A 72089-nucleotide genomic window follows, 5' to 3' on the forward strand; every position below is an offset into this window, starting at 1 on the left:
TTGAAAACAGATATAGGCAGTCATTGCAATAGGGCTGTATCCACATCTGCCCAGTGATATTGTGGGTGGGCATATACCAAGACTGCAATCAGTACTTTCTTCGTCATTGAGTTGGAGCATGTGCAGGGAGGAAGAGGCATGGATGACCTAATCAAGGGGAGGGTTTTCAAACATGTATCAGTTAGCCATACCCATTCTGTGGACAGCAGGCACTACAATCCATTTAGATTCAAAGCAGAATATATTGAGGATGAGCATGAACGATTCCAGACTGAGGGAAAACTATGTTTTTGTGCTACAAATGCATTAGTGCATACACAGCCTGAGTCTCTTGTACATGTAAAGGTAAAGGTAAAGGGACCCCTGACCATGAGGTCCAGTCACAGACAACTCTGGGGTTGCGGCGCTCATCTCGCTTTACTGGCCGACGGAGCCAGCGTACAGCTTCCGGGTCATGTGGCCAGCATGACTAAGCCACTTCTGGCAAAACCAGAGCAGCACACGGAAACGCCATTTACCTTCCCACCAGAGCGGTACCTATTTATCTACAGTACTTGCACTTCGACGTGCTTTCGAACTGCTAGGTTGGCAGGAGCTAGGACCAAGCAACCGGAGCTCACACCATTGCGGGGATTCAAACCGCTGACCTTCTGATCGGCAAGCCCTAGGCTCTGTGGTTTAACCCACAGTGCCACCCATGTCTCTTTAACATGAGTACCTAATACAGGACACAAACCAATATTGGGCCTGCTGTTTCTACTCCCATCCTGCATATGTTTATCTGAAGAGAGCCTACATATGTACAAGATGTTAATACATGCTTTCTATATGAAATTGGGAATGCTGCAAAAGATTCCAACACATTCTGTACACGTGCAGGCTCTATTCAGACCTTCAGACATATGTGTAGATTAGGAACAGGGAGCTCAGGGATTGGAGACAGACTATAGGTCAGTGGTAGGGCCCATGCTTGGTATGCAGAAGGTCCCAGCTTTGATTCTTGGCATCTCCAACTATGGCTGGAAAATACTTTTAAAAATATTTTTATTAAGGATTTTCTTGAGTTACAAAGGTAGTGCAATGTCTCTCTCATATTTTTCTCTATTGGAAAATAGTTTTTACTGAAACTCTGGAGAGCCACTGTCAGTAACTGATGGGCAAATGATGTGGATCTGTATATGGCAGCTTCTTATGTTCCTGTAATGGCAGGTGAATCTGATTTTGTCCTCCACTAATCACAGTACAGTACTTCTAAAAGGGCCTATGGTATATTTAAACTTATTCGAAAAATAGAACTTGTTATAATTGAGGAAACAGGGGGTGAATCCCCATTCATGTTCATGCAGCAGCAGACTGGTTTCCTGAATGATATCAGAGGCCAAGTTAGGAAAGCATCATAGGTCCGGATCAGATGATCACCTAAACTAGCCTTCCCCAACCTGGTGCCCTCCAGATTTCCTTGAACTACAACTCCCAACAGCCTTAGCCAGCCCGTAAGTAAAAATGTACTGTATTTGATTTCATCTGGTAAGAAGCATGGAAGATGTAGTAAGATCATTTTCAGAAAGGTGACACGCTTTTATTACATAAAAATAATACCAAAAGAACCATTTGTTGCAAACTGAAATAAAACAAAAACCCAATGGGCCACTTGTTTGATTATTTTTGAAAAGAAAAACCTGACCTAAAAAAAGATTTTTAAAGCATGCTTGCTTTTCACAATTCCCCCAACCCATTCATTTTGCTTCTTATTATGGGCGATACTCCAAAAGTCTCAATCGATTTGATTTGATGGTTTTAAATCCTGTTGCCAGTTTTTAGAATTTTGTAGTATGCTGGGATTGTTTATTATTATTATTAAAGCCTGAAACTCTTATATAGCAAGGCAACACTGTAGCTGGAATAAATTAAAGAAACCCCAGCAATTAAAATAATATTGTGTTGGCATGCATTGCAAGTTGTTGTTTAAGCCTATTGTATAAATGTTACGCAACATTCCTAGAAATGGTGTGCGGAGTGGTCCCCCGTTGCTAATGAAGTAAAAAATTCATTCCCAATGGCTACATAATGTATTTTTCAAGCCTCTTACAGAATAGTGTACAGATCTCCTGTATAGTATAAACAAGGGCACTTCAGCAGTAACATGTAATATCTACCTCTCTGCTATTGAAATCATAAAGAGGTGACTCCAAATAAAATCCAACCTCCATTCAGCAAAACCTATTTGAAGGGGAATTATTCCACACCTGATTCTAAATAAATTATCCATTAGAAAGAAATGGATTCTGCTTTGGATTTGTTTGTTTACCTAATATACTTTAAATGGCATAATCAATAAGCTCAATGGGTGCAACTTTGCTTTTTCATAGCTAAGATAATAATACTGTCATCAGGAGCTTGCTCTTTGCATTGTGTGCCTAAATGAAAGGCTAAGTTATGGACCTTTCATAGATTTCCTGAGCAGGTTGGAAGTTGCTGCTTCCTAAGCCACCTGCAGTGATGTTCGGATGCTACAGCCTCGTGGATAGAAGCAACATAACCTAATCAATGCCAAGCTAGGTGAGAAGGCAAAGGTGGGACAACCAATGTAATTGGTTACACCATACCTGTATCTGTTTGCCCTCAAAAGGTTCCTGAAGTAGCATGCATTAAAAGCCATGGAGATAGTTCCCAGCACTATGAGTTCAGTTGTGTTCGAATGAGACTGGTTGAGTAAGTGTCAGGATTCAAGGTGTGAATGTCAGGACTCAAGTCCATGTTGGGTCTTGCACAAGAGTGGATGTTGGGCAGAGACGTAGAGTTTCTTTTTTTGTTTCCAGGGGGGTCTTAGCCATAGAGGCTAGTGGTGCATGGAACCACGGCACCACGTTCTGGAGGGCACCAAGGAAGAAGCAGAGGTTGGACGTGGCACCTCCCAGCATCAGCTCGCCACCCTCGTCCACCTCCGCCATGCCGCGCCACACCCGGAGCCTCCGTCCCACGGGAGGAGCCGCCCTCCAGCTGCTGTCTGCCCGGAAGGAAACGTGGGGGGGGGGGGGCCACCGGAGGAATCCTTGCACCATGGCGCAAGATAAGCTTAAGACGGCCCTGTTTGTTTCACAAAATTTATATACCACTTGACTGTAGAAAAATTCTCATAGTGGGTTGTATCCAGGGAAGTCATCGTTCTCACACAACTTCCATTCATGCAGCAGAGGATTCCTTTCCTTTCCTCCTCCCATGCACTCCCAAGTGCTGGGGGAGAACCCAGAGCAGGTTTGCCTGTGGGAAGGAGAGGGTGGAGCAGTTCCATTGTGGAGGCAGAAGTTGCTCCGTAAACTCAATGACCTTGTTGGCTACACTTGGCCAGAGCAGACTGTGTGGTGGTTTCAAGCCCTTCTACAAACTGATTAAGCCATTGAACTCAGAGACCCTGGGGAAATTGGCTTAGATCAGGGGTGGGGCACCCTCCAGGCAACTTCCTGGGGGCCATGTGCCAGTGCTTGGGGTGGGGGGGCAGAGGCAAAAGTGGGTGGATCAATGAATAGAATGTTTACTTTTTGTACAGTAGACCAATATATTCACACACACCTCTTTAACCTCCACTAGGGAAGCAAGAGACAGAGCTTGAGGACACATTCCAGTCCGGCAATACCATTCAGGGGTGTGTGAAGCAGGGCTAGTGGGAGGTGTGGCTGGAAGAGTCTTGTGGGGCAGTTAGAGGCATGTAGGACTGAGGTTCCTCACTCCTGGCCTAGATCCAGCTACGGGTGTCCTCAGCTCAAGCCTGGCCTTCACACATGGCTGGTGGTGGGCTGTGTTCAACTTGTTGAATTCCAACCATTTGGGCAATTATTTGTATCAAATACAAATATAGCAAGCTGCCTCACAGCAAGTCTGACCATTTTTCCATCTAGCTCATTATTGTCTACACTGACTGTCAACAGCTCCCTATGGTTCCAGACAGGAGAGGGGTTTCCCCTACAACCCTACTGGGAGATGCCTGGGATCGAACAAAGGACCATCTGGAAACAAAGCATGAGCTATACCTATGGTGGTTGTAGAGCACATTCCCAGTTCTAGAAGCGATACTTTTGCAACTCTACCTAACTGTGACCCCAGCTAGAGATATGTAAGAAAAATGGCTGTTAGCGATATTCAGGAGAACAGCCAAAGTCTCTTTGTGATGAAATATGGTCCCAAACTTTCCATATGTGTGCATCTGGGAAGATAAATATCCCCATATAATTCCTCGAAGAATTCAGAGTTTGCAACTAATGGGAAATCAATCAGACAAATACCCTTGAACATGCAAAAGTTTTACCCGAGTGATTTAAATTTCCTAAAGAAGTGCCTGTGTCTAAGACAAGTTAAGAGGCTGATTCATCTCATCCTGGGATCATTAGTATGTCTTTGAGAAGTCTGTCCTCAGGAGCTTTCATTAGTGATGCAATGAGACCCATAATTCTGGAATAATGTAGTGGATTGAACTTCTGAATACAACTGACACAGAAACAAAGTCTTTTAAAAAATCAAATCTCCATCTCTAAAAATCTATTTATTTGATGTGCTTCAGGACAATCAGACAGGTGTCCATTTTCCTTAAACATTTCAAAAGAAAACATTACTAAAGGAAGTAAAATATGAAATGCACATTTAAAACACCATAATTAGCAAGAAGAGAAAATATTATCATGAGCATAGAACATATCTGCTGCTGTTGGTAACAGTCCTGCTAATGGATCCTGCCAAGCACAAAAGAACTCTCCTGTGGTTTTCAGCAACTGGTAGTCAGTGCTGTACCACTGAGCTATGGCCCTTGTCCCTTGCCACCCAGGTCCCCCCCCCCACACGGACACACTTAATACCCAAAATATTATGTTGGCAACCCTATTGCCATGGGAGGTCCTATTCAGCTGTGGTTCCCTGTCTGTAGCATGCTCTCCCCATTGAGGTCTGCCTGGCACCTTCACTGCCATATTTTCAGCAGTAGTTAAAGACCTCCAATCCTCTGCCCCAGCCAAGCCTTTGATGTATTGTTAGGGTGCAGCCAAAGCTTCCTATGGCTGTTATGGAGGGAGGAGTTGTTTTTTGTATTGTGTGTGTTAATGTTTTCTCATATATATTTTTTCCCTTCCCCACCCTCCTCTCTTTTAGTTATAGTGTTATATTTTGCATTTAATTTTCAGGGGTATTTTGCTTTTCTAAACCTTTACTTTTCTAAAGATCTTTTTAAAAATGTTTTCTTTAAAAAAACAAAAACAAAAACCCTGTTGTCTTCCTGGCCTGTATAGCCTGTGGTTGAGAACATTCAAGGAAAGCAGCCAGGGAGGTTCCTGCCAGAGGCATTTTTAGGGTAAGTGCAACCTGTTCGGCCACACCGGGCTGCAGGGGCACTGCAACTATTATGTAGAACAGAGAGCAAGAGGCGTGGGGTGCCAAATTTTGTTGTTGCACAAGGCGCCACTGAAATTTGAGAGCTGAAAGTCCACCACTGTTCTTGCCCTCCAGTATCTGCTATCTGAGACAGTTGCCTAATGGTAGGGATGGCCCTGGTAGCAGAATACCGTATATACCCGAATATAAGTCGACCCGAATATAAACCGAGGCACCTAATTTTCCTACAAAAACCTGGGAAAGCTTATTGACTCAAGTATAAGCCGGTTCACCTTTGCCGCTGTGGAGGAGGAGGAGGAGGAGGAACGAGCAGCCCGAAAGCAGCCCTTTGGGCTGCTCCTTCCTCTTCCTCCTTTGCCAAGTTTGCATTTATGCGAGCAGTTCAGGAATGGAACAAGCTGCCTGGGGAGAGTAAAGAACCGCTGTTCTTCTACACTTCTTAAGGAATAGTTGACTGGGGAGAGCAGGTGGCGGCACGAGCGGAGAGAAAGGGCTTTTTTCTCGTCACCCCCACCACCCGCCTCGCTCGAGTATAAGCCGAGGGCAGCTTTTTCAGCACAAAAAATGTGCTGAAAAACTAGGCTTATACTCAAGTATATATGGTAATTGCATATTCTTCCACTTTTAATCCTGCCTCCATTCTCTTCCACTGCTGTCTCTGTTGTGTCTGTAAACCTTTGGAGCAGGGACCTCATTCTAGATGTGGATGGCTCTATATAAATGAAATGCCTAATCACGGTGCGGAAGACATATGAGAAGTCCTTAAAAAAAAAACAACTCCCTGAATGCATGCATTAAGCTAGGGATTATTATTTATAATTTAGTTTCACTAGTTTTTACTTATTTTTCATCACATTAGTTGACTCATGGCTGCTGTAATAATAATAATAATAATAATAATGATAATAATAATAATAATAATATTTTTGGAAGCTTTTAAAGGACATTATTGTTGTTGTTTTTTTTTAAAAAAAAGCACCTAAATATCTTGTTTATTTTGGTCACTGCAATCTAAATGTCACTGGTGTGCTTTTGCAGCGCAGCTGGAAATAATAACTGTCTTCAATTACCTCATCTTCGATGCTTGCCAAAAAGTGCGTGCAATAGCATGTTTAATTCATCGTGTTTTTGTTTGTACGTTAATAAAATGAAATTGCAAAGGCAGGAACGGCAATGTGCTGCATTGCTCCAGTAATGGCTGTGCAGTGATGCTCTGGTTTGGAGCTTTTGCACTAATTTCCAGTGCGAACAGTTAAGGTTAGCTATCAGACCGAATGTTAGCTGTGTGGTCAGATAGTACAATGCGGTATACGTTGTTGATTGACTCTGAATTATATAGACCTGGTCATAAGCATAAAGATTACTCAAGGCAGAAGTAGAACATTTGATCAAGTATTTGCGTATCTTGAGTCCTTAGCATTTATCCCCCACAAAATAAGCACTTTATATTTTCTAAGCTGGTCAGGGGAAAGCAGTAATAATTGCCTCCTCCTCCTTCAGCCAGCGGAAGTACCACATCAGTGGAACTCCTCTCATGGGAAATCTGGATCCAACCCATAGTATTGTTATGAGATTGGGAGGGGAGGAAGTAGGATGTATGCAGGAACCCTCCTAACCCCTGGATCCAACAAGTGTTAAAATGAAAGTCAGGCTAACTTCCTGTTGAAGTGATAGCCTGGGAGATGGGCCATTAAAGAAACAAAGGAAGTGGATCTGTGTGAGATAACAAATGGGTGGGATCCCCTTCCCCCAACTTGTATTGTTGTTTAATCGTTTAGTCATGTCCCACTCTTCGTGACCCCATGGACCAGAGCACGCCAGGCACTCCTGTCTTCCACTGCCTCCCGCAGTTTGGTCAGACTCATGTTGGTAGCTTTGAGAACACTGTCCAACCATCTCGTCCTCTGTCGTCCCCTTCTCCTTGTGCCCTCTATCTTTCCCAACATTAGGGTATTTTCCAGGGAGTCTTCTCTTCTCATAAGGTGGCCAAAGTATTGGAGCCTCAGCTTCAGGATCTGTCCTTCCAGTGAGCACTCAGGGCTGATGTCCTTCAGAATGGATAGGTTTGATCTTCTTGCAGTCCATGGGACTCTCAAGAGTCTCCTCCAGCACCATAATTCAAAAGCATCAATTCTTCAGCGATCAGCCTTTTTTTATGGTCCAGCTCTCACTTCCATACATCACTACTGGGAAAACCATAGCTTTAACTATATGGACCTTTGTTGGCAAGATGATGTCTCTGCTTTTTAAGATGCTGTATAGGTGTGTCATCGCTTTTCTCCCAAGAAGCGGGTGTCTTCTAATTTCGTGATTGCTGTCACCATCTGCAGTGATCATGGAGCCCAAGAAAGTAAAATCTCTCACTGCCTCCATTTCTTCCCCTTCTATTTGCCAGGAGGTGATGGGACCAGTGGCCATGATCTTAGTTTTTTTGATGTTGAGCTTCAGACCATATTTTGCTCTTTCCTCTTTCACCCTCATTAAATAATTATAATTATAATTATAATTATAAATTCCTTCCAGTAGCACCTTAGAGACCAACTAAGTTTGTTCTTGGTATAAGCTCACTTTCTCCCATCAAGGTTGTGTCATCAGCATATCTGAGGTTGTTGATATTTCTTCTGGCAATTTCTTCCCCCAACTTGTAGGTACTTAGAAAGACAAAGACAGAGTTGAGAGCAGAGAGTTTGGAGTGGTGTGAGCTAGAAGCAAATCAGCAAGCCGGGAAGCAAGAGAGACAGGGCAATGTTTGATTTATCTTTGAACCAAAGGCTGTGGCTATGGGGAAGCAAAGCTCTTTAAGACTGTGAACCCCTCCATCGTAGGCTCAGGTTGTACATACGTGTCAATAAACCGTATATCATAAAGACACCACAGTTTCTGTTGTCCCTCATTCCAAAGGAAACATGAACCCTGGGTAAGCTCCTGGAACCCCTGTAATCTCTCACTGCTCAGAGATTGTGGTGGCATGCAGCAGTATTTTGCCAAAGGAGGCCATCGTCTGTCAAAATGTTTCAGACTGGTTCTCCCTCAGCGAATAGAAATAGGAAAGTTCTAGGGTTTGCATTTGTCTATATTTTTTGAAGGGCAGCAAAAAATCTTGGATAATGAACAGATTCAGACAAGTAGGAGTGTACAGGATTTACCTTCTTCATAAGATGCAGTCAGGTTACCTTTTCCCTCCCGAAGTAGAAGCTGAATACTGACGTTTGTGCCTTGAATTTCATGTGACGAATGTGAAGGTCATACTACTTAACCGTTGCAAATTTTGGCCTACGGAACCTTTGACATAATAAAATGAAATATAAACCCATAACACTCTAAAATTCCTCGAGTCAATGGATTGTGTTTCATGCTATGTGCTGTTTCACATCTTGCGAGCATGTCATTCCCAAACCAATTGGGGCGGGGGGGGGAGGGTGTTGGCAAGAGGAAAGGTAGCAGAAAATTGAATAATTGATAATACACGTGTAAACATGCTGCATGGCATGTAGATATGCATTATCTATTATTAAAGATAGTGATGGGCGTGCTGTTTTTAAAAGGTACATTCAAAACAAAATGAGCCAAAATTTGTATTTGATTAAGAATATCTGGAGTTTGCTTTTTGACATGAGCAAAGTGCATTCCCTAAAAGGGAAATGGCCATTCAGATGTGGGACTGCAACTGTCATCAGCCCCAGCCTGCATGGCCAATTGTCAGAGATGATAGTCCAGCTACATCTGGAGGACCACAGGTTCACAATCTCTGACCTAAAATGTTACTGCAAATTACACCAAGTGTCATTTGTCGTAATAATATGAAGTGCAGTATAGTGTTTGATTAGAATGGTTTGATTCTTATATATCTTGTTGAAAGAAGTAGTCTTAACCATCACTACTGAAGTCAGGTATTGGAAGTAGACAATGAGGCAATATGTTCAAATTATATATATTTATTGAAATATAGTCAAATCATTGGGTGGCGTTCAACCCAGTTTCACTTCTTGAAATTAACGGCCCAAACTAAGTCATGTTAATTAACTTAAATGGGTTTACTCTGAGTAAAACGTAGTTGAATATCATCCATTGTCTGCATGTCACATTTTAAAATCTTTGCCCCATTCAGGGAATGTAGATGGTGCTCTTTTGCAGTCGTTTACCAAAGTAAGTTTAACGGTAAAGACCACATATTTTCTTTTTTCTTTTTTTTAATGAAAAGTCTAAATTCCAGATTTGGACTTGTGAGGCAGCTTTTAGGACTTTATTCAGAAGAAATGATTGCTTCTTTTATCCTATTGTAACAGACATTGCTTCATGAATATTTTGTTAAAACTAGGGGGGAACTGCATACTTCAATGCCTCAAATAATCTTGAAATACCTTTTTCATTTTTAATTCAAATTCAGCAGCAGCATTTTAATAAAGTGAAGTGGTTCCTCCCCTCCTCCTCCTCCTCCTCCTTCTTCAAGACAAGGAGCATTTGCACTATGTAGCAGAGCCAATGATAATAATGCCTGCTAAATGTTATGTGGGATAAGTTCACTATAAAAGGGCAACTGGATTAAATCACATTGATGTGGTCTATTCAGTAAAGACCTAACTAGGCATTACATGATACTTTAGGGGTGTTGTGGGAGCTTGTCTGAGCCTGACTGAGATACGAACCCTGGGGACTCAGGATACCTACCGCAAAATGATAACATGAAGTCATAGGAAACTGCCTTATACTGAGTCATAGAATCATAGAGTTGGAAGAGACCCCAAGGATCATCTAGTCCAATCCTCTGCCGTGCAGGAATCTCAACAAAAGCATCCATGTTAGATGGCCATCCAACATCTGTTAAAAAGAACTTCCCATGAACAGTGGAAGATTGGCAGATGAAGTTGATTGAATATATGGAACTCGCAGAACTGACCGCGAAACTCCGAGACCAGAGGGAAGAAACAGTGCAGGAGGATTGGAAGAAATTTAAAGACTATTTGAAACGACGTGAAAAGAGAGACATTTGAATTTGAAATCAGAGGACATTTAAGGCTACAGTAATGCCAGAAGTTAGATTAAAATAGGATATAAGAAGTAGTTAGAAATGTGATATGTTTATTTTTATTAGGCTTAAGATTAGAGTTATGATTATTGATTATAAAGATTAAGATTAGATGAGAACGAGGATTTTATAATGTTACAAAGTTACTAAAGAAGATTAGAAATGAACGCAGAAGAGAAGATGTGAGGAGGTCCCAATACAATTTTATGAATAAGATAAGGATAGTTAGATTTTTGTATTTTTGTAGTTTTTTGTATTTTTTTGTTGTTGTTGTTTTGTTGTATTTGGTATTGTTTGTTTTATTGGTAAAATTCAATAAATTTCTTATAAAAATAAAAAATAAAAAACTTCCCATGAAGAGCTCAGGATTGTTTACACTGATTAGGCTTGCCATATGTCAGGAAAATTCCTGAAATGTCCTGGTTTGGGGGTGTAAAAATTGTATTGGGGGGAATTTTGCCGAATACATTTTGGGGGTCTTCCTAAAACAACGTTGCAGGTGTCAGGAATTTCCCTTTTTGAAATATGGCAACCCTAACCCCTGATTGGCGGTGGCCCTCCAGCATTTTAGACAGAGGACATTCCCAGCCCTGCTTAGAGATGTTGGAGACTGAACCTAGGTAAAGCTCTACCACTGTCCTACAACCTTTCCCATTATTTTCCAGCTCCCAAACTCTAAGCACCCTAGAAAGCAAGGCACAGCCCTTCTGCCTGTCTCCACTACCAGCAGCAAGTCAGCAAGCCATAGCTACTCTCTTCAACCTTCCTGTAATCCGAAACATTTTGCTCACTGAATTGAATAGGATTTACACTCTGGTATGTTCCTGATCACTCTCAGATTATTGTTGTTGTTGTTGTTGTTGTTGTTGTTGTTGTTGTTGTTGTTGTTGTTGTTCCCACTTTCCCCCCTGGCAGGGACTCAAGGCAGAAACACAGCTAACAAGGGAAGTAATAGTACCACTGTATTCCGCTCTGGTCAGACCTCACCTGGAATACTGTGTCCAGTTCTGGGCACCACAGTTCAAGAAGGATACTGACAAGCTGGAACGTGTCCAGAGGAGGGCAACCAAAATGGTCAAAGGCCTGGAAACGATGCCTTATGAGGAATGGCTTAGGGAGCTGGGTATGTTTAGCCTGGAGAAGAGAAGGTTAAGGGGTGATATGATAGCCATGTTCAAATATATCAAAGGATGTCATATAGAGGAGGGAGAAAGGTTGTTTTCTGCTGCTCCAGAGAAGCGGACATGGAGCAATGGATTCAAATTACAAGAAAGAAGATTCCACCTAAACATTAGGAAGAACTTCCTGACAGTAGGAGCTGTTTGACAGTGGAATTTGCTACCAAGGAATGTGGTGGAGTCTCCTTCTTTGGAGGTCTTTAAGCAGAGGCTTGACAGCCATCTGTCAGGAATGCTTTGATGGTGTTTCCTGCTTGGCAGGGGGTTGGACTGGATGGCCCTTTTGGTCTCTTCCAACTCTATGATTCTATGATCTGTGGAAGGTGTTGCACACGATCCCATCCCTCACACATTTTTTCTTTACAACAATCCTGTGAGGTAGATTTGGCAGAGAGTCGTAATTGGCTCAAGGTGACCCAGGGTAGATATGCAGGTGACATCTATGTGTGTGGCAAGATCAAACGCGGGAGAATCTTCCTGGTGTAGACTAGGATGTCCCTATTTTCCTTGGAGAAACGTTGGAGGGTATGGGATGTGGATCCACCTACTGCAGGGCACCTGCCCTAACATTCCCAGTGGTCACCAGCCACCACTGAAACCATTAAAACATCCATCTAAAATAAACACAAAACATCTGTCATGGGTGCTTTAGCTGAGATTCCTGCATTGCAAGGGCTTGGACTAGAATTAGATGAACCTTGGGGTCTCTTCCAACTCTACATTCTATGATTCTACAAGCATCATCCGTGTTCCAAATGCAGCCATTATGCCAGCAGGCTTCTTTGCTCCCAGACACCCATTCCCTCTGCCATACCTGCACACCTGTACACAGTCCAGAATCCATCCATCAGTTTCCTTTTCGTGTGACTCCAGTGGTGCACCTGTCTCCACCTGCCCCATTGACTTTGGTGAGACTTAAACATGTGTATCTGGGTGCCAGATTGCTACCTAAATGAATTATTTACCGTTTAATTATTGTCTTGACCAGATTCATTGCAAGGTGGATTGGCTGCCTGAAACAGGATGCGTAGGGGGCACTCAATTATTAATATGCACTTTGGGACAAGAGAAACAAAACCAAAGAACAACAACAACAAAAGCCCTGTGGATTTGAATAAGTTAGAAACAGCCTAACAGCAGAAGGGAACATCTGAATAATGTTCTTAACAAACCGAGCACATTCTATGGCCCTTCACAGGAGCCTGTGACCCAAGCTTGCTCATTATCACCTCATCTCTGCTATGCGCTCCCAACCCATTCATTTGAAGTGACCATTATCTGCAATGTGCTAACTACTCATTGTGTGAACTCCAGTCCCTGGCACCTCTAGGCCTTGTCTCTGACAATCCTATTCATGTCAAGTAGCTACTCCCATTGGCTCTTATCGGCTTGCCCCTGCCTTTATCAAGCCTATCAGTTTGGCCTAGCATCTAAGCTGACTGGCCAGAATGAACAGGGTGACCCTGCTCCACACAGCAGCAGGCAGCTCAGCAGATGAAGCATCCCAATATTACAACTCTTTGCAGTCTGATATCAGAAGAGAAGACCTCCTTGGATGTCTGGGCTTGTAAACTATTTTCATCCATCTTGGGGGAAATTCACCTGAGATTTAGGCTGTAATCCTCTGTTCACTTACCTGACAGTAAGTGCTGTTGAAAACTTCCACATTATTTTTTTTGTTTTTTGTTTTTAAAGCACAAGTATTTCTGTAATTATGAGGGAAGGTGCACACACAGAGCTACCCGTTTTGAAAGGAAGGAAGGACCAAAGAACAACCTTGCTGGATCACACCAAAGACCCATCTAGTCCAGGATTCTGTTTTCACTGTGGCCAGTCACATGACTATAGGGAGCCTGAAAACAAGATCTGAACGCAACGTCACTCTTCTCACTTGTGCTTCGGAAGAAATAGTACAAAACTGAAATTTCTCACATTTGGAGCGATGACTGAGGGATTAAGCTACAAATGAGAAAATCTCTGGTTCAAATCTTGTCTGTACTTGGCTTAGTAAGTGGCCTTAATCAAGACTCTCTCAGCACACAATATAACCTACCTGCCATTGTTCCATAAACTTAAAAATACCTCTCTCTCTCCACCGTCTCTCTCTCTCTCTCTCTCTCTCCCTCAGCCCCCCCCCCATGCAGTATGGGGAGGATAACAGTGACCTACCTTACAAGGTTGTTGTATGGATCACAACCAGGTTTACGTGTGCAGAGTGCTCCGAACACTCACCAGTGCGACATTAATGTCAAGGATTATTATTGTTTGAAATATTGTCCTTGTGTTGCTTTTGTTCTATATAAAACTGAGCAGGTTAGAATGCGTGCAAGTGAATAGCGGCTCCTGAATGAGACAGGAGGGGCAGAAGAGTGAGAAAGGAGATATTGTCATCAGTCTGTTGTTGCCTTGCCAACAATGAATCTCCACAATTTTCCACCACCTTAAAGTTACTGTAGTCTACCTTTTGTCTGTGAAAATAATGATGGGTGTTTTTCTTCTTCTTTTTGAAAAAAGAAGTCTCTTTGTAAAAGCCTGTAATTAATCAGTTAAAGAACTGATTAACTACACTGGTGTAATTTGCTAACAGTTACATACAGTACTTTGAAACTGAAGCATTAATTACACTGTACAATGAAGCAGGCAGTGATATGCATATCAGCTGGATTGTATATTAAAACGAATCTGTCTTTTTTTTTTTTTACTCATTGTTCATTACAGTCAGTCAAATTTATTTTCAGCCCTACAGGTGCAGGGCAATTCTAACCATGCTCCTTCAGAATTAAGAGTCCCTGGTGGCAATGGGGCTTACTTTCAGGTAAGCATTCATTGGGTTACCTTCTGAAGTTATTGAACTGAAGCCCCATCATCTCTGACCTTCATCCAAGCTGGATGAGGCTGATGGAAGTCCACACCCACAAACATCTGGTCACCACTTTCCCTAAATTACAAATATAATAATAATGATGATGATGATGATGATGATGATGATGATGATGTATTATTTATACCCCGCCCATGTGGCTGGGTTTCTCCATCCACTCTGGGTGGCTTCGAACAGAATATTAAACAGAATAAAACTTCAAACATTAAAAAATTCCCTAAACAGGGCTGCCTTCAGATGTCTTCTAAAAGTCAGATAGTTGTTTATTTCCTTGACATCTGGTGGGAGGGCGTTCCTCAGGGCAGGCGTCACCACCGAGAAGGCCCTCTGCCATCATAACCCTGCTGAGCTGAAATACTTGGATTTTAAAATATTCCTGCAACTAAAGGAATATTTTGCTTATCCCCACCACCCCCACCACCCCCCGTGGCAAAACCAGCTGATGATGCTGTTAAGTTGAGGCTCCTGTATTTCACTCAATTAGACAAATCTTCTCATTGTTGGTTTGAGCCTTACACAAGCATTCTAATTGGCAACCTTTGGGCATTCCTGGACTCAAACTCCATATGAAAGTCTAGTTATTGAGGACAGTCTTGAACACTTTTCACTCTGGGTGCTTCTGGAAGAGGGATAAATTTATGAACAGGTTGTTGAGATGCCACAAACAGCTCACTGGCAAAAGGTTTGTGTTGTTGTTTACTCATCAGTTTTCTCCCCAAAGGGTAACTCTGCATTTTTGTTGTTTAATGATCTATAGACAATTTCTATACAAAATAATATATAAAATAAAACAAAATATTGCAACGATATACATTAAAACCATCAACCAACTCAAACTACTAAGAACAGCAATAAAAAGTACTGAAATGCAATAAAGCAGAAGACAGAGTCCCGCTTCAACAATCAGAGAAATCCTGGAGAACAAGTTGTGTTGTCAAAAGATAACTGAAGCAGGTAACTGGTAGCAACAATAGAGACAATATCATGCTATGCATTGCTTTGGGTTTTTTAAAGAAGAGTTTATTAGTATTTTCCATATCAAAGAAAAACAAGCAAAGACACAATATAAACTCAGAGCATAGGCAGCTATAAATTTAATTACAGCTCACTTAAGAGTAGTCAACAGAAAATCTCCCACAAATATGCAATCCATAGTGTTTATTCATTTGTGTGCTAAGTGTTAACCAGCAGCAGCTCCTTAGTTGATCAGATACAGAGGACAGTGATCTGAACCTTTAGCAATGAAGAGAATGAAAATGGTTCCTGAAGCTGTGTACCAAGAATGAGGGTTTTTCTTCATCTTGTTTCTTCCCAAAAATTGAAACATGAGGATTGACTAAGGCTGGTTAAGTAGAGCGGCAAGGTGAAAAAATGGAAACAAATGGAAAAGTAATACATTTTGTTTGGTATTTTGTTTCGCAGAAAGGCTAGATCGGGGGTCAGCAACCTGCGGCTCCGGAGCCGCATGCGGCTCTTTTACACGGCTGCCGCGGCTCCGGGGCGGATACGCCCGCCCACTTCTCCAGCTGGCAGCGACCGCCCTCCAGCTGGCCGGCGGCCCGCCCTCCGGAGGCTGAGGGCGCTGCTCAGGGGCGTACCCAGGATCACCTGGCCTTGAACAGCGGGGCAGCGGGGCTTGGAGGCGGTGGGGACGCAGTAGAGGTGGTGCAGCTCAGCCGAGGGTTCTGGCAGGGAGCGCGCCTGAGGCGCGCACGCTCCTTCGGGAAGAGATGGAGCTGGGTGAGCGGGAGGGGGAACTTTGAAGACCCCGCCTCCGCCTCCGAAGCAGGCGCCCATGGGAGAGGCTGCCCCCCAAGCCTGCCTGGCAGGACCAACCCTGCCCAGCTCCGGGAGTCTTCCTAGCGTGGGAGGCGGCCTTGGGGCGGACAGGGGAGCTCCGGGGTTGGCGGGTATGTGGGACCCCGCGGCATCCAGAGGCAGCTGGGAGGCGGGATGGGATGGGGGCAGGAAGGGGGCCTTCAGACGCGTCCCCGCACGGGCACTGGAGGCCAGGACTCCTTGGCTGGGTCGTGGGACCGCGGGGGAGGGCTGGCCGCGGTTCCTCTCAGAAGGCTGCTGGCTGCTGCGTCGAGGCGACGACGAGGTAGGCAGCTGCGGGCTGGGCCAGGGGCGGCGGGTGGCAGGCGAGGGCGAGGGGGGAAGCCCTCTTTTTAAAAATGGTCGAGGAAGCGGCGCCTGTTTCCCTGCCGCTGCCTCCTTCGCTCCTGGTTCCGCTCGCAGCCTCAGACTGCGCTCTCGCAGGCGCGCGTCTCTCTCCGCCCCGGAGCAAGGCCGGGACGTTTTGCAGTTTTTCCTCTGTCCTGAGTGTGTGTTAGGGGAGCCTTGACAAAGCACCTGTTGGTGTGGAAGAGAGGAGTCCTAACTTGGATCTGTGTTCATGTGCAAAATCTATCGCCATTGTCATTAAGGGGGCAGGGAACTCCCCTAAAAAGGTTTGAACACTACGAACTACTACAGCCACCTGTATGCAAGTCAGCACAAACATCACAGGCTTCTCCTCCCTTATGACTTCCACTTGTCCTCCTCCCATAAGGGAGAAGGATAGAATAATAATTGAATGGACGAATGGACAGAAGGAATTAAGGGAGATAGGCGTAAAAGGCGTAAAAGGCGTAAAGGGTTAGATAATAAAGGGATTGATATGATTAATGTATTCTGAACAGGATGTCATTAGTTAGAGAGGTATCCTAGTATTTTCTCTTTTTTCCGTTTTTTTTGTAATGATGTACGGATTAGGTCATGACATGTATAATGAGGTTTTTATCTAAGCAAAGAGCCATTTGCAGGCTTCTTAACTCAAATTTTCTTTTCTTTGTATATGTCTTGTTTATTTCGAGATGATGTCAACATTTGGATTCATTCTTTCTGTATTAAACAATAAAGTTAATAAAAAAAACAAAAAAAAAAGCATCACAGGCTTCTCTGGTGCAATTCTGTGCTTTATTTAGCAAGAGAGGAGGTTGGAAGAGGTGAACATAGCCTCTGGTCTGGAATATTAAGGGTAAAAGACACTAAGATTATTGTAAAAGCCAGCAGTCTTCAATAAGACATGGGACAAACATTTAACACAAGTGTGCAGTTGAGGACTCATTTTTTTAAAACAACAACAACAAATCAAATATTTGTATGCTGTTGCAACCCACCTTGGATCAGGCTGTGACCTGGTAGTGGTCCCCAGGGTGGATAAAAATGAATGATTTTTTTTTAAAAAAAAAAAAATGGATTTTTTTAATTTAAATCGGATTTTTTTTTTTTTTAAATCGGATTTTTTTAAAATTTAAATCGGATTTTTAAAAATAAAATGCAGTGTTATATTTGTTTTAAATGTCGCAATGGTTTTGCGGCTCCCAGTTTTTTTTTCCCCTTCGGAAACGGGTCCAAGTGGCTCTTTTGGTCTTAAAGGTTGCAGACCCCTGGGCTAGATGATTAAGGGGTTAAGATCACAGAGCTCTGTTCCTAGACCACGCCCCCTCCAGTCCATGAGGGAGAAGTGAAGCTGATTCTCTTCTCTCCCTTTCTGTCATTCTCTTTTCGCCATGTAATCGACCAAGACAAATGTGTCTGAATTTGCTTCAAGTTTAGATTGCATGTTTGAAGATATATGCTATATTTTGCACCCAAGAGTAATCTGTCTGTGTTCTCCTTGTTGCTACATGGAATAACACATGCACCAGACCTTTGGATTTAGTAAGTAAATCACTTTAAACTTACTTAACAGTGTGAGGCCTGTACCTAACAATGTGTGGTCTGTTCATTGCTAGAGGTGTAGGTGGGCAAGTATTTTTAGGTAGACTAAACAGGATATGCAAAAGGATTTAACAACCCATATTTCATTTTATGATCCTGGTTAACTCAGAGTGTTTTAAACTGTGCTGAGGGCCCTTTTCCACTAGAGAGAGTGCAAAGTCCTGTGATTTGAATCTAGATGCCCAGCCAATTCTGTGGTTAATACCCCACACATGGGACAGATCTATTTTCCAACTCCCACACCTATGTTCCTGTGACATCACAGCAACTCAACCAATAGGTACAGACGGCTTCCAGCATAAAAGGCAACAGCCAGTCATGTGTGTTTACCTTCACTTTTTCTCAAATTCCTTGTGGGCTTTTTTAAATAGAAATGTAATTGGGAAAATTACTATTGTTCCCAAGAGGCAGCAAATTATGGATGCTATAGCCATAACGTGATAAACATTTAGATATTCCTGTATATTTCAATCACAGTTAAAATCCTTTCCTAGTTTATATATGCCTGCCCATTTTAGATGATAGCCACACATAGGAGTCTAGAACACTTACATGTCTCTAATTAGCCACATGCCAGCCCTTCTTAATCAAAGCAAATCTCTCCTATGCACAGCTTCATTGTCTTATTTAAAACTTCTTTCCATTCTGTATCTTCTAATTGTTGCTGCTCTTTTATCTAATTTTTAGCTGTAACAGAATGAATGGGGCTGGCATTACAAAGAACTGTAATTAACATTTATGAAATATTTTTTTAAGTTTGTAGATTTTCATTTTATTAAAGAATATTGACCTGGATTTCCTGACCCCCTCTTAAATGGAATTTATTTCCTTAACTTGATCAGTTTTGGCTTCCATTAAGCATGTCTTTCAAAACTGCACATTTTTCGTAAGATACAGTTTGAAGTTATCAAGAGCTAAAGTTGAAAGTATGTACCGGCGACGGCATGATGCTTTGGAATGTGGAAAATTCATTTTAAAAATGTGTGGTGCTTTCCTAAGGTAAATTCACACATGCATGTTCATTACTAGATGTGACTTCACTACTTTAAGTCATGGCTTGTGAAACACACATTGCAGATCAAGTGCTTCTCATGGTTTAACAGCCAATGGGTTGTCAGACTGGATAAACCGAGGTTCAAATACCTACTCAGCTATGAAGGACGCTGGTTGACCTTGAGCCAATCACTCTCTATCAACATACCTTTTTTTATATTCATTGTTAACAAAGGTGCATTTTGCATAATGCCAAGGTTGACTTGAGCCAAAGAGTAAACAGCTAAAAGCCTGCAATCCCTGTTTATATTTTTATGTGTATTAGATCCCATATCAGTTCAGGGATGGCTAGTGATATGCTGAAACGTGTCCTCCAATTTCTCAAAAGATTCCTTGCCTTGGCGGAGGGGGGGGGGGAAGAGGCTTATATTTTTTTTGTCCCTTAAGCTTAGGAGTTAAGAATTGCTTCAGAATTTTGGTTAGAGCACCTGCTGTGGCTGTAGAAGAGAGATATGCTTTGGGGCAGATGAAGGTGTCCAGTCGTGCTGCCGCTGGTGCACCAAGGCATTTCTTCTCTCTGTGCTCCTCCCAGAGGTCATTTCTCCTCTTGTCTCCTCTGGGAGAGCTCTGAAACACTCGGCTCCTGCTTGTGGGCTACCCATTTGCTTATGGTTGGCCTTTGTGAGAACAAGGCAGGGGCCTTTGGTTTGAGTGGGGCTTTTTTATGTAGGGCAACAACCAACCAACCAACCAACCAACCAATCAATCAATCAATGCTGTTGCCTTTGACACTTTTTCTGGCTCTAAAACCAACAATGCAATCCTGTGCAAGTTTAATCTGAACCATATCCCATTGTGTTCAATGGCTTTTACTCTCTTGAAAGTGTGCTTAGGACTGCAGGCTACAACTGTGTACTGCTATGTTAGAATGGCACCATCATGTATTTGACTGAATTTACATCAATTTATGTTTAAATTTAATAAATGCATAACCTGGGTTTTTTAATTTAAAAAAAAATCTGCATGAAACAGCATGCAGATCAAATCAATAAAATACAAGGCAAATGCAATTTAAAATAGCTTTAAAAACATGCACTTCATAATACTTAGAAGAAAGCCTCCACACAAAAAACAGAATAAACTAATTGTATTGTATGCAAGTCACCGTCAGTTGGAGCTGAGCCAGCCCTGTTTCCCCCCCCCCCCTTGGTCATCTTAGAACATGACAAAAATTCTGGGAACATAAATAAAGTTTATTTCTATCACCCTTTGCAAAGTATTTCAAATAATTATATGATGGAATGTATGCCCCATTCTCCCCCATAACATTATTGTATTCCATGTTCAAGAACAAACTTGATTTCACCCCACCCATCCCCAGACGTCCAGCTGAATTCTCAGAGTAGACCAATTGATGTTAATGGACCTAAATCAGGTATATCCATTAATTTTAATGGCTTTGCTCTGAGGAGAATTTAGTTGGATACAGTCATATGTCTTTACTTGCCTTCTCCAACCTGGTGCCTTCTGACTGTTTTGGACTACAACTCCCATCAACCCCTGGGACCCCACTAGCCTCTATGGCTAAGATGCCCCTGTCCAGGTGACTGGGCAAGATGCACAGACTTTTCTGTGCGTGAGTGGAGCATCCAGTGGGGCTCCAGGAGTACAAAGACAGTGGGTGCCAATACAGCTCCTTGCCAAGGGTGCCTAAGTACACCTCTGGCCACCACTGCTAGCAAGTCAAGGGGAGTGCAGCAATTTAGATAGGGTACCACCAGAAGGCTGCTTGCTAGGGACCCACATCAGCCCTTAGAGCCATCACTGCTTGGAGCTGTTCAGTGTAAGCAGAGTGGGGCCAGACCTAGCCATAAGAAAGATCTTAACGGAGATCTTAACGGAGCACGAGAGTGAGGCTCTACACACATTTTGTGGGCTGGATAGTGGTCTCTAAATTAGGTGCATTACTAAGCAATGGAGCAAATTGAACAACTGGCCCTCCTGCCTGCCTTATTATGCATTCATTCATTCATTCATTCATTCATTTATTCATTCCAAGGAGCTCAAGGTGGAATACATGGTTTTCCCCTCCCCATTTTTATCACCACAACAACCCTGCGAAGTAGACTAGGTTGAAAGACAGTGACTGTGCCCAAGGTCACCCAGTGTGTTTCATGCCTGAACAGGGATTTGAACCCTGGTCTCCCAGGCCCTCGTCCAGTACTCTAACCACTACACTACCCTGGTTTTTGCTTCTAGCCAGTCCAGAGCAGATGCACTACCTATCGACTTCTGCCTGCTTAGTCTCAGAGTTGCCTTTGTAGAGCTCCTCAGCAGGGAGAAAGACGGGGCGGGGGAGGGATTTGACTCTGCTTGCCATCGGTTCTGACTTCGCCCACTGTTGGTTTCCCTGCTTTACGCCCTGCCAGTCCCGATGGGCACCAGCTAGTGTTGGCGATCAGGGAAGCACACCAGGAGATGGGTATGGAAAAGCTGGTCAGTCGTCCTTTCTCCCCCTGGGTTCTCCCTCAACCCAAGGAAATCAAGGTTCCTCCTAGCAAGGGCACGTGTGCCGGCTGCGTTTGCGCTTTGCAGAAGTTTCTGCCGCCCTGAAGCAGCAAAGCGATTCACGCCAGCTTGGGGGGGGGGGGATATTGTCGCATACCGCACGCGTGGAGCACCTCGGCAGCGGTCCAGAGATCTGGCACCAATCCTGCTCGCTTCTGAACATTCAAACATCCCCCAGAGTGCGGAGATTAGAGGGAACGCGCATCTCCAGAGCATCAGAGCGCGACCTAAGGTTTTTCCTAATTGATTTCTACCTCGAAATTACAGGAAAATTTCAAGCAGGCAAAGTCAGCCGCTTTCCTCCTTCCTTTCCCTTTCTGCACTTTTGTTCTCGTGGTCGGAGCACCACCAGCACGCAGAGAGATCCGCGACGCGACGCGACGCTGCAAAAGAGATCTGAGGAGGATCTTTTCCAACCTTGGAGGGAGAAGTTCGGATGCGCTCGCCAGAACGGTTCTGCGGCAGCTCTCCAGTTCAAAGGCATTAAAAATGTCAGACTCGATCCGATATTGCATAATGTATACTGACCGTTGTCTAAATTGGGACTCTGAAGAGGGTAGGGTGTATCTCTGCGGTCCAGTTGGGAATTTGTTCTATAAAGAATGACAAGTAAAGAAAGCACTTATTATGCCCAAAAGTTGTATACTGTATAGATAAATCTAACAAAAATAAAAGCATAATAATTTCTCTTTCCCACCCCACCCCTCTCTCCCTAGGCTATATATTAACACACACACACCTTTCCCTACCATTTTTTTCACTCCGAGCCGAAACATAGTTACCAGAAAGGAAGTCCAAGTGAGGCTGCAATCCTCCCTTACCTCCGGGGGAGTAAGTCCTACTGAATTCAATGGGACCTACTTCTACGTAGTCGTGCATAGGATTGCAGTGTAAATTGCTTAGGATGCCAGCTTCGATTTAAAGGCAATCCTGCTTCAGATTCAACAACCTTTGGTCCGCGACGAATATAAATCTAATCATCTGAAATAAACATATTTTGGAGGAGGAGGAGGAGGAGGAGGAGGAGGAGGAGGAGGAGGAGGAGGAGGAGGAGGAGGAGGAAGAGAAATGACCCAGGAGGCAAAACAAACCTCTGGACAATTGTTGCCTGCAAAGCCCCTTTGAGAATTGTTTCCCTTTCTTTGTTTGGTTCCTGTCCCAGACGAGCTGTTTACTCTTCCTTGAGTTCAGAATGAAATAGTTCGCTTTTCAAAAAATAAAAAAATAAAAATCTGTTTTCAAGCGCAATGTTCCTTCCCTCGTCTTCAGAGACTCGCCTACAAGTTGCAGACCTCTCGACGTGGAGAGAAAGAGAGGCTCTGAGGAAGAGAGAGGGTTAACCTGGCTTCTCCTCTCCCTCCCTCCCCCCCCCAAATGCGGAGACTCACACCAGGCGCGCGCGCACACACACACTCACACACTACCACCGCACACATACACAGAGCACGATTTAAAGAGAAAGCCGGAGAACCTATATTGTCCTGTTCCACCACCACCACCCCGCCCATATAGGTATAAAAGCTGCACTCTTCCCTTTACTCCGGAGTAGCCTATCGGGCTTCGGTGGGACTACTTCTAAGTAAAGGACTTCTGACTGTTCCCTCCCTCCGAGTCTCCCCTCCGCCATCCAGGAAGAAAGGCAAGATGGGTTTCCAGCAGAGTCTCCGCAGTTGCGCGTCGCTCAATTTTCTCCAGAGTCTTCTCTGTCATAATAAACAAGAAATCTTTTCATTTGCTCTAAATGTAACATTAAAAAAAACATCCAGGTAGAACCAATATGACAGCGTCTGTGTTTTCCGTTCCGTTCCTTTTTAAAATATATATATAATAAATAGAGACCTCCTTTCCACTGCGCCTTTTGGCAAACAGACAGATCGGTAGCAGAGGAAAAGGGGAGGTTTGAGGAAAATCCCTGCCTAGATGCCAAAAAAAGAAAGACCTCCTTTTTCCTTCCTCGCCCCAGTTTGGTGGGGCGGAGACAGGTCCTTGCACATCACTGAAGAAGAAGCTACCCACCCACCCTCTCCAGTATTTAAACATACAGAAATAAAAAAAGGAGGGAGGGGGGCAGAGAGGAAAATTAAAGCAGACAGGGTAATTTTCTAACAACGGGGATAGGCTGGAAAAGTCAGCAATAGTCTCCTGGCTGTATAATTCCCATCGAGGTTGGTTAAGCCAGAAAGAATGCAGACATTTCGGGGCAAAAAGGGGGGGGGGAGGATCACAAGGGATTTGCAGAGAAATAGCCCATCTATTCAAATCTTTTAACCCCCGTCGATTTTTATATTATGATCGGGCGTCTTATAAAAGTTATACGAGTTTCCCCCTTTCTTTGCTGCACATAAAAGCCTTCCATTCATGTGGCCCACGAGGGAACCTCATTAGTCTAGAGCGCTTAATTATGTTTGGAGAAACGGGAAATAAAAGGCCACCAGGATTAGGCTGGGGTGCTCTGACATGACACCGGGCGGGGCGTTCCGCATTCGGGCACGAGGGGTCGCTGTTGCGATCGCGTCGAAGCGACGAGCAACTCCGCCGTCTCTCCGCTTGCTTCATCAGCATCGAATGCGCTCTGAGTGGATGCATATTGCTGATACACTGCAAATGTCTAGAATGGTGATAGGAAAGGAGCAATCCAGAGCCATTTAAACCAGGGGGTGTTCTGCAACTGATTAAAAGGGCATGCGGACTGGAACCTTAAAAAAACATCCATGTAGAACCAATGTGTGAGGTGTATGTAGATATAGATACTGTTGTTGTTGTTGTTGTTGTTGTTGTTACAAAGAATGGAAAGAAAGAAAGAAAGAAAGAAAGAAAGAAAGAAAGAAAGAAAGAAAGAAAGAAAGAAAGAAAGAAAGAAAGAAAGATTCTTTCTTTCTTTCTATCACATGTCTACAAACCAGTATTTAATGCACGGACAGTTTTATTAAAGGAGGAAAATTGTTAGTCACAACGTGGAAATTCGTGTCCAGATTAAGATTTCTTTTAGGAAACCATGCAAAATTTATACCTACGCATTGCCCCAATTATATATTGTAAATAGGGTGACAGGGCGGGGGGTGGGAGCATTTATTCCATTTTCCTGCAAGTCTGGGAATGTCTAGCCAGCTTCCACCGACCCGGAGGAGTTTCCCGAATCTGTGCTTACGGAATTTCTCCTTCTGCATTCTGCTGGTCAGGGGCGACGAGAAATCGAGGCTCTCTTCCCCTCCGTGTGCTCTGACCGAGACAGGTCTTTGGGTGGGATCTCTTCTTCTAGTCAAATTATCTACTGGGAGAGAGAAGCCCTCCTTTCCCGGTGGCATGCCAGCCTGCTCGTTTTGGCATCTCTCTCCAGAGCAATTATTCCTGGTATGCTTATTGGTGTACAGAGCTAAACACTGTAGATGGAGAGGAGGGTTGCTACTCTCTCTCTCTCTCTCTCTCTCTCTCTCTCTCTCTCTCTCTCTCTCTCTCTCTCTCGGATCTCGGATTCCACCAAATTTCAAATGATTCCCTCCATCCATCTGCTCCAGTGAAACGTGAAGTATATCAGTCCTGTCTGTTTACAAACCTAAGTCTGCCTTCTGACCTTATCAGGAGATCTTTTTCGAGACATCCAACTGAGTCATCTCCCCCGGAACGTTTTGTTTTTTTAAAAAGCGATGTATTTATTTACTTGCTGTAAACTGAAAAGTGTATACGTATTTGCCCCTGCTCCTTGCACATCCCAAATGCTACTTCTTCATAACAACAATAACTTTCTGTTTCGTCCCTCGACGCCCCCGGTTTGTTTTTGTTTTTTTTCTAGTGTGCTTAGAAAGCTGTGTGTATTTTCCTCTTAATTCAGGGGCGTCGGTAACCAACCGTTGAATTTCAAAGTCATTAAGGCTTATTATTTACCGTGCTGATGGTGACTCCGCTGAAGAGCTTTGAATGGGCCGGGGGGGGTGTCTTCTAAATACACTTCGGATCTTTTTATTTCCAAATGTTAGGAGTGAAATAGAAGCGACCCGCCTCCCGCCAATCAGGCTGGGATCCTGGCACATGGTTTGGGGAAGGAAATGCCGCTTCCTATGTAAAGGCGCACAGCCCCCCCCCCCCCAGCAACAATCTCTGCTGAAGTGAATGGGCGAGGGGAGGGGTGGCAGAGTGAGCTGGTGTAGCAGCCCACACTCCTTGTGCCTGGAAGCTGCAGGAAGCTTGAAACTGCAAACACGGACTAGTCTAGGTGATTCTGCCGTGCCATAACACGCACACCAGTGAACTGCTAAAGAGGAGGATGTTGCCCCGTTGAGGTCAATAGATGCGTGGTCCCTTTCTATTTTGGAAGAGGGGCCGTTTTATATGGGGGTTTCAAACAGGCTTTGCTTTGACTCTGAGGAAGCAAAGCTAACTTTGGCGCAATCAAGAACCAGACGAATGCTCCATTAGCTTCCTTACTGGCTGCCTATCGCCTGATCCGCAACTCAAGTTATCATCGCTTTACTGCTGCTTGAGACTCTGTGCGAACTCCAAAGAAATCACGACAGGCGTCTTTTCCATCAATGGAATTTACTCCCAAGTGAATGTCCTGAGGAGGAGGTGACAGCCATGTTAACGTAAAAACTGAGGGTAAAGTCAAGGATTCCGGGCTCCCACTAGTTTTGTAGGCACCCAGAGGCCTTGCAATGCCTTTCCATCTGTCCAGAATGGAAAAAAAAAACTAGCAGAAACTTTCACGGGAACTGGCAGCTTGAAAGTGCTTTTCCGTTCCTAGTGGTAGCAGTTAGAGGAAATATTACTACGAGTGGTGCGGTGGTAGTGATTACATTTTCGTTACTCTTTCTCTAGCGATTTCACAGCAGAGTGATAGTGGTGATTAGATTCCCCCCCCCAACTCTTTCTTCAAGGAAGTCATGGCAGCATCATAAAGAAGCAGCTATCAGTTTTATTTTCCATATACCACTTTCTCCGGTTACTAGCAGTTTCAAAACTCCTTAGCTACTATGGCTTACATAGAAACGCCACTGAGCCGTAACTTCGGAGTAAAGCGCTTGCAGCGTCCTCCTACCCGTCTGGTGAGAGCTACATCCCCTTGAATTCAGTGTGGCTTACTCCCAGGTAACTGAGCGTAGTACCGAAGCTCTAAGATCGCAGTGGCCCTCTATTGCTGAACTCCTGCAAGCGCTTTGCAGTCAATAGTTCTCCGAGAATATATGTCACGAATTTGTCGGCGGGTGGAGCGGGAGAAGAGGGGACGCAAACAATTCTTTTCGAGGAGGGGGAGGGAGTGTAGAAGCCTTTATAGACAGCTCCTACCCGAGGTCAACGCCTCCATCAACAGAAGCCTCGCTGGGGCTTCGATTCCCCGTCTGAGAGAATAATTAAAAAAAAAAGTACAGCTTTTGAAATCTATCAGCAGCTAAGCCTTTATTGCCCCCCTTTTGGCGGCATAACACAGATTTGCATGGTTTTTAATCCATCCCTCCTCCCCCCACTCCCCAAATATTTGACCGCACGCCTGATCAATTTCCTTTTTCCGTGGGGGCGGGGGGGGATAGTTAAGAGAAATCAACGTTTCAGTTCTTCCTCTTTCTTTCTTTTAAAAAAGGGAGGTTAGAAATCACTAAAACCAGAGAGCGCTGAAAGACAGCTGCCTGCCTCAGGGTACCAAAAGAAGGGGCGGAGTGTGGAACCAAAAATGCAAAGGGAGAGTTATTGGGGGGGGGGGAATCAAATGAGGAGTGTAAAAGTTGCCTCTGATTCTCTCTTCAAGTCCAGCTTTAAAAATTAAAAAAAATCTGGCTCTGTCCGGGTTTTCTCCAAGCACACCCCCCCTCCCTCTCCTCCCAGCAAAGGCTACAGCAGCCACTGAAATATGATAATCAGAACAGCTGCTTCTGTGTTCCCTGCATCCAATCAGAGGCGAGCTGGTTTGACGTCCCCGAGGCCTACGTCGACCAATGGCTATGGAGCTGAGTTGGAGCAGAGAAGTTTGAGTAAGAGATAAGGAAGAGGCTGGCGGCCGCTGCGCGCTGAGTCCCGCACACTGCAGCGCCTCTGCCACTCGCTTCCCGATCCGGAGTTGGCCTGTGCGGGTGCGCGGAGAGTTTTCTGCTCTCTCGCTCTCTCTTTTTTTTCCCCTTCTCTCTCTCTCTCACTCCCCGACCCCGACTTTTTTTCTTTTAAAAGGCTCCTCATCAACATCACCCTAGTAATAAAGGAACCAATTTGCTCCCAGCTCCTTGGACTGATCCTCAGAGCGACAGATCAAGCAGCCTCTCTCTTCCTTTCCATTTGACAGCATCTCCCGCTTTCCAAGAAGGCACAGCTTGTCTCCTTTTTGTTTTGTTTTTTTGTGTGTGTTTGTGTTTTGTTTTGTTTTACCTCTGGGAAGCTCCATCGCAACCGTGCACCATTTCACTGTGGACATTATACCCTCTTACAGATATGGGAGATATGGGAGACCCACCGAAAAGTAAGGAAGACGTTATTCGTTATTCTTGAGCAGTGGTCATATGGCAAGCGGGAGGACGAGCTCTTTCTTCCCACGGTGGCAGGCGGGAGCGGTGGAGGATGCAGCCTCTGGCGGGCTGCCGCTTCGCCTGGTGGGGTGTCGGAGCCTCCGGAGCGATCTCGGTGGCTTGGGAGAAGAGCCTCTGGCTTAAAAGTCGTGAAGGAAGAGGCGAGAGCGTGGAAAAGGAGGATGGGGGGGGGAGGGGTAGCTGACATGGACGGGGGTCGGGCGTCAGAGGCAGCGGTAGATGGATCCCGTTCAGGGCGACCGCTCCGGTGCTAAAATCCTGAGGACATTTGCTGGAAGTCGGTTTCCCTTAAAATAAAAAACAAACAAACACCCAAACAATAGGATTGGATTTCCTTTAAATGTATTGAGGAATCGCAGTGTTGGGAGGGGGGGTGCAGCGGCGGGGCTGGGGGCCAGGAGTGCAACTGGATCCATTCATACTCCCAGCAGATGATTTAAAGCGTGGGAAGTGTGGGTTGCTACCCTTTAAAGAAGCGTGCTGCTTTGGAAAGGAATGGGTTTCTGAGCTCGGCGGGGTTCACTCCCGAGCAAATAATGCTTCCGATGGAGGTAAGCATCCAGCACTCCAGGTCGGTCTTTAGGACCTCCGCCCTACAGAAGTGAACCAACCTTTTAGCGAAAGAGGGATCGACATTGACAAAAGGAATGGAATTGACAAACCAAAGCCTGCCGGTTGCATGAAACTCCTAAGAGCAGAGACAGAGAGAAAGCGTCACCGGCGTGTTCTGTTCCCCAGCCCACCAGCTTCCCTCTTTTTCTCCTATTCAGAATCTGGAGGTATAAAATTAATAACACCACAAACATGCCTTCATTCCACCACCACCACCACCACCCTCCAAAACAACAAATTGTCAAAGGGGGATATTTTGATTGCGTTGGAAGGTGCATAAAATGTGCGCGTTCTAGAATTCTGCCAGCCTTCGTTTGAACGTGCGTTCCGCCTCCTCTCTAAATGAGGGAAGCCTTTGATGGCACACACTCCAATTACCATCCTAAAATGCTACACACTCTCTATCTTTCGCGCACACTCTGCGATCATTCTCTTCCTCCCTCCCCCCCCTCCCCGTATAACGCCACAACAACAGCAGCAGCAACGCGCTCCCAAAGAGTAGCAGCCCTACGCGGGTGATCGACACTAATAAAGTGTGTTTATCGCCGTAGGAGAGCAAACGGTCAGTCAATCATGTCTTTTATTATTTGCCTTTCAGAAAAACGGCTGATTTCCCTATGCGTCGGTTGCGGCAATCAAATCCACGATCAGTATATTCTGCGAGTTTCCCCGGATTTGGAATGGCACGCGGCCTGCTTGAAGTGCGCAGAATGCAACCAATATTTGGACGAGACTTGTACGTGTTTTGTTAGGGATGGGAAAACCTACTGTAAGAGAGACTATATCAGGTACGGAGCTTGCCTTTTCCTCTCCTCTGCCCCTTCGGTCGCGTCGCAGTTAGAGACGGTTCCAGTTGAGCCTTGTTTATTTTCTATCTGTATAAGGTTTGGGAGAGTAAAAAACAAAACAAAAACCCCAATTCTTTAAATTCCTCTTCCCCGTTTAAAAGAAATGAAACCGCGATCTACTAAACACGCTTACCTGGAGGTACAGTAAGTGGTCCCCCCCCCCCATTAGTGCCAAGAAAATGCGTTCAGGGGTCAGATTATTTAGGCGTGTGTACAAGCGCCTAGTTCCGTTCCTATCGAGTGTCAAGCCCTACTGAGTTCAGTGGGAAATTAACTAGGATTGCAGTGCAAGCTCACTGGGGAAAAATGAGAATTTGCGTCTTATCACTGAGTACATGTAAGGTAAATTCTTCTCCCCCTCCAGAAAAAAAAACAATTTCAACTCTCTTTTTTCCCTAAATTTGGGCTGGCACTTGTAAGCAAATGTGTAAAATAAATAGTCTGTGAGGGTGCAAATCTAAAGTAATTTGAAAAACGGGTTTCCTCGTCAGGTAGACTTGCTTTTAAGGAAAGGTATACAGGATCGTGGGACTTTTAGATCCATGCTGGCAAATTACTTGCAAGATTTAGCAGTAATCCGCCGATCTGACCTCCAGGTAAAGATCTTAGAAGCTGGGTGCCCCTCGGCGGTAAGGGCTGTTGAAATTAGTGGTAGTTACTTCTGAGAAGATGCGTGTAAGATCTAGGTGTGAGTACCTTCTTCGATTGTTGGAAATGTGGTAATGTGTGTAATTTTTTGGGGGGGGAGCGGCAGCGACAATATGTTGCCATTTAAGATGGCTCAAATTGCCTTTCTCTAAACTAAGCGCCCCCAACGCTTCCTCCATTCAACTCTAATATCAGTATAATTGAAATTAAGTGGTGGCGTTCAGGCCTGCTTGCTTCCCAGCTGCATGACTGCGTGTACGATTTACATATAGATTTACACACACACACACACACACACACACACACACATTTATATTTATATATATATAAATTTAAAAAGCTATGTTACAACAAGAAAATAGCAACACGGGCTCAGTTAAAACAGGCCATTCCTACCCCTCCTCTCATGCCAGCCCGTGGCTCCTTAAAGCATGGTAAACAAATGTGATTGTGATTATTAGTGGTAATAATAATTAATAGTCCCCTTCTGTTTCCTGAATGCAGGGCGGTTTCTTCGACTGGGGGGGGGTAAACAAAAACAAACCCTAAACATGACATTTAATCTTTTAAAATATTAACCCTATGGGCGCGCTCGGACTGACTCTCTTTTCTTATCTTATCTTATCTGCCTTGATGAATTGGACAGAGGAGATCAAATTGCCCCTCATCTGTGGGCGAACAATCGGTACATTTAGATAATGGAACGGCTTCCTACCTAGCATGAAAATCTGAGAGCTGATTGCATACACACACACACACACACACGTGGGGGGGGGCGCAATTGGCCACTGCTGACATTATAAGGAAACCTTTATTTCTTTTTAAAGAGCGGGGAGCAAAGGGGAGGGGCTCCTTTTTTGAACAGCTTTTTTTTTTTTTTAGGGAGTCTGACTTAGACGGCGCAATGTTACTGTGTCCTTTTTCTGCATTTGATCTTTGCAGAGGGTGCAAAGGTTGGGCAACCCTAAGCCCAGGTGAAGGGGTAAGGGGAGAGAGGGTCCACCTAGAAATTCTCCTGCGTAAGGTCCCTTAGCAAGGAAATGGCAAGAGAAGTTTCTACGAGGCTTTAGGCGAACTCACCAGCAGCAGCATTTTCTCGGGCAGTCTCCTTTCACTCACCCAGAAGGATCCTTGTGAAGCCCCCCGAGGTTCTCAAAGTGCAGCTTCCTAATCGGAGGCCAGACAGTCCTCCTGAAATCCGTGGGGCTTCCTTGCTGCGGAGACAGAGTTGCCCGGCTGCAATCCTGAGAGCCCTCCCCCGCCCCACTTCCCCACTCCCGGGAAAGTCTGGCAACGAGGCGAGACGGAGTTTCTTGCTGCTTTGAGTTCGCCTTTGTCCAGCAGACGCGGCTGTTCAGCTGGCTTCGGTCTAGAGGAGGGATTCCTTGGCAAAGCTGATTCCCAGCTCCCCGAGAATCAGGTGCTCGGAAGTGAAAGCATGGTGAAAGATCACTCTGATCCTATGCGCTCTGGAAGAAAACGCTAGAACCGACATAATACTAATACTAATAATAATAAAAAGAATTTATATTATATATTATTTGTTCACGCGGTGATCCCTGCACCCGGACTGTAAACCACTGCATTACTCAGAAGTAACCGCCATTGTCTCGACACCGGGGCTTTAGTTTCCCAGAACACGTGTTTAGGATGGCAACTTTAGATAGTCATGCCCGTGATAGAGTGACTTGGAAAGCAAATCCCACTGATGGGCAACAGGGCTTCCTTTCATGCAAGTCCGTGTGCGAAGAGATCTCAGCCTTTTGCTGCTCTCCGTCTTTCAAACAGGATTTACTTGCCTTGGCTCAGAAGGAACGCTTTCCCGACTGGCGCCTGAGTTGGCTCTTTTTTGCCCTTCGTGTCCTTGTCTAGCTGGGGCAGAAGCGAGTTCCCGGGGGGGCGGGGGGCTTTGATTTTTTTAGCTTGAGATACTAATAGAGAAGCTGGTAGAATGATGGAATCATAGAATCAGGGTAGAGTTGAGCTTTTGAAATTAAGCATTTTCGTCCTGCTATTTCCGCGCTACCACATCTATATTGTTCTTTTAAGAGGAGGGACTTACACATCAACAACATGTGTAGATTATCTGTATGTGTATGGGTCCAATGTCAAGCCATATCAAAGCCTAGCCGAAGACTCTGTCTTTATAAACTCTGAATTCTACAGAAAAGCGACCTCCTATGTCTTCATTCGTGGTCTGCGGGAGCTTTTCAGCGCTACTGAGAGTTCTCTGTTGATTTGTTGTTGGTGATTCTGGAACAGAAGGCGGACGTCGCCCTTAGGCTGCAATCCTGCACACATTTCCCCGGAAGTAAGTCCCACTGAACTCGATAGGACTTGCTTCTGGGTAGACGTGCATAGATAGGCTCGCTCTGCCCCAGTCTTACTTTGGGAAACTTACTGTTCTGAAGCAATTTCTCACTGATTTCAAGAGGGCTCTTTCAAAGACCACCAGGAGTTGCTGGCAGCTAAGATTATTTGGGGGGGGGGGTTATAAGGCGGGATGGGGAAGGGGCGGGTAAAACAGCTGCTCAAGCGGTCCAAATAAAACCATTTAGAGCTGCGGGTTTATTCGCGGCCACGCGCCTGTTCCTTCCCCGGAGAAATTTCGTCTCCAGTGCCTGGTAGCGATCTGGGAGAGCGTCCCTTTGAACTTGACTTACACCCAAGTAAACAGGCAGAGCCGGGAGCGTAAAGGTGTGGAAGCAAAGGCAGGCCGAAGGTTTTGCCTCTGAGTATTGCCGGTGGGCTTAGGATATTGGTGGCCGCGATTCACTGACTCCAGATTCACTATTTTACTCCCGAGTTTTGTCTTTGATTGTTTATATTTTAACAGTCGAGTTTAGCATTTCCTTCCTTTTTTGATGAGCGGTTTTTGGAGGGCAGGGTTGGTTCTAGTATTGCATTTTAGCCCCCAATAAACTCCCAATAAAATAGGACGCCCCCGGAATAAGTTTCCCCAAGTGTCACGATTCCTCCTCTTTTCACTGTATAAAAGGGTAAGCTGCCATTTTCTCTTTGGAAATTTTTGGTTCTATTTTTTTGTGTGACGAGACACAGAAGCGGCTTTTTAAAAAATGCAATATTTTAAAGACTCATTTAAAAGGAAGGGGGTCCCATTGAACTCAGTGGGATTTTCTCCAAAGTCACCCTGTCCAGGACCGGGGTGGTTTGCATTATTATTTATCTCAGAAGTATATATAAAAAAGTGACTCCAATGCTGGGAGGCGTTTACTCGGAAGTAAGCACCCTTGGACTCCACGGGGCGAACTCGCGGGATTGCAGCCCCCGTTGCTCATTGCTATTCTAGTTAGACTTTTCCCTTTTCTAACCTGGTTTTTAAAGGTTGCTGTGAAGTTTCTACCAACCTCGTTTCTTCCATTCTGTGCATAGGGCAGATTTTCTCCCATCCCCCTGCAAGAGAAACCGCGAAAGAACAGAAAAGCCCCACCCCTCCACCTCCAATAATAATAATAATAATAATAATAATATAAACCAATCAACACCCAAATGCATGTACGGTTATTTATTTTTTTAAACACTTCCCCTTCGCTGCTGCTGCAAGGTCCGAGCGCGTACATGGTACAATTTCAGAAGCCACTCGGAACCGAATTCGCTCCGATTTCTATTTTCGCGAGCTTCTGGTTTGCCAGAGGTAGACCGGGCGACTTGGAAGGCGTGCTGGGCTTGCTGTCTAACGTGGGAGGCTGGAACGTGAATGAAAGAATGACTGGCTTGATTCGACGGGGCGGCCGGAGTGAAATCTTTCTCTCTCTGTTTCTCTTCCTTCCCCACCCCACCTCCGTATTCTTTTCTTTTCTCTCTCTCCCCCCCCCCTTTATCCCCAATCCCACCCCGCACCACCCCTTTCCTCGACGGGGCCTGGGCTCAGGCTATACGGCATCAAGTGTGCCAAATGCAACATCGGCTTCAGCAAGAACGACTTCGTGATGCGGGCCCGCTCCAAAGTGTACCACATCGAGTGCTTCCGCTGCGTGGCCTGCAGCCGGCAGCTCATCCCCGGGGACGAGTTCGCGCTGCGGGAGGACGGCCTCTTCTGCCGGGCGGATCACGACGTGGTGGAAAGGGCCAGCCTCGGAGCTGGGGACCCCCTCAGCCCCCTGCACCCCGCCAGGCCGCTGCAGATGGCAGGTACTTCCTGGTCCCCCCTCCCAGAGACTTCGGGGAGGGCAAGGGAGGGAGGAGGGCAAGGGAGGGAGGGTCCCTCCGGGCCTTTGTTCCATATATGTGTTTTCTCTCCCACTCCAAGCTCTTCTGCCGTTGCCTCCCCACCCGCGGTTCCCGGCCATCAGTGGCTAATAATACCTCCTAGATGTGCCCAGCCCCGTATTCATTTTGATACCAGCTTCGCAGAGGTTAGTTTTGTTTTTTTGCAGAGGTGAGAGAGTTTTGGAGAAAAGGCACACGAGACCCCCGTGCTTCCGATGGCAAAATGACACCAAGAAGCAGAACCACACACACACACACACGTTCAAAATCTGCAGACCTCTGAACACTTTACTCCCGAGTAAACATACAAGAAGATGCCGCTTGCGGGGTATCTTACACCCACTTACCTAGGGGTAAGCCCCATGGAACGCGGGGGAGAACTTACTTCTGAGTAGACGTGTAAAAGATTGCGCTCTTCCTGGCAGCTCAGCAACAGAGAGGAGCCCTTCGTTGAAATAAAAGGAAAGGTGTTTGCTTAACTTTGCTGGGAGATGATGCCCAAACCGGTAGGGAGCTTGTTGGAAGTAAACTCCCCATAGCGCAATGAGACTTCCCGCCAGGATCCTATGAATGTTTCCTCACGGTTTAAGTCCCTCTTAGTCCAATGGAACTTTTTTCTCTAGTAAGCACATATAGGATTGCAGCTTTCCACCTCTCTAACTTCCCCTTGATTGCAGCCATTAACTCTCATGGTCCAAAGGGTTTCAGTGAAACTCACTTGCTTAGAATCTCCGTTGAAATACCCCCAAAACTCTACATCCATTGGTAAAACAACTTTGCACCCTGATCCCTAAACCTTGGCATGCAGCTCAGATTTCTCCGTGTTCATTCAAAAGGGTTCCACTAATTTTAATAGAACTGATTTCCAGGTAAATATGCATAGGATTGCAATCTTAGTAGGAACTTCCATTGATATCAATGGAGCTTGTGTATTTAGGTCCAAGACATGAGCTTTGTCAAGAGCAAAAGCAGATGAGTGAATCAGATCAAAGCTGTTGCCCTAAACCCCTTCCTTGAAATGCATAGAGCAACCCTCTGCATTTCTATTCTGAACTAAGTCCCACTGAATTCCATAGGATTGACTTCTGTTTGGCACCTTTAGGCTGCAATACTACACACTTGAAGTGTGCATAGGATTGCATCTTTAGGGAACAATTCCATAGTGGGACCTTCTGGGATGGATGGGGTTAGGATCAAGGGGTTCCCCAGCTGTGCCAGTGTAAGGCCTGAAAAGGGGGCATTCCAGAAGGGGATGGGAGTGGGTGAGACCAGAAAGAGGGGATTTAGAATGGATCCTACACCCATCAAGCTCAGTCACATGACCTGGCAGCCTGGTATAAATTAAACCAGCAGAAAGGGTGGTTTAACCCATACATTATTGTATTCCCTCTGCCAGCTTTAGGCCATCTCAGCCAGCATTAGCCCCACTCCTGAATGAAGTTTGGGTCTGGTGTACTTTATCCTAGCTTAATTTACACTGGCTGGCTTTATGCCAGTTTCTTGTGTATAGGATTGCTCCTTTAGTACCATTAAACTGTGTGGGTTTTTTTTGTTGTTGTTTGTTTTACTTCTAAGTAAATATGCTTGGGATTATATTGTTAGGCCGTCCTCCTATGCCCACTTATTGGAGAGCGAACCTTGTTATAATCAGTGGAAGTAAGCTGGTGTATGGGACCATGTTGTTTTATGGGAGATAAATCCTCCTCTCCTTTGATCTGAAAAAGATATGAAGTCTGCCATAGTACAGAAGGCAAGCAGAGTAGTATGCTCTACTATGGACTGAATTGCCAAAGAAGTAATATACTTTTCAATCTCCTGGTGGCTTAATATAAATAGAAATATTTGTGTACTGTATATGTTGTGTACGTAGCTTTCGCTGTCAGGTATGTGCGCTGGGTAATCACAGCAATCTATCTTTCCAAAGCAAGAGGAAGGAGCAGACAGAGAAGTACACAATGATCACAGCAGTAGGGGTGGGGGGGGAGAGAAGATAACAACAGTGTACCTTGCATTGCAAGGAACTTTTACAGAGGGCACAATTGATTCAGATGTTGGGTACTTTTGTTGCATGCACATTTAACTTAGGTCCTAGTCACTGAGGCTTTATTCTAAGTAAATATGCTTATGATCCTGCTGCCCCGTTAGAAATGTCCTGACAAAATATGGAAAGCAAGGGGGGTGGGGAAGCAGGATAATTAATGTGGGAAACAGGAAATAAAAAAATAGGGCAGGGGAGAGCAGAGAAGCAGAAATGGGTCCCCCTATCCAGATGAGGCAATGCTATTCATTGAGCTTAGGCTCTTCCCAGCCAGGCGTATTCTGAATGAAACATTGCGGGGGGCGGGTTATGCAGTGTGCAGGGGGAGTCAGCTTCCAAAAAGAGAGACTAATAACTACAGGCACCACTTCAAGCTGTAATTTAAAACTGTCAACAAGCTAATCTTCAGTAATTGGCCTTCTAAGGGATTCTGCCTTCTCCTCCTGAAGCTTTCTGTGGTTTGGGTGAGAATTTCAAGCCGAAAACTTTAGAGTCGACCCATGAGCTGGCCTTACTTTTTCATTGGGATTACTTTTGACTTGAAACATTTCAGGACCACTTCCTTGCTGCCTGCCCTGTCTAGGCTTCAGGGAATGGGCCTTATTTATTTTTCCACCCTATCAGGGCAAACAAAACAAGACAGGATTGGAGAATTCCCAGTCAAGAGCTTGTAACTTTTAAGTCTTTCTGCTGTTCTCTCCCTCCCTCCTGCCCTACCATGGGAGTGGGGGCAGCAAGAACACTATTTACAGTGCCAATCTTTAGCAACTTAATCCAGGGTAGTCTTTCCTTGGTTTTTAATAAGAGGTTTAAGCACCATTGTTGGACTCCTAATTCAGAGTCCATTGTTGAACATTACTTGGAAGCAAGTCCCATAGTTTTAACTAGATTTCAGAAACATTTCCTTCCAAGTAATATATGAGAATGAGCAGTAAGGCAAGACAAGTTGATGTCTTGTGTGTGTCTCCAAATCTGAAATCCCACTTCTTGTAGAGTCTTCCTTGCTATACCAAATACAAAACAGTGACTAATTTGAAAGGGGAGGAAGTATTATGAAAATGGCAAGTCAAAAATGTGGAGCACAAAGAAATCATCAGATTACCTCCCCCCCCCCGTAACTCTGCATTTTTAGATACAAACCCACATAATATTAGCTCAAGTATTTTGTTTGATACGTGGTTGCCTTTCTGTATTTTTAATATCTTTTTATATCTGTTGTCTGATATTGAGGCAAAAAAAGAGAGATGGGGTTGTAGAAATTATTTCAACGTATAAATGTTCAGAAGGAAGTTCTACTAATTTCAGTGGCACCTGCTTCCAAGAAAGCAAACTTCAGAATGCTGCATTACAGTACATTTTTCTCAACACATTTACTTGTACTTTTCTGCAAAGGAAGTAGCTCAGGTTGCAATCTACTGTGTACCTACCTGAGAGTAAGCTCCATTCACCAATGGAGGACTTTGGCACTGCAACCTTCCTTCCAATGAGAGAGCGTTTTATAGAGCAATATCTTTGGCTGTTTACTTGGAAGCAAGTTTGACTGTCTTCAGTGATGTTCAATCTCTGTTCATAGCATTGCAGCCTTAAGAGTGTCAGTTGCATTTTTTAAAAGGAGAAACTGTTGGAACATTTATTTTGCTCTGGATTTTCTATCAGTGTGTTCTTTTGACAGCGTTTACAGACTCACCCACTTTAAAACTATATAATTTAGCCAACTTACTTTCCCCGTCACTGCTTCCTACACACAAGTCTATTAGTTCTCATTTTAAAATTCGATATAAAACCCCATCGTTTCACATTTTAGGCTTTAAGTTTTGTGTCCCTTTAGATCTGGGTAAGCAAGCCCCACTGGCTATAGTGAGGTTTCCTTCCTTCCACCTAAACATGCCTAGAATCGGGCTATTAAAAGCAGACTTTTATGCAGCTAAACTTTTTTTTGGGGGGGGGGAGGCGTTGAAAGTCGGGAGCTGTAGAAAGAAAGCCCGTGCAATGGTGCATGGGACAGGAGAATCCATGAGGTGCTAATAGCAATAGATAAACAGGACCTGGGGGGAGAATTTTCGACGGAGGCAATTGGGTTGTTTGCTGTGGCTTGCATTGTTGTATCCCTTAACCCGGAAGTGGCAGATGGTTCAGGGTAGGTGAGGGACTAGGTGGCCAATTGATCCGTTTGAGCTTTAAGATTCTAGTGAGTGGCGCCAGGGAGGGAGGGGGGGAAGGAGGAAGGGAGGGAGGCCTTGGTGGTAGCCGTCTCCGCGCTCCTTCCAAAGCCCTGGTGATTCTTCCTCGAGAACTGTGAAATGGCGCCCCCAGATTATATGACTATCTGCTTCCTTCCACAATCCAAAAATATATTGAAGTGGAAAAATCGACGCCAATGATCCCCCCCCGAGCTGAATTTCCTTCCCCTATGCACGTTTGAGAGCTCAGCCATCCTTTGCGCGCTGAGGAAAGACCTTTGGAAGCAGCGTGGGGAACCCGGGGTGGACGGGGAGAGAAACTGCCGGGTTGCGCAGGTGTTGAGGTGGGCCGACAAGACGTCCCACCGAAACTGGACGACTGGCGATTTCCTCCAGTCAGTAAAATAGAATGAGTATTGCTCCCCCCCCCCCCACATCCGAGATCCGAAGGCTTGAGGGTCCCAATCGTCGTCGCTCATTAGAGAGCGCCATATATGGTACCTTGGACAGCAGCTCCTCCGCTGACAGTCCCCTGTCCGCGAGGAAATTCCAATCGAGACAATGGGAGAAACAGAGAGGCGCTTGTGAGAATGTGGATGATTAAGGGGATCCACAAAAAGTGGAGGGGCTTGACAGAGAGGAGTCCCCGACAGCGTTGCATGGAATTCCCATTATTTGCAATAGCGTTGGTTCCTGAAGAAAGGTGGATGGATGGGCGTCCAGGTAGTGATGATCCCTGCGGAGTTGGCCCCCTCCAGGGAGTTGCGTGTCAGCATCTTCTCGCCCTCCCCCGCCACTTACGGGATTCCTGTTCCTTCCTCCTTTTCCTCCCCACCCACCTTCCACAGCAGAACCTATCTCTGCCAGGCAACCGGCTCTGAGGCCACATGTCCATAAGCAGCCGGAGAAGACCACCCGCGTCCGGACCGTCCTCAACGAGAAGCAGCTCCACACCTTGCGGACCTGCTACGCCGCCAACCCCAGGCCCGACGCCCTCATGAAGGAGCAACTGGTGGAAATGACGGGCCTTAGCCCCAGGGTCATCCGGGTCTGGTTTCAAAACAAGCGCTGCAAGGACAAAAAGAGGAGCATTATGATGAAGCAGCTCCAGCAGCAGCAGCCCAACGACAAGACGGTGAGTGGCTGCTGCGGTCTTTCCTCCTGGCCTCTAGGGGGCCACCAGTTCCCGAACAAGGAACTTTCTTGGTTAGTGGGCGTGGCTTGGCTGCTCTCTTGCCTTGGTGCTTTTGATTTGCTTTGGGGGGGGAGAGGTTCGTGCGCATGTGTGCATTACTGTCCAATGAGTGTATCTGTCATGAACGCCAATTAGCGGGGCTCCCTGTAGCCAGCAGAAAAAGAGAGAGAAGGTCCCCATCCTTCTGTGCCTTTCGCAGCAATCAAACAGAGAGATAAGGGGACGCTTCACCTGTTGAATGCTGGCCTGTGGAAATAGCACGCTTCTAGAAAGGGGTCTGGGTTTTATTGGGACGGGGCTTCAATAGCATGCTGGGTTCAGGGAACTGGTCCGTGAACTCTTGCTTGTGCGCATTTATTTACTTTTTCTTGCAAAATGGATGGTCCAATTGTAGGGAGAAGGATAAATCCCACAACAGCATCCCGATATTCCACAGCACCCCGGTTTTAAAAATGTTTCAAAGTACATGTTACAGTGACTTTACAAACTGCCTTAATCTAGAGTAGTTCTACGGAAGACGCTGTGACTGTTCAAGAGACAGATATCAGTCTGTGGGTAATTCCTACATCCTTGTGGTCTAAGATACATAACAGTAATGTGGGGGCGGTGGGTAAAGGTCGCAGGAGGGACGGGATAGATTCCTTTTTTAAAAGGCTCTCAACTGACTTGTCGGATGTAAGACGATTCGAATAGGTGTACTGAAATCAATAGAGTGGGATTCTATAGATGAACGGATGCCAGTCCTACCTATTGTCGAGTTCTGGCAAGCAGATTTCAAAGAGAAATGCGATGAAGACCTATTGAATTCTATAGAACTTCGCGGTAGACTCCTACGTATATTTACTCTAAAGTAAATCCCTCCTACGTTTAATTATTACCTAGTAAGTGTGTGCATGTCAAATCGCCATAGTGGTGCACTCGACGGAATTAAAACTTGCTCAGGAGTAGGTCCAACTGGAACCCTCTGAGACTTACATCTAATCCTATGTCTACTTAGAAGGAACCCCTGTTGAATTCAATGTGGCTTACTCTTAGAGAAATGAGGTTAACATTACAGCCATACTCCGGGTAACTGTGTGTAGGATTGACCTATTTTGTTGCCACACTTTTTGGTTCTAGACCTGAAAGTCGCGCAGACCAATCCTATACATGGTTTACTCGTAATAAAGAAAGAAAATTCTGGTGCTAGTTGCCTACGCAGTTATGTGTCCTTCCCAACTACAGGATTTCAACCAAATACTCACGTAAGGCTCCAATCCTATGCATGCTCACAACACTGCCTAATACATGTCTACTCGGAAGCAAGCTTTACGGCATTCAGTAGGGCTTACTCCTAGGTAAGTGGATCTAGGGTGACGTCTAGTTGGGCGGAACGAGAATTACTTGCGAGTAAAACAGACTTAAGGTCTGGTTTTTAAAATCCCATGAGATCGAACTTTAGCACCAGCGACACAATAGGCTGCAACAGAGTTTCGGCAGATGAGAATAACGAGCGAGCGTATATTCCAAAACAACCGTTCTCGCCCCCGCCCCCCAATCCATTGCCTTTTAGGCCTTGATGATGCCGAGGCCATTGTTGTGTTGCTTAAAGGAACAGCTATTAATGTTTGCTAAGACGGCTTATCTGGTTAAGTGGAAGTTTAAAGCGTTGCGTATTACCGCGGTGGAATGTAATAAACCCCAGTTTGAAGTGTTTTAAGTTGCTCCGATTTAGGAAGTTATTTTGGACACAAAGCCTTTTAAAATACCTGCAGAGTTTATTTCTCCCCACCCGATTCATTGCCACAAAGTATAGTGGTGGTTAGCCAGGAAACGGTGAGCTCAGCCAAACCTAAATAAGCAGGGATCCTTGAAAATGATCCTCGTTCCGGATCACGTTTTTCTGGAAAGTTCAATCTCACTCGAAGACAATTTCAATGTCTTATAGATGTCGGGGCGAAAAGTGAGGCGAATCTCCCGAACTTTCTCTAGAGGCTACAGTTCTGTGAAGTGGTTGGACTGGGGCCTAAACTGGTTGGGTCCTTAGGAAGCGAGTGGAACAGAATCGGCTTCAGTCCCAATTCTTCTACTCAACTGGTCTTAGGGATCCCAGTGTGAGATTGCAGTCGCACCTAAATTTAGAGGATCAATGGTGCCTAGGCATGATGTTTACTACTTGAAAGAAAATGCCAACTCCGGATCATGGGGCTTACTCCGAAGTGAGCTCCGGTTGAAAACAGCGGCATTGTAGAGCAACTCAGCTTGACTTTTGTCAACCTCCAGGAGTTACTTCCCTTAACCACGAGGGAAATACCCGGAGTGTGTATCGCCACTACTAACTATTCACAGAAAAGGGTTCAGTCCTAACCCCACTTACCTGGGAGTAAGCTCCATGGCGCTCAAAGGGACCCCTGAGTAACCCTCGGTGGCATTTTCTCACGCGTTAAGGGTGCTCCAGGCTTCGACGCACGCGTGTGTGTTTAAGTAACTCCCTTTTCAGACAGCGAGACTTACCCCTGGGTAAATATGAGGGGTGTGTATGTATTCCCACCCACACTGTGATCCCGAAGGCCGTCAAGCTGCTGGCTCTAGAGCTGTCCCATGCTCTAGTCTGGGACTCATATCTCGTGCTCGGATCTCCAGCTTTTGCGCTCTGGACCTGAATTCCAGCGCTTAAGCAATCGGGTAAAGAAGTGTGTTATTCAGTGTGGCAGCATTAGGAGGGATCAATAAATGTGGAATAAGTCGTTGGAGGTAGGGTACCAGTAATGTAATTAGCAGTTGGGGGAGCGTGCTATTTGTCCGGGGTTGTTCGCCTCCTTTCCTCCTCTGTGGGATTCCCATTGAGTTACCCGCCTCTTCCTTATTGGAAACCTTCAAGATAACCAGGAAAATCCAAAACGTCTTGACTCAAAAATAAACCCCACTAAGATCACTGGGCTTTACAGTCTGAGAGAGAAGCAACCTAACATGGAGTCTTAGTATGCACCTTTCCTACTTGGAAATAGACATGTTTCCACTGCGTGCGGGAGGTGTGTGTGTACACACACACACACACACACACACACACCTCCCGCACGCAGTGGAAACATATATATATATATATACCTTGATCAGGACTGGAAACGGATCCTAATCTACTTGCCTAATCGACTCCGCAAAGAGAGGTGTGGGTGGTGTGGGTTTTTTGTGTTTTTTTTAAAGAATAATAACACACGAAATTCCGCGAAAGGCAGATTAACAAAGTCAATAGAGTCGAGCGTTTGATAAGCCCGAGAAGGAGTTTATTGACTCTCTGCGCCGCGAGACAATCGCGGTTTGTGCGGCGCGGCCCCTCACCGCCTCTGCCTGCCTTGTTTACAGAATATCCAAGGGATGACGGGCACTCCCATGGTGGCGGCCAGCCCCGAGAGACACGACGGGGGCTTGCAGGCGAACCCGGTGGAGGTGCAGAGTTACCAGCCGCCCTGGAAAGTCCTCAGCGACTTCGCCTTGCAGAGTGACATAGATCAACCGGCTTTTCAGCAACTCGTAAGTGTCAGTTCCCGGCTGCGATGAATGGACCACTGTGCGCGCAAAGGCAAGCGCGACGCTCCTCTAGATTATTCCTGCAAAGTTTCTGTACGTCTGCTTAAGACCCCCGCGCCCCCTCCCCTTTCCCTCCCAGCCTCAGAGTTTAAAACACCTGGAGGTGTCCCCACCAGAGATCTTTCCACTTGGATGCTTTTAGGCTACAAACCCTAAAACCAGTCTACTCGGGAGTTAAATCCTGGTGGATTCAGTCGGGGTTTATTCCCGGGTAAGTGGGGTTCGGGTTGCAGCTTGAGGGTTTGTATGAGATAGCAGTGCCCATAGATTAATTACCCCTATCTGATGCCCCTAGACGTGTGCCCATGTGCTGGAAGGAGTCAGGAGGGAGCCATGGATGGCGATTGTGTAGGGTTACCTCAGCTGCCCATCTGCATGCCAGCCTCACAGTAAGGGCAGAGCTGCTTGCTCTGTGGACATTTGCTAAGCAGCATTACATACTGGCGATCTGGCTGCGATTATCAGTAGTAGTGGTATTAGTAGCAGTAGCTATATTGGACAATTTAAAAAAAAAAAATCAAGGTAAAAGCAGTTTTTGATACTGCGAGGTATACATTAATTGGGAGGGGAAATGTCCCCTTAGCATTAACTCATTTCAAAGCAGGTTGCAGCAGGCATCCCCTGCAAAGAGGCTTCCTCCCTTCTGTCACACATGAACAATTGATGAAATGCCTATTTTAAGATGGCCTATCCTGTGGCAGAAGCATACATTATCTAAAAAATAAAAATGGAAGTATGCTTTCTGCCCCTTCAAAAAAAGCAGTACTTTATTCACAGCCATATTTGCAGGATTGAAGTTATTATTTAGTAAGAAATCTTAGGACGAATTTGTCCTAAAGGCTCGTGGTAAATTTAATAGGTTTTCTAGAGGGCTTTATAAACCTTAGCTGCCATCCTACTCGCAGTTAGGAGACTTGTATCCCACTGGTGCCTGTGGCATTTATGCAGTCTAGCTGTGTGGTGGTTTGCAACCTCTTTTCCACAATACACAAAGTGCTCTCTAATATCCATCTGATTTTTAGTCTGTGTTAGAGTGAGGAGGCACATGAAAGCCTCCCTCTCTCCCGCTTTTGACCAGCTAGGCTTCCTTTATGGCCTAGGTTTCCCATAACCAAATCCAGCCATTTAACCACAATGTCAAACGCCAAGCTTATGCCCAAGATCCTTAAAATGCTTGAGTTTATTGGCATTTAAACCAGCACCTGCAAGTTGCCACCAGATTATTATTATTATTATTATTATTATTATTATTATTATTATTATTATTATCCTAACAATTAGACTAAACTGAGAGAATAGGATGCTGGTGGGTTGTACAGTGGGGCTGAAATATGGTGGTGAGAGTCTAATAAATCTAAAAAGTCATTTGCAGTATTGTCTGGAGGGTAACAGTGTTTAAAACGAACTTTCTAAATATGTACACTTCTATAAAATATTACAAAGGTTAGCCCCTGTTTCCCCCCCTGTGAAATGCACATTTCCTATTTACATAAATTACTTTTGCATATTGTAATGTTAGCCTTTAGCACAGTTTGTGCAAATGTATATTTTAGCCAGGTTGTCTGCATTTTCTTTTTCTTTTTACATGCCATGACTAGCATATATATTTCTGAACTTCCATGGATCAATAGATGGTGTTGTCTTGTTTTCATGATTTAAAAAATGTGGTTATATAATAACTTGCAACAGTTGCATAGTATTAATGGGTCTGGCTTTCACCAAAAAGCCAACAGGAATTTACCAATCAATTCTGTTCTTAACTCACTTCCTTATGCCTACATCATTTGGCAGCTCATATGGGACCATATCATCTGCAATACTTAAGCCCAACCAGGTGATTTAAGGACAGAAGTTCAACCTTAACTCAATTTCCTGGCCTAAGTGTGTTAAAACCAGATCTTAAAAATAATAAGGTATGTTATGAATGGTTTTTCAGTGATTAAACTTCATAGTACCGATGATAGAACATCTAATGATTGGGTGCACAAAGTGTCTCCCAAAAATATAACAGTTTAAAGATTTGTTTTGGAAAATATATGTTGCAAAGTCCTTTTTTAAAAAATAAATAAATGACAGTTTTAACTCTTCTAGAACAATGCCAAAAAAAAATCCCACTAAGAATCCTTGTGTCACAATTTATGCCATAACTCATTTGGGTAAGATTGCAGCCTAAGTATCATTTGGTAGGATTGCAGTCTGAGTATCACTGAACTTGGGAAGTTTACTTCTGAGTAAATGCCTTTAGAGATCTCCAGACTTTCTTGCTCTTGAAAGAGAAAATACAAATGATGGTAAAAATAGAATAAATCCAATAGTGATCAATGTGCTATGACTATGCCACCTTGGATGGGCTACTTGATTCTGATTTAGGCTGTTTTCTTTTCCTGCTTTGTTCTGTTCTGGGTGTTGCCTGGTACTCAGGCAGAATTATCCTGCTTTAAACCATTCAGTGCAGCTTTTAACAATAGAGGAGATGGATAGACTTTGTGGGAGGAAATGAGTCTAGGGAGATACAATGGAAGATTCTAGGACATGATACGGTGTGAAAAAAAATTACGTCAGTATGACAAAGATGGGTAAAAGCGTAGGGTGGAGAGAAAATTGCATTTGGAATGATTTTTATCAGGCATCTGCTAAAGGAACTGAAATGAAGTCAGGAGGCATTTCATGTCCCCATGCAGGGCCTCAATACAGAGTCTAAAATCTTATTATTGCCAATATTGAGCTTCACAGACAGACACACCTAACTGGGCTACACAAGCAATTGCTTGGGGTTGGCAACATTATTAGGGGTGCTAAGCAAGCAGTCTGTGATCAGAGAGGTGACCCCCCACACACCCAGAATCCCTTGCAGTACTGCAGAGGATTCTGGGACATGACTCTCAGAATGTGAGCAGCTGCGGTGTTGCAAGGGATTGTGGGACATTCCTTTTGGATTGCATGGTGCAGCTGCTTGGAAGATGAAAATGTATTAGGCTGGCCCTGATCCTCACACCCGATAGAAACCATCAATTCTTCTTAATTCCCACTGTGGGGTGTTGGCTTGCTGAAGTTTGATAGGAGGTAGATTGCAGTCTGTTTCTAAGAGAATAGAAAGCAATTTGAAACTGTAATTCTCATAAGCAGGCTTTTGTAGTGTTTAAACCAGAGGTGAAAATGGGACAAAAGTAATACTTGTACATAGTACCCCACATTGAAAGCCATGCTTCTTGTTCATTCTTTTTCTCAGATTCAGTGATTACTCACAGGCAAAGGATTAGTTCCATCCATAATAATATTCCAGTTTCATTGAGCAGAGAGGATGTCTATCCATGTGCAAAGAGCTTCCTCATTCACTTCAGTGTATAAGGAAGTCCATTCTCACGGGAGCCCTGTGCGATTGGTGGAGCACACACAAACAGAGTACTCTGAGTCTGAACACTGTGCAGAAATAAATTCCATTGAGTTCAATAGGATTTACTTCTAAACCATGTGTTTACCACCAGGGTGCAAAGTAAAAATCCACTGCAACACACCTTAAATAATCAGTAACACACTGGGAAGAATTAGCCAGCATCTAGGATGAAAATCTATGGAAGAACTCGTATTGAATTTAATGGGTTTGGACTCCAGCCAATATGTGGAAAATCTTAACCAAAAGAAGATAGCAGTTTTATCATGAAGAACCTAACTGGGTCCCAACCCACAGCTGAGTTTAAACCAAAGGGTTACTTGGATTTAAACTAGTACGCACATTTTCTTTGAAGTTAGCTCTATAGAATCTAATGGGGCTTATTCCTTGGAAAATAGGGGTTGCAATCCCTCCAATTATCTGTAGTGCTCAAGCATTTAAGACCATAATTCAGTGGTGGAACATCTGCTTTGCAGAAGGTTCCTGGCACCTCCAGATAGGACTAGGAATGTCCCATGTCTGACTGACAGCGGTTCTTGATGGACCAACGGTTTGACTCATTATAAGGCACTTTCCTTTTGTTCCTATATTACTTAGCACTAAATTCTACGGGCATCAAGGAGATTCAATTTCAGTTTGGATCAGGGCATTGAACTAGAAGAATTTACATAGACTGGGATCCTTACTTTTTGCTTTATGAAGGGAAGGGGCTGCTTCTTCATGGAAAGACAGTTCTGGGCATGGGAGGCCATGGGGCAAAAAGTGAGGCTCCTGTCCATTGATTTTAATGGATTTTCAATCTGCATGCCTCTGTGAAATCATAGAACAAAGTGTCCAGACTTTTCCTAGTTGTATTTGAGCATTTTTACTATTTTTTTGTGGCTGCGGCAACCCAGTCAGATGGGCAGCATATAATTGTTTGTTTGTTTAAAATCTGAGTCCTTCAGAAGTGGTGTTTTGCAGTTGGGAACTTGCAACCAACTTCAGAACATTTCATCACTAGCTGCATGAAGGGTAGTTTCATATGCTACAATTTTCATTCACAAAATAACTATTCTTTGGGGTGGGGGTGGGGAATCATGTGATGCATTTATCACCAAAGCATTTATCTGAAATCCTTACAACAACTCTCTGAGGTAGGCCATTATGTCACCATATTATTGTTGAGGGACTCAGGGGGAGAAATATTGGCTTATCCCCCCACTGCCCTTAGAGAATTTTGTGACTGAGGCCTTATTTGAATTGGGGTTTTCTTGTTTACAACTCAAGCGTCTTACACCACAATGTTAGGTATGTTTACTCTGAAGTAAATTCTGCTATGTCCAGTGATGCTTACTAGCAGGTAGGATTGCAGCCTTATTCTTTACTTGACACTAATTCTCCTTTGTGTAATTATTAATATTGAACAATCCTGTTTGCTTTGCATTTATTTGCTGCAGCTTCCCTTCCCAAAGGTGGCATACTGGGTGTACCTAGGAAAACACACACGCTACACTTATATATGTAGGCCCACAATTGCTTGATGTATATGTTATGTTTGTATTCTGCCTCTCCTTCACTGGGCTCAGGAAAAGCTGTTTAGAAAAGGTACACATTGATTTCACTATTCACTAGAATTGCTTAAGGCTGCCTTCTAGTTTACCATATTTTCTTGTGAAAATACCCAAGCAGTGCTAACCTAGTTGAGGCCAGCCCTATTCATGTCAATAGGGACTTACTCATAGGTAAGTATGTATACGATTGAAGCCTTAGGATAGTCTTCATTGACCCTGATCCAGAGAATTGTGAATTGCAGAAGACCTGTTGCTTAATGGTTGCAAGATCTAATCAGCACTGGAGAGTAAAAACCTCCCAGAGCTCTGATCAGCTCTTACCTAGAGAAAGAGCAGATAAGAACATGTGCTTGGGCCTAATGTGGGGGCTCCCTTCTGAGCTGAGCCATCATAACACTCACCTGTTGGCTCATTGTTAGGGGATTACTGAGGTGACCTGAATCAACAGGTCTTCTGCACCAGGATCTGTTGATGCCTTCTCCCTTCTGAACTGAAATATAATATTTTAGATATGACTTTGCTTAGCAGCTTTCCCTCTAAAATTTAGTCTAAATTTGCTCTTATCCGTATACAGTGGTGCCTCTGGTTAAGTACTTAATCCGTTCCGGAGGTCCATTCTTAACCTGAAAATGTTCTTAACCTGAAGCACCACTTTGGCTAATGGGACCTCCCACTGCCGCTGCGCCACCAGAGCACAATTTCTGTTCTTATCCTGAAGCAAATTTCTTAACCTGAAGCGTTATTTCTGGGTTAGCGGAGTTCTTAACCTGAAGCGTATGTAACCTGAAGTATATGTAACCCGAGGTACCACTGTACCACTGTACTAGCATATGGAAATTTAATGCAGAATTTTTTCTTGGGTTTGTGCCCCAGAAAACATCTATTTAAGTTGAGCAGCAAGCATTTCAGACAGAACTGATACATCTGTACACTGCAAGTTCTTGCGGGTGGGTGGGTGGGGGGAAGCAGAGGCACTCTATTAGTATCTGCATACCAAAATATAATTTTGCCACTGCAAACAATGATGATAATTCTGATCTTTTCACCCCAAATCGGACTGCTTGCTCAGTGCTCCAAACATATGAGTATTGTGAGCTTTAATATAATATAATATAAAATACAGTTTTATGTAGTATAGTGATAAAAAGTGATAGCTAGAATAAAAAAGATAAATAAATAAACCCAACTTCCAATTCAACCTCAGGCCTGAACTGTGCTAGGGCTGTGACCATTAAGCATACTCTTAGTTGGGAGAAAATGTGAGTGAAGTCAATGGGATTACTTCATGGTAAGCATGTATAGGATTGTGCTGCATGTGTCCTAACCTGGTACTCTGCAGCTGTTGTTGGCCATCATCTCTGACCGTTCGCTTTGCTGTCTGGGGCTGATGGGAGTTGGTGTCCAACAACATCTGGAAGGCACCAGAAGGTTGGTGAAGACTCTTCTGTTCAGTTCTTTGTTCTTCCTCAGTCTCTGTTTGAAGGGTGAGCTTAATACTGACCTGACATGATTGCTGTGGGCAAAGTACACTGAACACTGAAACCCACTCTCTTGCTGATATAAAATGCTGGTGTTTATTATAAATAGCTCCAGTAGCCCAACATTTTACAAAACCCAAAGCTGTTCCAAGATCTCACTGGTAAATTCCTTGTTTTACATCCATTTGGGATTTGTTCAACTTTAATTTTCCACCCATTTGAAATTTCAGAACTAATTGTCTAACTGTGTGTCATTTCACCCGAATGATAAATATTCTATTTGGAATGTTTGCAATCTACTCCGAGGTAATGATGAACTGTCAGGGTGACAACAGAGTTGATCCTCACATGAATTCCTGCAAATATGTCTTATTTCACTGTTCCCACACTGTGGTTGCAAAAAGTAGAAATGGCAGGCTGCTATAAAATTGGTTTAGAACATAAAATAATGTTACTATTTGAGTTACTGTTATTACTGATAGTATTTTTTATATATAATGCTGTCACAATGTACAGCATAGGGTCTCTGCCCTGAGCAGTTTGCAAGAAATACAATGATATTTTGAATGCCAGAAAAAATGGGCGTTTTCTTTCCTTTTTGTAAGCTGTTTATTCTCTCTCTCTCTCTCAAAAAAAAAAATGTTTCGCAGGTTAATTTTTCAGAAGGAGGCCCAGGTTCCAATTCCACCGGAAGTGAGGTAGCATCCATGTCATCTCAACTCCCGGATACACCTAACAGCATGGTAGCCAGTCCTATTGAGGCATGAGGAACATTCCTTGCGGTGCTGAGGTCCTCAAATCTTTTCGCCCCCTGCTGGAGAGAGTGGGAAAGCTATCACGTTTGGGGACTTGGGAGAGAAGGAGAAAGAGAAATTAGAAAATTAAAAGAAGAAGAAAAGTATTTAAACACAACCGTGTTCATGAACCTAAAGAAAAGAAAAACTCCATGAACTCTCTGGGGAGTCTTCGTTTGTTCGTTTTTGTTTCGTTTTGCAATGATAAGGTAGCAACACTGTGAAGACAATCATTGGGATCTTACTAGAATAATACTCATACAGAGCAAATGAAAATGCTGTCGTTCTTTTTTTAAAAATAATAATAATAACAATAACAGTCCAGCCCCACAGAAGGATCGTGGGGAGATCAAGAAGGATTTTGTTTTTGTTTTAAAGACGTTTGTGAAACGCAAGAGGATACGGACCCAGGACCGCCAACTTTTCTCAAATGGCATCGTTGAGTGACTGCACGCAAACATCGCCCAGAAAACGCCTCGTGTGACCGTCCAAACTCGAATGGTGTTCTTCCTAGACCTGCCTCGCCCCTTGCCAAAAAAACAAACAAAACCAACCTTTAAAATTATATATATATATATATATACATACACATATATATCTTTAAAGGAGCTCTGATAGATTGCTTATCCCAAGATCAAGGAAGGACACCCTCCCAACCATCCCACGACAGAACGAGCTCTTCAGATGGTTGAGCTGCGAGCGGTTTGGAATTTCTCTGTTTCCTTTCCCCCCCCAAGAAGGGTCTTGGAGCGCCTGGGTCGTCCCTCCAATAGCATGTACTGTATCTTCGCCCTCTCCTCCTCGTCCTCCTCTTTCTTTCTCCCTTTTCCCGGGTGGGTCGGTGGGTTTCTGTCGAGATCCATCCTTTTCTCCTGAAGTCTCCGCTCTCCAGTGACTCTTTTTTTGTTTTTGTTTTTGTTTTTAATTTAAAGGAGGGAGTCTGTTTTTTAAAAATATATATATATATAAATATAAATATATATCTATCCCAATTTTAAACCTTCATTCGCAACAAGGTATACCTCTTTTGGCCACACATGAAAAAAGAAAAGAAAAAAAAGAATCGTCTTTCGGGGTTCTGTTTTTGACTGGCGTCCGTTCAGTAACATTCCCCTTTCCCCAAAGATGTGTATAGTTCTTGGGTTTTTTTATGTTTTTTAAAGAAAATGTGTGCTTTTTTTTTTTAATGGACTGGGGTTTTTTGCCCCCTCCTTTCTCTTTCTCTCACTCTTTCTCTGGAAATAAAGAGGGGGGGGGGGGAGAAATACTTTTGTTTGTTTGTTTGCTCTCGCATTGCAAAAATTATAAAAGTAATTTATTATTTATTATCCAAAGACTTGCCACTTTTTCATGTCCTGATTTGTTTTGCTGTTGCTGTCGTTTTTGGTGTGTGTGTGTGTGTGTTGCTTTTATTTTGCTTACAGTTTGTTGTTGTTGTTTTGCGGGGGATGATCCACGCTGGGCAGTTCTTCTCTACAAGTCATTTATGAATGGATGGATGGATTAATAAGTGGGGGGGATACATTTCTTGCGCAGGAGAATGTATATTGGATAGATACCCCAAAAAAAGAACGAAGTGGGGAAATAGGTTTTTTCCGGGGGGGGGGGAGATGACACTTTTTCTTTAGCGTGGTCTTTGAAATTTCATTTCCACATCTATGTGGGGCTTCCCCTCCCCCCCTCACTTTTTTGGCGTTTTTATTTCCACCCCCTTTCCTTAAGTATGTGAAATAAAAGCGCAGTATGTAGAATGATTCTCTCTTCAGGACTGTTTCGCTAAATAAACGTTTGGTGTAGAGAAACAATAAAATAAGGAAGGTAACTGATCAACGTGCCCCCTTTAAGATATATACGTATATATATAAATATATAAAAAACAGAGAAATATTATTATATATTTTATAAAAAAATAACCGGACGCATTTACAAGCTAGCCGCTAAATACTTGAAGGAAAATATTACACGACGAGCAGGTGCAAGGAGGAGATGTGATATTGTGTCACGCGTATTATAAATGTCATTTTCTGAGGTTTTGCCCGCGACAATAATCTAATAAATACACCTTTCTCCTCCTCTCCAACCTCCAGTAGGAATCCCAGGGCTCTGGGGCAAGCTGGAAACATTTTTTTAGGGGTGAAAACCACCCGAACTACTTTCTTTCGAGTAAATGTCCTGAAGCTTTTCCAGTGGGCACGTTCAATCGGCTTCAAAACTCTGGGTTGCTCTGGAAAACATAGTTCTAGCGAGTCAAGTGCAACATTAGGAATGTCTACTCAAGCAGAAAGTCCCAGCGAATGCAGTGTGACTTACTCCCGGGTAAAGGGGGTTAATTCCCTTCCTTCCTTCCATCCATCCAATATCTGCACGGCGTATTTCAGGGCGAAGCTGTCCCAAACGTGGTAAACACGGGTTTGCGTACACGGGATACCAAGCATGGGATTCCTGCCTCTCTAATATGTGAATGTCTCCTTTCCCACCAAGGGTTGGGTGGGAATATGGAGGACCCGTGTCGACTTACTCCGCCCCAAATTAACAGCAGCATATAGTGCTCCCTCTCTCTCACAAACGCACATTCACACGTGCAAAATTTCCCTTAAGTAATGCTGTATAGTATACCAACGTCTCCTCTGTATGATTGAGCGATCTCTGTTTTGTTTTTACTTGTGGGAGAAAGAGGAAGATAAGGAGGGCTGCATTTTGCTTAGCAAGTGAAGGATGACTGTTGTTCATCAGGGTTTGCTGTCAAGAGCATTTGAGAAATGCTGCAGGGGGATTCTGGCTCGAGGGGGCTTTGGGGCGATCCGTGTTTGTTGTTTTTCTTTCGACTTCCGTTTTCGGCTTTGGAAAGGAGGGGGGGTGCTAAGCGCTGGTGAAAGAAGTGAGGGGGAAAGACTAATAGCCATATTATCAGAACAAAGGTGCGATCCACAGGCCTTTTAAACAGAAAAACCTCCTAAACTTGGCGAGTTTCCGAAGCTACGCCCATATGCTTGGAAGCCTCTTCCGATCCAAGCGGGACGGCTCTTTTCCAGCGATCCTCGTGGCTATAGGATCGGGCTGCGCCAGAGACGCTTGTGAGTTTCACTTCCCAACCCTGGAAGTGAACCCGATTCACGCTTGTGTTAAAAAACGCAGTTCTGGGCCGCCCCCCGCCCCCCCCCCCCGAGTAGAACTGTATTAATGCGAAGTGGTTAAAATAAACACGCCCCCGGGGCCTTAAAGGATCAAGCGATCTTTTGGAAGATTGATATGGGGGGTGGGGACCCTCTATTGATAGGCTTGGCCCGGCATTGGCGTCCTGCAGGCTGTTAAGCCGCAACTTCTCCATCCTCCTGCTGGCATGGTAGAGGGAATAACTGAGGTGGGGGGGGGGTTGGGGGGGTACTTAGGATCGCTTCGTTACCAAAGCATAGTTAAAAAACAGGCGCGCACACAATCGTGCATTCAGGTGCCAGTAGTCGGTTTCTTAAGAAGTTTGGGGACGACGACGCAAACTTCTTTATTGTTAATGATTGTATTTATATGGCGACTTTTATACGGCGACTCCAATATAGGGATTGGGTTTTTATTCTAGTGCGCAAAGGCTGCAATGCTGTATACCCGCTTACCTGGGAGTAAGTCAAGGGGGTGTGAGTTTTGAGTAGGCAGTGCCTAGGATTGCAATGAACGTCTGCGTTCTTCCAAACAGTCATGTACTTTGGCTCCGAGAGGGTCACAGTCTCAAACTCATAATGCAGGAGAAGGGAACCAGAACAGAGAAATTTCACGGAAAGGGAATCGGTTCTTTAAGCTGAAGCATCATCATGGCAATCTCTCTCGGTGTGGATATGTTTTTTCATTTCATTTTTAAGTAACACAAGGATATAGGAGCCATTATCACACAGGAGGAAAGCGAATATGAAATGGTTCTGACATGATATCTCCTTCTCCTTTCCACTTCCTGAGCGGAAACAGGGATCGGGGCCGTCGGTGGTTGCAGCTTTCATTTTCGGGGAAGCTTGTAAGCCCCCTCCTTTTTCCGGGAGGGGCAAGTGGTGTGAAAAAAACAATTTTGTTAGTAGTGTTTGCTGCTGCTCCTTTTCTGGCGAGTGAAGTTTCTGAAGGAGTGGACTTTTCAGATTCTCATAGGCTTTGTTTGTTTGTCAGAGACGGGCGTTTGAAAACATCGGTGTTATTTGCTAACTCGCTAGTAGCCTGCCGGTCCCGGATATGGAAGGGGCAATACGAATTCATAATACACACACGCATTAAGTGCAGATGACCCGTCCTAAGTGGCTTGGATCGCTTGTAAAAGGCTCACTTTTGGGGGAAGGGGGGTAGTTTTAAAAATGGTGTCTTTTAAACATAACAACTGTTGACTTAACATGCCCTCTTTTTGCTTCCTCCGGAGCAAAGTAGACGTTAGAAAACCCGGTTGGGATTTTCGGACTTGACTCTTTAGGCGCAACTTGGGGGGAGGGGATGTAAATCTCATTGAGGGCTACGCCTCTTGTTTCAAGTTCAGATGCAGGCAATTGGGCTGATGGGCCGCACACGAAAAACAACAACCCGGATATGATTTCCCACGTCCAGGAATAAGCCCCATGTATGAACACAATTGGTATTACTTCTGAGTAACCAGGAATAGGATTATGCTGCAATCAAGGTTGCAAGTCCCACTTGCCTACAAACGCGTTTATTAGCTTCCGCCCCACGACCATTCCCCGTCATTTAAAAAAGAAACACAGAACTCTTTTTGATTATTTAAATATAAAGAAAATCTGCATTCGAAAGAAAGAAGTGTCTTAAACGTCACAGTATATTTCTATATAATGAGTCCGATTCCATGGTTTGGGGAGAGACGTGTTTAAGGGGTGCCTTTTAGGAAGATTGTTTTTCCCAAACAGATTAATTCCTTTCATCGCACCAATCAGAGATGTTTGTTTCGCTTGCGTCTTCTGTTTCCTGATAAAACCTCTTCTCAGTGTTGCTTCCGAGAACAAAATAGTCAGGACAAGATCCGGCCAAAGTCAGGCCCTTTCTAAGGCTGCAGAGACTATCCCCACTCACTTGGGGGTAAGTCCTGTGTGAACTAATGGTACTACTTCCGAGTAAGCATGGCAAGTGCGTCACGAAGGTTTTAATAGGAGGAGAGCAGCACGTGTGGAAACCTTCTCGGATCCTGTGCGTGCTTCCGTGGGGGTAAATCTGACTAAGTTCAGTAGGGACTTGTTCCTGAGAAACTATGCATAGGATTGAGGCGCCAAACTTTCCTTTTGACTGGATAGCCGCCCCCCAGTTGTGGAGCATGGCTGCGATCCTGCGCGCGGTGGTCTTGGAACAGGACTTACTTCTAGGTAGACATGCTTAGGCTGGCGCTCTTCATTAGTCCCAGGAAAACGTAACTGCCAGTTCAGCTTATCTGAACACACTTGTCTGAACACAGTAGTTTCAGGGTAAAAGCCTCTATGATCGAGACTACAACTGGTCTTAAGGCGAGGGGTCTTGTTGAGCAAGATCTAGGCGTCACACTGAATTGTGACTTTAGTTGCGAAACTTTGTTACTTTGGGAGGAAGTTGGAAATTGCAAATAAGGGGCCGGCGTCTAACGCACCATTCGACAGCAGACAATTAAAAAAGGTCAACTTTCTTCCACTCTTTAGGCGAAACTAGAAGCACCAGAAGTGAGAACTTTGAGCTGTCCCCCTCTTTGCATTATCTTTCCTCCTTTTACGCTGGAGTAGCCTGACGGGGGTTCCTTATGAAGCCAAGGGAGTAAAAGTTAATGTAATTCGGCCGTAATCCGCATTGAGGTCAGGATTTACCTCTGCAGTGAGCCGCTGTTTCAGTGGCTCGGGATTTGGCCTCTGCACAACGCGATCCTCGAACTATTTAGGCTGGAACATGCGGACTGCAAGCGAGTTCCGGGATCCCAGCCTTATACACGGACTCGCCTCGAAATCAGGGACTCGCATTCAGTCTTATTGTTTTCCAGGGAGGGAAGGTAGTCCTGTGCCACCGCCAGGGAGCACAGCGGCACTTAAACAAGGTGGGAGGGGGGGGGAATGAGGCTGCAGGGCTGTAAACCTAGGGAATCACAGCACGAGCTAACCACGTCCACATCTACTCGGAAGTAAGCTCTATTGACTCCAACGGGGCTTACTCCTAGGTAAAAGGGGCTCAGACTGTAGTTTGGTGAGAAAACATGCTTAGGATAGCGCTGTTAAGGGATGTCTCTGAACAGGGACTTCTCAACAACCTGCCTCTGATACTGAAGCCCTTGAGGTCCCTAAATGGTTTGCTGCCACTCCTGTTTGAAAACAACTAGTTTGCATCCTTGCCCTGTCTGAGTACATTGTTGCCGGCGCAACTGCAATAATGTTACGAGAGCATTTGAGTTTCCATCCCGCTGCGTAAAACGTAGACTTTAAAAATAAAAAATAAACAAACTTTTGTATTTGTTTGCTAAGGATTTCCTTTGTTAACAGGTTTTGTCTTGAGAAGCTGAATAATCTCGGCGGGTGCTGAAATCAACTGGAGAGACAATGCCGGACACACCCAGATTACGCAATGGCCCCTTTGGGGTGCCGTGGGAGCCCCGTGCGTAAGACGAGGCAGCTTGGCTTGGCTGCGCGGCAGGGCCTAGGAAGCTGGTCACCTTTCCTTTTCCGTCTGCAGACCCTTGCTGACCTCCTGGACTGGGTCTCTTTCATTTCCGCTTCCTCCTCCTCCTTTTCTTTGCTTTTCTTTTTTTAAGGTAGCTGATAAAATGCCTAGTTTAAAAAACAAAAACAAGGATCACTCAGCCCACTTGAGGAATGGTAGTGATAGTGGTTGTGTCTTCATATTAATTTTAAAAATGAGATAATTATGCTGGGTTGGAGCGCTCAGCCTGAAGTTGAGCAGTTGCTGGTTCTCTGGGACTCAGAAAACAGATGTCAGGAGATGATTTGTTTAGCCTAGAAACTGAGAATGAATCAATTATTAAAGGGGGGGAGGAAAAGGGTAAAGGAAAACTCTCTAGCCTACTTACTTCACTCTTCCTAATTCGCTTAGGGCTCCATTACTCCTCCTTCTTGCTACATCAGCTAAAAATGATTGAGTTTGGAGAAACCAGACTATCTAACAGGGCTCCTGGTCGCTTGCAGCTTGATTCTGTTTACTTATAAGTAAGCCCCCCCTCACTTCAGTGGGCTCTTACATTCAAGGCAGTGCATATAGAATCGCTGGCTAAGGTTTCAGCCGGGAATGTAGTCAGTGGGGAGAAAGTTCTTTTAAATGTAGTAAGTAACACTTACAGGTCTGTGGTGTTATTATGAATTAGTTACTCCTTAACACATTTTAAGCACTCATTTATATACAGAATCAGCGTTGTTCAAGAGTGGCTCAGCGTTTCCCCCACCTATATTATTCATGGATTCGTGTGTGTGTGTGTGTGTGTGTGTGTATCTCCTCTATTTATTCATTTAGCATCAGAAGAGCTTACAATAGTACTTCATTACAAATAAAAATCAGCCATGTGCAGGATTATCACACACAGGACTGCAACACAATACATGAAAATAACTTAAAAACAAAATAAAAACGACTTATAAAAATAGCCCAAGTAAAGCACACCAAGTTTTCACTAGGGAAATCTATCTCTTCAGAAAATTCCAAAACTGGGCCCACCATCAAAAAGACCCTCACTTCGGAATTTTGGTCCAGGCCAAATGTAATTATTCTAGATTACTTAACCAGAATTAAGTTGTGCTACTTTATATACATTGCCCCGTTTCCTTACAATTGTTCATGCATTTCTTCACTCCACCCCCTGTGTTATTACCTGTTTTATTTCAAGGAATCTCTCTTCAATTATTCACTTATTAACTATATATACTTATTAACTGTAAGTATGGTTCATCATGGGCTACATTAATTTCGAGGAAGACCCATGAAACTCAGGGGGGATCAGTCTTGCCCTGTGCATGTTGTGTATTCAGCTGAATTTACTTCCAAGTAAGTGGGCCCAGAACTACAGCTTGACTTGGGAGTAAACACAATTGAACATGAGGGGTTTTGCTTCCAAACTTGTGGTTTCAAGATCTGGATAAAATTAACCGGACCTCTGAAAAGCAACAAGACCTGCTGTGGTGGTGTAAATTCAGTAACATCTTTTTCGTTGTAGCAGGGTAAGCGTGGCCAAATAAATAGTAATCCAATTGTGTTGACGTTTGGTCTCTCAGCTCTGCAATTGTTTGCCTTGGTTGTTTAAGATTCTCTCCCCCACCCTCCAACCCCGGAAGCATCAGGATTAGAATTCGGGACTCTTTTCTGCAAATAAGGGGGAAAGGTGGTGTTTGTATTTGCAAATCACATTCCAGTTCCAAGCTAGTTTGAGAGGGAGAGAGAGAGAGGGAGAGAGAGAGGGAGAGAAAGAGAAAGAGAGTGAGAGAGAACCGGCAATTCAGTGACAGAGTTCCAGTTTTGCATGCACAAGGTCTTTCCAGTTCAATGAAATATTTGCTTTATCCAGTTAAAGTGTCTTAGGCGCAGAACTGGGAAATGCTTCTTCTTTCTGTAATTCGGGTAAAACTGTCTCTGTTTCCTACCTTGGAGCTAGCACATGAGGCAGTCGGGTTTCCAAAGGAACTGTCATCCTGCTAAACCCAGTGTTTGGGATTTAATTAAAAGGGGTTTAGATTTCACACTTTACGTTTCCATTCGACTTCAGTGGGTCTGTCCCACACCCAATTCTCAACCGATTTACTTTTGAGTGAATCCCAATGATATGCGTGTTTGTGGGTTTTTTAGGCGTGTGTTTCGGATCTCACCCACCTAGGATTAAAAACCAAAGTACTTTTGCTTAGTAAGGATCCTGCTGTGAAATGGCTCCATTTTTGGTTCAAGCTCCTCCTCCCTATTTGTATTTCGGGCTACTTTGAATTCCTCGACCATTTTTTTCTTTTTAGTCACTCAACTCTTCGATAAACTTAGCGAAAAATCCAGTCATAGTGAAGTCTTTTTTCATTTTCATTGGTTTCAGTAGGTGATAATAAAGTAAATATTGGGGACTCCCATTGAAATGAATGGGACTTTGGTTGGATTGCTTTTTCTTGGTTGTAACATGTTGCATTGTCAATACGTACTGTCCCTTACTTGGGTAAATTACACCCAGTCTCCTTTCTCATTTAAAGATAGCAACCCATATGTAAACAACCTCAACTGCTTTTGGGGCGCTAGCTATAACGTGAAGATCAGTGCCTCAAAAGAAGTATCCGATACATTTTTGTGATTTTTGGTTTGGGGAATATAAATAATTCAATTGGATTTAGTATAAAAGAATGCTACTTTCAATCTTAACTAGACTCTCCACACGCGGAAAACATGTTGTGGGAACGCCACCCGTGGCTGGATGCTATATAAATGTGTGATAAACATCGCTTTGCCCAGTCGAACTGCCAACTGCCCTGAAGCCGCAATCTGATAGCTACCGACATGGGAGTAAACTGCGAGGAACTCGGTGAGGTTTACTCCAGAGTAGTTGTGCACAGGATTGCGCTATAAATAGATCATTGCGGAGAAATCCCCTAATGGCAGCATAATTTTGTGCAAGTCCCGTTGAATTCAATAAGCTTACTCCAAGGAAAGTGTGTAGGGGATTGCTGTATAAGCCTGGTAAGCATTCTCGGGTGCAAACGTCACGTGTATGGTGTTGGTGTTCTGGAACAGATCCGGTCCGGTCGATTTGTGTTTTCTGTCTTGTTGTTTTCTTGATAACAAAGCGAGCCACTGAATGGGTGTTTGAGTTCAGGCGCCACAAACATCAGCCTAACCCCGAACAATGTCCCAGCCGCTGATGGAGGAGAATCTCTCTTCACCTCCCGGGGCCCTGGAGAGGAGGGGGCGGGCGGGCGTGGAGACAGAAGGTGGCTTACAGGAGGGAGCGGGGGTGGGAGAGAGGAAGAAGGCGATCCAAAGGCCAGAGGGGAGCGAGATCAGGATGAGACCCGCTTTGTGCACCTAGGCAAGATTTTTTTTGAGCTTGGTGGATTTCACCGCCGGTGACCTTCGCGTTAAACGCAACCAGATAAGCAGAGTGCTGTGTTTGCACAACGCTTGGTCAAGGAGATTTATAAAGGAGCCCTTCCGAGAGGTGGACGCACACACACACGGTGCTTATTGTTGTGCTTCCCACTACTGTATCTTACTTTACTAGGGGCCGGGGCAGTGGTGTGCGCGCGTGTGTATGTCACCTTAAATTTAATGCTAAATGAGGATTTTAAATCCAAGAGGTCTGGAGCAGGTGACATTTCGCTCCAGTTAGGTGGCTTTAGACCCTGGACTTCATAGCTTTGCGCCGGGTGGTGGGGTGGAGTCCCCCCCCGCCCCCACCCTCAGAAAGCAAATGTGTAGTATTTAACTTGTCAGGCAGATGAGTAGCTAACTATATAACCTTTAGAAGACATCTGAAGGCAGCCCTGCTTTTTAATGTGCAATGTTTTATTATGTTTTTATATATGTTGGAAAGCGCCCAGAGTGGCTGGGGCAACCCAGTCAGATGGGTGGGGTACTGCTACTAGTAAACTTCAAAATGTGGCAAGGCAGCCCTGCTGGGCTTCGGACCTCGCTGTGCTTTATGGATCCCTACCCAGGTAACCTCTTTGACTGGAAATCAAAGGAAAACACATTACGGGAGCCTCCCGTTCATGTTGCTAAAGGGACACCCGGTCATGTGTCCCGCCTGACGGTCCCTCTGTTCTCTTTGGAAGGACCTCCGGGCTCCTACCTACGAGGCGAAAAAGGAGCGGCTGCGTTCGCCTGGCTATATATCTGGGGTTTTAGCACGTCGTCAGTTTCGTGGCAGAGGTGCCTCGCTGCTGGCCCAGGGCGAAGAAGCAGCAGGAAGGAAACGGGGGAGGGCGAGAGACCCGACCGGTGGGGAGAGCTCCGACCCTGCGCGATGCTCGTCTCCCTGCAAGGGCCCACACAGCCCCGGGAGGCAATAGGAAGCGAGCAATCCGAGGGGCTTGCTCAGGTTGGTCGAGACTGGCGAGGCTAATCCAAACAGCCCCGGTTGGGCTCGTTGTGAGGTCCGCAGTCTAGACAGAGCCGGTGACTCCGGCGGCTTCTTATCTCTCCTCGGGATCGGCGCTCGGGGAGACTTTCTTCCCAAGTCCCCGGCAGATCTGGCAAGGCCGGGGGTGGGGTGGGGGGAGCCGCCACACCTCACAGACAGCAGGACAACAAACGCACCACCTGGAGGCTTTAAGGGCCGCCTTTATGGCTTTCCAGGGGGATGCGCAGCGGGGGCATGTTTCCAAACAGGTCCTACCGCCTGGCTTGGCTGCTTTGCTTTCCTCCTCTTGGGTTGGTCTCGTCTCCAGGCGAAAGGGGTGGGGGTGGGAATGGAGAGATTAATTAAAGAGATTCGTCCTTAAGGGGATTCTAAAAGCGGCGCTGTTAATTCGGTGCAATGTCACACCCGAAAGGACAGATCCGTAGCAGGCTTCCCCAATAAAATACCTGAGGGGGCTGCTCCCCCCCCCCCAAGTTGATGGGAATTGCCATTAAAATGGTGTGCGTGCACCACGTCTTGGGATCAATTATGCAGGGCGGGACTTACCTGTACCCCAATATTTTATTCAAGTTGGCACCCTTGCCCCCCAACAGTGCGATCCACGGGCTGTTTAGGCAAGCGGCTTTAGCCCCTCTTGGATTTAAACTCTGCTAAGGGGTTGGGGGACGCGAGTGGCACTGTGGGTTAAACCATAGAGTCTATAAGAAGGTCGGCGATTCGAATCCCCGCCAAGGGTGAGCTCCTGTTGCTGGGTCCCTGCTCCTGCCCACTTAGCAGTTCCAAAGCATGTCAAAGTGCAAGTAGATAAATAGGTACCACTCCGGCGGGAAGGTAAACGGAGTTTCCGTGTGCTGCTCTGGTTCACCAGAAGCGCTTTGTCCTGCTGGCCACATGACCCTGAAGCTGTCTGCCGACTCCCTCGGTGCCGCAACCCCAGAGTCGAACAGACTGGACCTAATGGCCAGGGATTCCTTTACCCTTTAGCTTTAAGGGGTCGGGGAAGTGTCACCATAGCTCAGTGGTGGGGCAATTGCTCTGTACTCAGAAGGTCCCCATTTTCAATCCTTGGCATCTCCAGGTAGGACTGGGAATATCGCCAGCCCGAAACCCCGAAGAGCCGCTGCCAGTCAGTGTGGACAATACTGAGCCCGATGGAGCAATGCTTCCTACAGTCCTGTGTTAAGCTGCCCTTTCTGGGGCTGCGCGCATTTGAGGCGTTGCGTCTATTTAATCCTACACACCCGGGGCTGCGACTTTAAGGCCCTCCAGATGTCCATGATCTCTGACTACTACTGGCTATACTGGCTGTTGCTGATGGGAGCTGGGAGCCCAACCACACCTGGAAGGCCACAGGATCCCCATCCCTGCCAGTGCACAATTTACCGGGGAGTAAGAATAACTGCACTCAATGCAGCTGAGTTGATATATGTAGGTTTGCAGCTGGAGTCTTAAAAAGCAGGTAAATTCCCTCCTAAATTCATGGATTGGGCCACGAGGCCGATTTGTCGCTTAGGAGGCAGTGCTGATTTAAGGATTAATAAATAGATGGGAGGGAAAAGATCTGGGGGAAAAGAAGACCGACCATAGCGCCTACCCCCGCCACTTCCTTCAAGCACACAATCAGGATCTCGCCCCCCCCCTCTTTATTTTCCTTTCTTGGTTTCTTTATTTGCTTTCAAGTTTTGCTGAGGGAAAGAAACGCCAGCTCCTCCTTTTACATCATTTAAGTGGCGATCGAAACAATTCAATTAAGGGAGAGAGGACGTCCGGTCAGAGAGAGAGCTCTTCTCTGGTAACTGGAAATTGCGTTTCTCTGGATGAGCCTCTTTTATCCTGAGGCTGAGGATATTGCAAGCTGCTGAGTGCGTTGGAAGCAGATGAGATCAATAATAACATATTTGGTTTGTCTTGTCTTGCTTTTTTCCCCCTTTCTGACTCCAGTAGCAGCATGGCCTTTGACCAAAATAATAAAAAAGAGATTAAAAATAAATAACAAAATAAAAGGACTATTTGGGTGATTTGATAGAGGAGTAGCACTAGGTAAGATTTGCCTCTCTGCCTTCATAGAATCATAGAATTGTAGAGTTGGAAGGGACCATGAATCCACAACCCTTGGGCTTGAACCCACAACCTTTAGATCAAGAGTCGTATGCTCTACTGATTGAACCATTCTAGTCAGGCATGTTTCGGTAGCATCTGGAAATGCCACTGTGCCAGATTTTGGGTGTCACTGAAGGGTGGCAAATGCTTCTGAACATTGGTAATGAGTTCTATCCAGACTAACACGGTGATCCTAACAATGTCTCCTCAGAAGTACAGTAAGTCCTATTAGATTCCCAAGTAAGGACCACGGCATGCATTGGTGATGTCACAGTGAAACCAATGGGACAAGTTAGGAATGGCTAATTTTAAGTCCCATTCATTTCTTCTTCTTTTTAAAAATATATTTATTAAATTTTTCAAAAGAAAAACAACAATAAAGCAAACAAATACAAAACAATACAACCATAAAGAAAACAAAAAAACCTACATTAAAAATGAAGAAAAAGAAAAACATATTATTATCACTAACTTCTATCCTTTACATTGTATCTTGACTTCCTCCCATCTCCACTTCTTGCGTTCCTTGTCAATCATCTTTAGTAATTTCTTACCATCTTAAAATATCTTACTTTACTATAAAAAATAATTAATCTTATCTAATATCTTAACTCATTTCTCACAATTCCCACATACTTAACCAAATTTTAAATCTACACTCTATCTTTTCTTCCAAATTATATCTAATTTTCAATCATACAATGATTTTAAAGATACAATGTAAATTTCTTCCACTCTTCTTCCACCGCGTCGTCCCTCCGGTCACGAAGTTTCCCGGTCACCTCAGCAAGCTCCATGTAGTCCATCATTTTCATCTGCCATTCTTCAAACGTTGGTATTTCTTCTGTCTTCCAGTTCTTAGCTATCAAAATTCTAGCTGCTGTTGTGGCATACATAAATAAAGTTCTATCACATTTTGGAATCTCTTGGCCTAGGATGCCCAGTAAAAAGGCTTCTGGTTTCTTTTTAAATGTGTTTTTCAACACCTTTTTATTTCATTATAAATCTTTCCCCAGAAGTCTTTTACCTTCGGGCACAACCACCACATATGGAAGAAAGTTCTTTCTGTTTGTTTGCATTTCCAGCACTTATTGCTTTGTCCATGATAATTTTTTTGCCAATTTGACAGGTGTCAAATACCATCTATACATCATCTTCATTATATTCTCTCTGAGCAAATTACATGCTGAAAATTTTATACCAGTTTTCCGAGTCCCATTCATTTCAATGGGATTGAGCTATAACCTACATGGTGTACACCAAACTCTCATGGAGAGTCAGTTTGATTTTCTGTTTTAGACACCAGTGTATATGGTGGACACCAAATAGGCACCCCCTTGTGGGGAAGAGAATGGTAGTGTTTGCTGAAAAAACCCCAGAGAGATCTGTAGAGGAAGGGAGAAGGTCAGTACCAAAGCAGAACATATCCCAAGGTGGTTTTACATGCACCTAACACAAGGCTGGGCAACCTTTGATTCTCTAGAAGGCTTCATTTGCTTGGGGTCAATTAACTGGAGGTTCTATGCTGGTAATGGAAAAGCTGAGGATGGATAAAGTCTGAGACAAAAAATGTTCCAAATTAATTAATTCAGAACAAAGATTTTCACCATGGTGGCCACAAGCTTGAATTCCCAACCCTATGCAAGTCGTCTCAGAATTATTATTATTGGGTTGTTTTCAAGTACCTTCTACTCAGAGTAGACCCACTGAAGTTAATAAATGTAAGTTAATAATGTTGATTAATTTCAGTGAGTCTACACAGAGTAAAAAGTGGTTGAATACAAGACACTGAAAATAGTAGTAATAGCAATAATAATTATTCGGTTTTTTAATTGCTTGCTACAAAAGCAATCTCCAAGTGACATACGAATTTTTAAGAGCATAACATAACATACAAAAGAGGAATACAGTAGAATAAAAGCCAAACAATAACCCATAAAACAAACCCCACAAAACAGCAGCAAAAGCTTCAGCAACAAAAACATATGAACTGTTGACAGCAAAGTCAGGTTTGATGGAGTTAGTCCCAAATAGGCATTCAGACTGTTGTTATTACAACAGTATTGGTACAACAGGCCCCATACTAAGACTGTTCTGGAAAGGTAGTAGAAGTAATTCCTTTCTGTTTTTTGTGTGCTATGTGAGCGCGTGCCCACCCACCCACCCACACTATGTTTGATGTCTGCCAATTTGTTCTCAAACAGCTGGGACACAGAGTCATACAACCAAGTTATACAGTCAGGGAGAAAGTAAAGCAAACAATCATTTACCAACATGACACTAACCTAGTTTCATTCACTAAAGGCAATAAAATAACAGAAAATTAAATTGATGGCAGAGTCATTGAAAAATGAACCATACAAAGAAGAATGTGGTTTGAGGGCACATGATCCGGCCAACTTGCTAGAGCTAAGCAGGCCCAGGTTCAGTCAGTGCCTGGGTGGGACATGGCTTTAGGCTATCATCATGCATGCTGCCATATGTTTGAGGAAAATTAGGGTCCACCATAGATTATATTCAAATCATTGGACTGCACCTCTTCAGACTTACCTGGGAGTAAGCCCTATTAAACACAGTGAGACTGACCTCTGAGAAGACAAGAATAGAACTGTGCTGTTTCTTTATCTTGTACTTTTAAATCCCGCTATGAGTTCCATGGTGGAATAAAGTTAGTTTGCATGGTAAAATCCTGCCTAAGGCTGCAATCTTATACCCATTGACCTGGAAGGATTGAGCTCAATGGCTCAGTATTCCGCTGAATATCACCCATCAAAGGACAACAGCAGAGGATGGCTATTGCCTTCATGTCTTTTAAAACATATTTATATTTTATTGAAAATGTTCAGTGGACAAATAAAGTGAAAGATATGAAAAAGCAGAAACGAAAAGGTGCTTGAAACTATAATGCAATACGATATATAAGTAATGTTATTATTCCATTGAGTATACCACCATTAACAAGTCACTATATTGTTTATAAATGCATTTCAGATATCATTTTATTTATCCATACACAATTTGCATCCCAAAGCCATCCATTCATATGGTGCAAGAGTTGGCATATCTGCTATCCCTTGATCAAAGGGGGCCATAGTATTATCCTTCCAATGAATGAATATCAGTCTTTTGGCAGAAGTAAGGCCACGAAGAGTCTGTCTATGTAGACCAGTTGTCAAACCTCATATAACTGGTGGTATGTGGTTTAGGATAATATCATCTGACAATTTTACACCCCCCAATAGTATTTATACATCCTAATACTTTCTTCCAAAAATTCATAAGCTTTTATGTTGATGGTGGGCGTCCCAGAAACATTTGACTGGGCATTGTGAGAAACAGGGTGCTGTATTAGATGAACCTTTGTTCTGTCCCAACAATTTGAAGATATCCAGAGCAGACCCCTGAACCTTGCTGTGCACCATTGTCCACCTGAAAAGTTAGCCTCTCCTCTGAAATCTGAAATGGTGTCTCTGCTCACAGTTTAATGAGGTTGTGAATATAGCTGTCAGGTTTTGATAGCATTCTAGTCATAGAAAGCAGAGCTAGTATATTACAGCAGAGCTGAGTAAGGGCAGCTTGGCAGAGACCAATTGCATTTGCCTTCAGAATTTTATGTACTCCTTAACTGCCTTGTTAAACACACACAAAGTCACAGAGCCAACTCTTTGAAGAGAGAAGCATTAATTTTTCTTAAGGAGGGCGCATATAGCAGAATCTCGGGCATATTTGCTCAGAAGAAAGTTTCCCTATGTTCAAGTGACAAGTGTGCCTGGGATCACACAGTTACAAAAACATTTTTATTTTTTGCTATGCCACACAGCTCATTCCTGGAAGATGTTGCCTTTGATATGAATATAACATTTCTGAGAGCATGCGAAGTGTCTTTCTTTTCTTGAGTATTGAATGACCGCAGCCAAGCCCTCTCCTCTCATAATTGATAAAAAGTGTGGGATTCCATGGGAAATGGGCATGCGATAGCAGTTTGTTGCAGCTGCTAAACAAGCGAATATTATCTTAAGGTGCATTAACAGAAGCATGGTTTTCATGGTTTCCCCAATGCAGTTTGGAGACTGGTCTGGACTTCAGTTTAGTCTCAGCCCTGGCTGATCTGGTGGTCAACCCAACCCAGATCTGGGCCCTAAATCAATTTGGAGGGTTAGCTGGTGAGCAGAGAGTGCAAGCCTGCTGGGTGCTGCTTTGCTGGCACCTTCCCATATCACTTGTAGATGCTCCCTGTCTCTCCTTCTCCTTCTCCTTCTCCTTCTCCTTCTCCTTCTCCTTCTCCTTCTCCTTCTCCTCCTCCTCCTCCTCCTCCTCCTCCTCCTCCTCCTCCTCCTTCTCCTTCTCCTTCTCCTTCTCCTTCTCCTTCTCCTTCTCCTTCTCCTTCTCCTTCTCCTTCTCCTTCTCCTTCTCCTTCTCCTCCTCCTCCTCCTCCTCCTCCTCCTCCTCCTTCTCCTCCTCCTCCTCCTCCTCCTCCTCCTCCTCCTCCTCCTCCTCCTCCTCCTCCTCCTCCTCCTTCTCCTCCTCCTCCTCCTCCTCCTCCTCCTCCTGCTACCTGACTCCCCCACTTTCTGAAAGTCCCAGATTGCTCTGGGTAGCATGACCTGGTGTGATCTGCACTGCCTCATTTGGACTCAGCCAAAGCCCAGTTCTGTCTGAATCAGTCTGATTCGGTTTAGGTTTGAGCAGTGCTCCCCCCCAAAAAAATGTTTAGGGGTACTCTCATTTTGACTCAAGAAAACCACCATTTTATAGTTCAAATTGGGGAAAATAAATACAGTAAATGGACAAAAGCACAAAGAACATGCATTACACTGGGAAAGGAAATGAAGCCGCCACTGGAGGTGGTAACAGTGAAACTGACCCATCACCGTGCTAGATTCCAGCTCCTTCTTAACATATTAAACACTCAGGAAACACAGTGACAGGAAATGAGGCCGCCATCGGGGGTAGCAATGGAACTGACAATTCACCATGCTAGAGAAGATACTATTTTTTTTAATAAAAAAATTAGTTTCTTCTCCCGTTACATTCACAAAATGTTTAGGGGTACGTGGAGCCTTGCGCCCCCCAAGAAAAAAAAGCACTGGGCTTGAGCTAAATCTGGTGCACAGACCTGATTTTCAGTTCATGAGAAGCAATTGTTCCACTCTGTTGGGTTGGGTGAGATGACCTCTAAGGATGAAATCCTTACCCCTTATTTCTGAGCAGACATGGTTAGAATTGCACAGTAAGGTCCATTCCTTCCAACTGAACCAACGATCGATTATTTTCAACCTGGAACATCTAGGCAGATAAGAGGCACAGTCCAGTGAGAAATGAAAGATTGTTGTGCAAGAACACACGGGTGGTTGTGTTCTTGCTTCCAGTACTACTTTTTTAAAAAGAACTTTTAGGAATTAAGCTCATTTCGAAATGAAGGAAAATGGCTCTCTATATGATCTGAACTCAACTACTATTTATTATTTGGATATATCCCCTAAAAAGATTGAAATATCTACCCATCCTTGAGAGGAATATACTGGAGTGCAGGGGGTGGGGGTGGAGAGAGCAAACACCATGAAACCTTTTGAACACACAAGAATCCAGACCACAATCTAACCAAAGTTATGCACTCTTAGGCTGAAATTCTACATGCACTTACTTGGTAGTAAGTCCCTTTGAACCCAATGGGATTGATCGCTAAGCAGAATCATAGAATCATAACATTGTAGAACGGAAAGAGATCCCCAGGGTCACCTGGCCCAACCCCTGCTATGCAAGAATCTCGGCCAGATCATATATGACATATGACTATCCAATCTTTGCTGAAAAACGTCCAAGGAAGGAGACATGTAGAGAGCTGCACTCTTAAAGTCCCAGTTTCAATGAGAGTTAACCACATCTTTGTATCATTCCCTTTGGGACCAAAAGGACTGAAAAGTCTTTAATTTTGGCTGAGGGGGGCTCCTCCCTCCCATAGCATTTAGCTGTATAACAAATTCAGGGCTTGAACCTTCAGGAGTTCAGTCCTAGTGTGTCTGTTCAAGATCCCCAACCAACGTCAAGCATTTATTCTCTCTCACCAATATGAAATCATGAATCCAGCATAGTGTGAGGTCCTGGTTTTGCTATGCTGTTTGGTGAATTCCTGGTGTTTCCATTTTCTTTTCTTTTAAGATATACAGTATTTTATATCCACTCAAGTTCCATTTCAGAGCTTTCCTGAATAGCCACTGTAAAATGAAATACTTCTAAAATTGACCTTTACCTTTGAAGTTGTGAGGATATTTAAGGAGATGGTGTAAATACAGTCTTGTTTCTTTTTCCCAAAGAAAGTTTCTTTCACGGTCCCTCTAGCCCCAGTTCCCCCCTCCTTTTTCTCATGGGTAGAACTTGCTGTTTATTTTGATTTGTCACAAATACTAGGTGTTGTTTGAAAAGTGTTAAACGTAGCAGGCCTGTACAGATAATGTGAGACAGGTCACTGGGCATGATAAAGAGTAAGATATGGTGGGAATTAACCTGAAACGTTTAGGGAGCTTCCTCCCCCCCCGCCCCACCCCCATCCTTGTCTTCAGCCCATCAGTTAAGGACACTGTAAATATAGGGCACAGTTTATAATTAAGACAATGCTTTAAAAATAAACCCCAGTTTGTAAGCCAAACATGCATTTGAAATGTTTCGTACCGAAAGCCCAAACAGGACTACCCGTTCTTACAAGGAGCTGAGGTTACCGTACACATAATTTCATGGAATTCGCTGACCTACAAGTGTGAATTGGAGACTGACCTGACCATAGAGGGTCAGCACTGATTTGGGGTCAGCGCCATTCCAGGAGTGACCTACAAGCCCATTCTCCCACACTGCTTTCTGAGCAATTCCACTGCCCCAAAAGTTGAAATCCATCACGTGACAAGAGGATGTAATTTGTCATTAAATATACATATGCTACATATGGATGTAAATTTGAAAAAAATATATACTATAATTCAAATAGAAATGGATTGCATCTTATTATCATGGAGAAGACTATGACCTCTGTGCCTGTTCAGCCTGTTGCCTAGGTGCTGACGGCTGATAGACAATGTGAGGGCCCCCACTCTCTCTCCTTATGTCTGTTTCTTTATCCTTAAACCAGCCCAGTTCAGACTAAGGCTGCATACACACTAATCAGTTTGTAGCACAAAAATGTAGTTCCCCTCATTCTAGAGTTGCTGGTGCTTCTCCTCGACACATTGCTTTCAACCAAAATCTAGTCCAGATCCTGAATTCTACAAGGGTAAGTATGGTTACCTGATACACATTTGAAAACCCTTCCCTTGACAAGCTTAGCCATATGTGTTCCTCCTTGCACACACCCCAGGTGAATCAAGAAGAAAGCAGTGATTGTGATCTTGATATATGCCCACCCACACTGCATTTGGACAGGTGTAGATGCCATTGCTGAGACCACCTACACCTGTTTCCATTTGTTTTCAAGTGGACACACTGCAGGTTAATGCAGAATCCATCTGCAAATAGCTTTTATTTTTTGGAATGAAGCCAGTTTCTGAAGAAGCAATTTTCAGGGGCTGGTTTATTATTATTATTATTATTATTATTATTATTATTATTATTATTATTATTACTACAGCAGATCTAGATTGTGGAAGGACTGCAAAGTATAAAACAAGGAGTGCTCAGTGTATGTGTGTTTTTAGTCTCAGGGTACATTGAGATGTGGATAATACTGTGTTAGTTTTCCTGATCACAGTGCTAGTGATTCTGTTCCGATTTTAAATACTCCTTTCACACTGCAGTACCTGTTGCCAGTGCCAGATTTACATATAAGCTAAAGAAGCTATAGCTTATAGCTATATAGAGAGGGTCCCACTCTCTTGGGGGCCCCCAAAAAATGTAAAGGAAAAAAAACTGGATGAACATTCCCATAATATAAGATAAAAAAACAAATAAAATAAAGCTTACATACAGCAACAGTGTTTTGTGTTGTGTAGGCTCCTATGATATAAGTAATGGGCCCTGCCTGCTAGCCTGCTCCCTAAAATATCACTGGTTTGCTCATTTCTATATATAGGGTGCCTACATTCTGCATGGACTGGTTGCATGGCAACTTGTGCAAATGGCTTTAGATACCTATCA

At 44.4% G+C, this 72089-nt stretch overlaps 1 protein-coding gene across 3 annotated transcripts; it reads left to right on the plus strand.

Moving 5' to 3' along the window:
- The first annotated feature begins 27612 nt into the window (after window positions 1-27612).
- On the plus strand, window positions 27613-50983 carry ISL1 (ISL LIM homeobox 1). Of its 3 annotated transcripts, XR_004427568.1 has the most exons (7): window positions 27613-28229; window positions 29507-29696; window positions 34297-34556; window positions 39701-39987; window positions 43390-43557; window positions 45406-45527; window positions 50687-50778. XR_004427568.1 is itself a non-coding variant. In XM_033164368.1 (6 exons), exons 1-6 carry the CDS (start codon window positions 28202-28204, stop codon window positions 50801-50803), a joined length of 1047 nt encoding a protein of 348 aa, XP_033020259.1. In that variant the 5' UTR covers window positions 27621-28201; the 3' UTR covers window positions 50804-50983. The 3 variants fall into 3 exon arrangements, 2 of the variants coding, with proteins under 2 accessions (XP_033020259.1, XP_033020258.1); XM_033164368.1 differs by lacking the exon at window positions 45406-45527 and having other exon boundaries at window positions 27621-28229; window positions 39704-39987; window positions 50687-50983; XM_033164367.1 differs by lacking the exon at window positions 45406-45527 and having other exon boundaries at window positions 27623-28229; window positions 50687-50983.
- Window positions 50984-72089: the final 21106 nt, after the last annotated feature.

This window comes from Lacerta agilis, chromosome 11 (assembly GCF_009819535.1).
Source record: "Lacerta agilis isolate rLacAgi1 chromosome 11, rLacAgi1.pri, whole genome shotgun sequence".
NCBI lineage: Eukaryota > Metazoa > Chordata > Lepidosauria > Squamata > Lacertidae > Lacerta > Lacerta agilis.

Coding starts and splice junctions, on each gene's coding strand:
- ISL1 (XM_033164367.1), top strand. CDS start 28,202: ATGGGAGATATGGGAGACCCACCGAAAA. Junction 29,697..34,296: donor TGTAAGAGAGACTATATCAG/GTACGGAGCTTG, acceptor GCCTGGGCTCAG/GCTATACGGCATCAAGTGTG. Junction 34,557..39,700: donor CAGGCCGCTGCAGATGGCAG/GTACTTCCTGGT, acceptor CACCTTCCACAG/CAGAACCTATCTCTGCCAGG.